Raw genomic sequence first — 71411 nt, forward strand, 5'->3', positions numbered from 1 at the left:
ACTTTCAGAAAAACTACTGTCAGAAAGATCTGATTAACCAATTTTATTTGATTTACCTTAGACTACACTTCTCAGAAAGTCTATCTAAATATAATTTGCTAAAGTCAAAATAGCAGATCTGAAAATACAAGCCAGACTCACTCATGAAAATGGGAGAATAATGAACTTTATTTTTGGTGACCAACCATACCAGATTGGGACTGTTCCTGAAAGTCCCATGTTCCAAGAAACTCCTCTTGGGTAAAAAATGTCCTGGTTTTCAGTAGTGAGTCAAAGATTAGAGGGGAGAGGAAGGATATAAAACCCATATTATGGTCCCTCAAAAAGGGGCTGATGTTGACACCATTTTTATGAATATGATGATTGTCTGCCTTCTGTTAATCAGGAATGAATGTGGTGATTGTCAGCCTTCCATTGACCACTGATAATGGCAACCATGATTTGTGTGGTTCACATAATACATCCATTGTATTGCATATCAAAAAAAATCCATTGTAGCATTTTCTCAGAGCAACTTAAGTTCTTGTTATGAGTGTTAACAGTCCAATTAACTGTTGTGCTTTGTATGGAGATAGTGCTAGTCTAATTTTTAACTTTGTGAATATTGTGACTATGTTTTCTAAGTGTTCAGATAATGAAAATGAGAGTGAGTTCAATACCAATGCCAACGTGACCCAGACAATACTGAGAAAGAAGACTATAAACAGCTATGTTATTTTAATGGCAGATGGAAGGACACTTACCACTGGATTAGGGAGGTAAATAACCCAAACAGGGCCTATTGCACAATATGCAGAAAAGAATTCGAGGTTGGCCACAGTGGAAAAGGGGATGTGACAACATTTATGGAGACTGAATCTCACTAGACTGGGATGAGACAAGCAAGTACTTTTGAATCAATATAAAGTGTTTTCATCTCCCAAAAAGACACCAATGCTCAAACGAAAATAGCAGCCACTGAATTAGCTTGGGCATACCACACAAATAAGCATGCGCTGTCCTACTGCTCCATTGACTGTTCTGTGCAACTGAGTAAGGTTATGCTTCCTGATTCAGAGGTTGCAACTAAAATGTCCTGTGGGTGAACAAAAGGGGAGATTTTGATCACAGATCTGTTGGCCCCTTAAGTGTAGAGCTGATTCTGTCAGATCTTACCAACAATCATGCTTTCTATGGTATATCAAGTGTTGTGTTGATCATGGCAATAAAATAGTGTTCCCCCTAGTTCTTAGGTACTTTGATTTGAAAAGTAGAGTTTCAAACTGTCTTCTTGATTTCTGTGAAGATTTTAACGAAACCTCAGAAAACATAAAACAAAAGATTGTTGATATCCTGTCCAAATACAACCTAGACTTTGCTCACCTATCTGCATGTTCAGCATAGTGCAGATGTAAATTTCAGCAAATTCCACTCAGTCTATAAACTTCTTACCAAAGACAATGAAGAGATCTTACCTGCTCAATGTCCTGTGCACCTTGTACACAAGACTGCTAAAAAGGGGTGTGATTTGCTTTCCTGTGACATTGAGGCTTTCATAATGAAAGTTTTTGGTTACTTTTCTGTTTCCTCAAAACGTGCAGAAGCACTTAATGAGATTTTTGACTTTGTAGAAATGGAAGGAGAGAGACTCTTTAGACAGATGCCAACAAGATGGCTGTCATTGTTGCCAGCCATAGAAAAGATGTAAAAATGTTGGCCTACCATAAAATACTATTTTCAAAGTGTAGGAAAAGAAGAATGCCCTTCTCTAACTTGGAAATACACTGAAGATGAGAATGGAGAAAAGGATTACAATACAACAGAAATTTATATGTTGTTTCTCCAGAACTGCTTGATGACCTTTGAAGAGGCCATAAGGAGCCTAGAAAAGGATAAACTGTCTGCACCTGAGTAATTTGATATCATGTGTAAGTTGTGACAAAAACTCATGTAAGCAGGAAAATGACTCATTTTTTTTGGAAAGAAAACTGCTTTAGAACTGGAAAAAAGTGTCACCAGAAAAGGGCAACCAAATTATACAGGACTTTCTCAATTTCTTTACTAGAATGGTAAGTTTTTTGGAATCCAGTTTCAATTTCACAAGGTCAGATTACCTCTGTACTTTAAAACCATTTTCTCTGAGAAAGAGAGGTTTAACTTATAAGGACATCCAGTGTGCTTCAGAATGTTTAAAAATGATGGACATTTTACACATGGACAACCTCTGTGATGAATTTCTAGATGCAAAGGACCTGATTGACAAACAGCTGGTCTACCAAAATAAGCCTGTAGATTAAAAAATGGATGGACATTTTTGGAGAGCTGGAAGTGAATTCCTACAAGTCTCAAAGCTTGCTCTTGCTAGTAAGTAAAATCCTAAATATTCCATGCTCAAATGTTTTTGTTGAGAGGATATTTAGATTGGTGTCATCACATTGGACTGACACCAGGAATCAGTGTAATGTGGGTTTGATAAGAGCACAACTGCAAGTCGAAGAGAATTTTACATTTGACTGTATTCAGTTTTATCACTACATGAAAGGAAAGAAGGATGTTCTAAAGGCAGCAGGCAGTTCAGAGAAGTATTATTGCAAAAGGAAACCAAAAGAGTGAAAATATCCTGTATCATGAGACTGGAACATGTCATTGCTATTTTTAAATAAATGTAGCAATGTTTAGTTAATCCTATTGAATTTATATTCTCCTTTTAAAATTATATTTTGGTATCTTAAGAATAGTATAGCCTACAAAATTTAAATATTCAATTGTTTAAAAAAGTTAATTGCTGTATCAGAGGAGGAAAATATATAAAATATTATATATTTCTCATACATTATTTAATTAGTCCTATTACTAATGGTCACTGTTAACTAGTCCTATTTTTTAAAAATAATAGCATTTATGTAAATGAAGGCTAAATAATACAACATAGACATTTTCAAGTAAACACTGCATCTTTCATATTTTTATGTGAAAGTAATAACACATGTATAATTATTATCTACTATATTTTGGTGTGTATGTGTATGTGTTTGGCTTGTTGTAGCTTTGTTCCAGATTGGCTTTCCCTACTATAATCAGTCCTTTTATCTTTCTTAATTATGAAATTTTGTTCCCTGTTTTAAGTGGATTCTCTTTGAGATACCCCTCCCCTCCCCCACCCCCATGCCCAACCCCTTTACCAATTATCCTCCACTAAAGAGAACCACCAAATAATTACTTTAGGCTGAGGGGATAAGGAAAGGCCTTGTAGACTGATTTGGGTTTCTTAAAATAAAATGGGGACTAGGCCTAAAAATCCCCCAAGCAGACAAAAACCATTTAAGCCATGTAAGCAAAACTTAATGAACATTGACAAAACTTAATTTAGGTTATTTCCTGCAAATGTCTCTGATAATCATAAACAAAACTTAAAATGTTTTCCATTTTAGGTATAAGACAATCACTTTTAACTAATCCCCTGCTGTTTGGAAACTCTTGTAACAACCAGTCCTTGTGAAAATTAAACAATTTCCTCAATCCCCTGTTAGAAGCCATCCTATAAAGACATGCCTTTGAGCTTCTTGCCACTTTCTATCTGAAGTCTCCCAGTTTGCAAACTGTTCTTTTGTATGCACAATAAATTCTTAATTTTAATTTGATGATTTTATGACAATTTCTTGTGTCGTTATTGGGATTTGAAGACTACCCTTTGACAAGCCCCAAGGCTGGTGAATAACCTGGTGCTGCTGCCTGCCAAGCTCATTGTGCTCACTGCTTTCTCACCAACCACAGAGTTCTAGGGTAAGTCTGTTTTGGATCTAAGCTCTGCTTTTTGTGTCTTGAGCTCTCTGACTTTATTGTGCATACATGTGTCTTGTTCAAGCTTCTTGATCACCTTTCTGTCTGTAAGAGGAGAAAAAGCCCATGATTCCCTGGATTCCTAGACAGCAGTGAAATTCCCAGGCTTCCTTATAGATACAGTCATTGTAGAGAACCTAAAGACAAATTTAAACCCTGGTCTTGAGCCAATCTTCGAACCATTGTAAATTATTTTCCAGACCCTAAAAAGGACTAAGGTAAATTTATAGAAGAATTTAAAATTCTTTTTGGTGCCTGTGACCCTGAACTACCTGATTTTTACCAGTTTATTAACATGATACTGAATCGAAGAAATGCTGAAAAATGGCTTCAAGAAATGTATTGGAAAGACCCTTCCTAAGATCTTAAGGGTCCCAACAAATATGCCACCAGAGATAGAATAAAAAGAGCAAGAAAATAAGTCAATGGCTTCTTGAAGCAGTTCCCAAAGGTTTTCCTATGAGAGTTGATGGGGCCATAATACAATCCTGTAAACAGAAAGAGGATGAACCAGTGGCAGATTTCTGAATTCGTTTAGAAGTAGTATTTAGACAATACTCTGGTCTCAAACAGCTGGTGACTATTTTTGCCTTGTGTGCCCATTTGTTAATGAGCTTCACCCAGAACTCAGTGGTTTGTTACAGAAGCATAGCTTAGAATAGGAAGTCACGCCTCTCCCAGAGCTTCATCTTCCTGAACATTTTGAAAAAACAATAGAACAGAAAAAAGACTATCAAACAAATAAATTCATGGCCCGACAACTGTAACAGTTACGAGGACCTTGATCCCACTTCAGGAGGTCCAATCCTACTCCACGTTTTGCCCTTATTGACAGAGATGGCTGTGAATACTATCATCAAAAGGAACATTAGAAGAGGAACAGCCCACTTTTAGATAGAAGGCCTGTTAAACAATCCAGTTGCCCTATAAGAGAGAGCCCCAACTCCCAAATTCTTGTGATACTCAGCAATGACAGGGCTCTGAGAAATTTCTCAGTAAGCTACTTTCAATAATCCTTTAAATCAAGAATGAAAGTTAAACTAAACTTACATGGAGAAATTTCTACCATACTGATAGATACCAAAGCAATTCTGTTTACTTTAACCCCCACCATGATACATGAAGAACTTCCTCAGAGTAATAAAAATATCTTAGTGCTGGGAGTTTCCAGTCAAGTTCAAAGAGTTCTTTTATTGGAGCCCATGACTGTTATCCTTGGCTATTTCTCTGAAAGTCATACTTTTCTATTATGTGATACTACCTCTCTGAATTTTGTATGTAAAGAACTGCTGTCTAAATTATGAGGCTAGATAAAATTTTCCTCAGGAAAAATAACCTTAGAATTTCCAGACTCATCAGACACTTAGGCATTATGTGTCCTAAGGAGACTATTAAATTCTATAAAAGTATAGATGCTATAAATCTCTCTGAAATCTGATACTCTATGGGCCTCTTCTTCCACAGATGTGGAAAAAATAAAAAGTACCAAACTCATTAAGATTCAGATTGATTCATCTAAACCGCTTCCTAACTTGCCTCAGTACCCCTTAAAGTCTGAAGCCATACAAGGGCTTACTCCTATAACAGAAGATTTAATAAATCAGAGGCTTTTTACCCCTGTATCAATTCTTGCAGTACTCCTGTCTTACCTTTAAGGAAACCCCATGGATGGGGATGGAGATTTGTACAAGACCTCAGAGCCGTAAGTAAAATTGTGATACTGAAGTTTCCAATGGTACCAAGCCTAATTACTTTGTTGGCAAATACACCAACCAAACCAGATGGTTTACAGTTGTGGATGTATGCTCTGCTTTCTTCAGCATCCCAGTGGACAAAGTAAGTCAATATTTATTTGCTTTTACTTGGAGAAATCAACAGTCTTGTTGGACAATAGTGCATCAGGAATTTACTGAGGCTCCCTTGTACTTTTCACAAATTTAACATTAGAATTTAAATTCTGTGCTGCAATTCCTCAGAAATTCTGCCTTGATTCAATATGTAGATGATTTGCTTCCTTGTTCCTTCTCAATGGAGAATTCAGGAATGGATTCAACATATCTGTTAAAGTGGGGCTTATAAAGGCTGTAAAGCCTCAAGATAAGATTCAGTTCTCACAAGAGATGGTTCATTATCTAGGTCATGACTTCTCTTCAAAAAGAATCTCTCTTCAGGAAGAATAAATGCCATTTAAACTATCCTAGACCTGTAAGGATTCCTTAGATTTGTGGGATATTGTTAAGTCCTGTGTCTCATATGTTTCTTTATTGGCTTCCCCACTCTGTGACCTCAAAACAGCACTTAGGAATCTCTCCCTTGGGAAATAAAACATGAGGGTACCTTTACTGAACTCAAATGGGCTTTATAAAACCCTCCTGCATTAGAGCTCCCCAGCTATACTAGACCCTTCATACTGTTCCTCTGTGAATGGAACAATTGGTACAATTGGACAGGGAATCCCAAACTTAATTTCAAGCTACAGAGGGATTCACTTTACTGAACAACGTATAAAACAACCAGACAAAGTTATTCAAACGTAATGGCACTACCATGTTCCTACCGTCCTCAATCTTCAGGAATGGTTGCATGCACCAGTGGCATTCTAAAATTAAAATTGACAAAATTAACTGAAACCACAGATTACCTTGGCCTTGAGTGCTACCTTTATAGTTTATGTGATAATAAGATCAACACCTTTTGGGAAACATAAGTTGACACCTTATGAAATCATTACTGGTTGACTGATGCCCTTAATGATAGAAACTCATGCTCTTGTAAACTCTCATATGACCCAATACTGTAAGGACCTAGTGCTGTATTAGAAGCCTATTTCCAACAGGCCAAAGAGGCCTTCAGAGACCCTCCACCTGATGAGGACTTCAGCCCAATACACTGGATGGTATACCAGTGATGGTATTCAGGAAAAGACAGCAACAAAAAACTGCACTTGAACCTTGATGGAAAGAGCCCCATCAGGTTCCTTTAACCTCTCAGACAGCAGTCAGATTACAGAGTGTTGAACCTTGAGTCCATATCTTTCAACTAAACAGGTCCCTTAGACTCTTGGACCCACAACTGACTTAAAATTAAGGATACCGGTAAAATTTTTTCCCCAGAAGCAAACAATCATAGGATGTAGACAACTTTCCCAGGTCAATGGAACAAGACCACTGGTGCCAAAATTAACATGATTTTGTTACTAATAGTTCTATTAAGACTTTACTAATGTTTAATGCAAATACCTGAAAGTAGACACTGTACCAAAAAAAAAATCAGTGACTAATCAAATAGGAAGTTGGATATGTACCTAGACTGATGAAGAAGCTGAAGTATAAACAAAAATCTATCTGCAGATGAAACCACCAGTCTTGTTTCTTTTGTTCATAAGATAACAGTTCATAAGAGAAATCCAGGAAGCACCAGTCCTCTCAATACACACAATACTGGATTCCTTTGTTTGTCAGGACATTAATTCTTCATACTGGCACCTGTAAAGTAGAAAATCCTTTTTTATATAACTCTAAAAACTTTAGGAAAAAAAAGCTTCAGGTGGGTAGATGTGGCTCAGTGGTAGAGCACGTGCTTAGCATGTACAAGGTTCAATCCCCAGTACCTCCATTAAAAAAAAAATAGGGGAGAGGGTATAGCTCAGTGGTAGAGCACATGCTTAACATGCATGAGGTCCTGGGTTCAGTCCCCAGTACCTCCATTAAAAAAAAAAATAGGGGAGAGGGTATAGCTCAGTGGTAGAGCACATGCTTAACATGCATGAGGTCCTGGGTTCAGTCCCCAGTACCTCCATTAAAAAAAAAAATAAGGGAGAGGGTATAGCTCAGTGGTAGAGCACATGCTTAACATGCATGAGGTCCTGGGTTCAGTCCCCAGTACCTCTGTAAAAAAATAACCAGAGGAATTTATCGTAAAATACAGGTATAATCAGAGAATGAGGGCGACTTAAGCTACTGACAATGTGGGGTGTGAACCTTCCCTCGTAGTAAACACAGTACAAGAAATAATAAAAAATAATACTCTTGTCTCCAATGAACAGAGGAAGCTATTAAAAGCTTTGGCTTTTGAGCTAGACACACCTGAGTTTAATGCCTGGCTTGGGTACCAGCTAGGTCTACAATACTCAACAAGTGATTTAACATCTCCAAGCTGCAGTTTTCTAAGGGCTGTAGCAGCACCTCTTACACAGGGCTGTGGTGAGAATTACACAAGTGTGGAAAAGGTATTAGCCTAGTTCCTGGTACCTAGAAAAAGCTCGGTAGATATTTGTTGACTGAATGAATATAAGCTAGTAATCTTAAGACCTAAAGCAGGATAGAGTCACAGGGGAAGAACTCTCTGTAGGAGGTAAGAATATATGTAAAGCACGAGGAGGAGGGACACTAATGGAGGGAAAATAAAGCAGGGTGGTTAAGACATGGGCTTTGGAGGCAGTCAGACCTGGATTCAAATATCAGTCCTACCACTTGAGCAAGTCACCTAATTCAAAACGTTGTAAACAGGACAAATTGAAGCAAAAATGAAAAACTTTTTTTTATTGAAATAAAATATGCATGACATAAAATTTATCATTTTAATCATTTTTAAATGTCTAGGTCTGTGGCATTAAGTATGTTCATATTGTACCACCATCACTACTACCATCTCCTGGATACGTGTATGTGAGCTACATTGTTGGGGTTTTTTTCCTTTTTAATTTGAATTTGGAAAAAATGAACAGATAGTATAGAAAGTTTCATATTACTCCCCCCCCCACCACACACACAGTTTCACTATTAACATTTTACACTAGTGTGGTACATTTGGTATAATTAATAAACTGATATTGATACATTATTATTACTGAAGCCATAGTTTATACAGATTTTCTTAGTTTTTACCTAATGTCTTTGTTCCAGAATCCCATCCAAAATACCACATTGCATTTAGTCATCATGTCTCCTTAGGCTTCTCTTGACTGTGACAGTTTCCTTCTTTCTGATGCACAGATTTGAGGCATACTGGTCCAGGAGTATTGTGGGGGTTTTTTGAATGTAACATTTCATGATTAAAAAATACTAATCAATTGTGATAACAATACCTGTTGGGCCTACCTTGAAACACACACACACACACACACGCCTCCATCCTATCACTTTCGTGGAAACCAGCATCATTTCTGACTCTAGTCACTGTGGGTGTCTCTCTGCCTCATACTGGGCCTCTGCTCCCCCATCTTTTCTCCACACTGCAGCCAGAGAGGCTGTAAAATATAAATCAGCTTCTATTCTGTTCTCTAGCTGCTTCAGTGGCTTCTTACGGTGTTAACTAAAACACTACAAGATCCTTCATGCTCTAGCTCCTGGCCACCTCGTCAGTATCATGACTTATTCCTCTCCTCCTGGCTCAGTCTGCTCTGTCACACTGGCTTCCTTACAGACCCTGAAACACACCACGCCCCTGCCCTAGAGCCTTTGCACCTGTCTTCTGCCTGGAAAGTTCATTCTCCATGTAGCCATGTTGGCCCACTCCTTCACTCCTTTCAAGTCTCTGCTCAGCTGTCACTTCCTAAAGAGAGGCACCTGTCTTGCATAGCAGCCTCCCCCCTAAAGAGAGTTGTCCCCCTAAAGAAAGTTGTCCTCTTTCTCCTTAGCTTTGTTTTAACCCAGAATATTTATCACTACCTGACATTACATCCTATATCTTAATATGTTTATTGTCTGTTTCTTCCATTAGAAGACACGTTTCATGAGGCCAAACACTTTATTTAATGTGTTAATACTCAATAACATTGGTTAAATTAATTAGTGAATAAAAGACTTTTATTTTTAACAAGCAAGTTGGATGTTAGGTAAGGCGGTTCACAGTCTGTGACTCCTGAACTCCTAGATGTCTTTGAAGGTAGCAATTTCCTGAATTTTTAAAGATCTGGCCAGGCTACAGGTTCTTAAAAATGGGTAGTGTGATTCATAAATGGATATATCTCCAGAATCTGGGATAATTCCTTGAATACATGGAGCACTCAGTAGAGATATCTGCATTATAATTAACTAGAATGGAATTGGCAATGTGGCAAAGTGTAGTGGCAGCTTATCTGAAAGGTAGAGGAATACTGAGAAAGTTTATGTATAACGATGATAATCACAAATGAATATCATATAATGTCTGTTAATAACTAGTGTTATGGACCGAATTGTGTCTCCACCCTTCCACTTCCTGCCCCCACCCCCCATGTAGCCCCCAAACCCATTGTGACTATATTTGGAGATATGGCCTCTAAGGAAGTCATTAAGCTTAAATGAGGTCATAATAGTAGGGCTCTAATCTAATAGGGTTGGTATCCTTCCAAGAAGAGAAAGAGACTATGTGCACAGAGAAATGCCACGTAAGTACACAGTGAGAAGGCAAGCCAGAAGGAGAGGTCTCTCCGGAAACCAACCCCACCAGCAGGTTGATCTTGGACTCCCAGCCTCCAGAACTGTGAACAAATAAATTTCTGTGGTTTAAGCCACCCAGTCTGATTTCAGTCACCATGAGCAGTATCATCTTAGAATGTGAAAGACAATGAGGAAGATAAACACACACTCCTGTATTTTGAACATGGCTTCAGATTCATTGTTTTGTGTATTATACGGAAAAAAATCTATGAAATAAAATTGTATTTCAGTTTTAAATAATAGATTGGTTCTCTTTTATTCAAATAATGCTCATAATTTAAAAGTCCTGGAAAAAATAAATTCACAATCAAATCACAATCAAATTTTACATGTGAAACCGTGGTAATTTTGGTAGATTTTTTTTAAGTGTTATGGAACTGTAAAGGACTTAGTCTGCAGAATTTTCAATGAAAATGATACTTTGGCCAAACCAAGACGACTCCCCACAGTAATAACCTACATACAGCCATATTCAGTGACTAAATTGCATTTATGATTTTCTCAAACAATGGAGTTCATTTTGACTATTTATCTAAACAAAATGTGATAAACAAAGCAATAAAAAAGAAAAATGTAACCCTGGGATGCATTTGCAGCCAATGCACAGAGCTGTGGCCTTAGCTTTCCGAAGAGCATTTAAACACTGCCACGCACCGTCCATCTGTATGTCCTGCAGTGGAGTGACTACACGGTTCTGCCTTGATCTCAATGGAAGTCTGAGTCACAGGCACTAACAGTCACAAGATTGTTAATTCTTCAGAAGCACCAAATAGACTTCAAAAAGGAAGGATAAAAATCTTAAGACTCTAGTAGTGTATCCTAACTAAAATTCCATGAAGCACATGATTGTAGTTGTGACAAAGCAGTCTTTATGAGCACATGTTTACTGTTAAAAAAGTAGAAGCCCTGCCAGAAAGCCTTTATATATGATTCATTAAATTTATTAATGTTTGAACTTCTTATTTTACAAATTTCATAACATTATCAGTGCTAATTTTATGTGATGCTATATAGGACTAGGTTCTTTAAAAGAACTGATTCAAATAAAAGTATATCTACCTCTTCTAAAAACTGTAGCATCCAAATGCCTGCGATGTACTTTGAGGTAGGAATCATGTTTAATTTAGTTTTGTTTTTCCTGTAACTGGTAAAAAAAAAAAAAAAAAAAAGGAGATACAGAGAAAATGCTTGTTGAAGTTGAATGAATGAATGGACAATCAAGCACAGTTCAGAATTTTAGAAGGAAATTTCTAGAGAATACCAGATCCTTAAGCTACCATTTACTTTTAGTTTCCTCCTTTTCTGAAAATAGTATGTAGATGGACAGATTCAAAACCAGTTGTCAACTTTATATCCTTCTTTGTTCAGCAACATCATCCTCAAGAGAAATAAAAGCACTAAAATGAAATCCTTGTTTATTCTAATTACCTTGATCAGAAAAATTGAACTAGAATGTGCTATTCTTTGCTCTTACGTGAAGTCCTTAATTTAAATAAAATCTAGCATAAAGCATTTCTCTTTGTGCATGTAACATAAACTCAGTATTAACTCACTTTATTTTTCATTCATTCAAATAACAAAAATCTCTATGGTGAGAGAAGGTCAGATGCTGGAGGGAAAAAAAATACTGATTGGTCTCGTTTTAAACTTGTGATCACTAATTTCAAGTGGCTCTGACAGATGCCTCGCTGTCCTGCTCTATCTAGTCAGTTTCATCCTAAAAGTCTACATTGCGCTTTCTTCTTTCTTTTCAGATCTTCAGTATCTTCTACCCATCCTCAATCTCAGCTGCTCATTTCACTGGGGAAAAAAAAACCACAAAAAGATCCACATAGGTGCTCGCCGCCAAGCTATCATCCTGCCTTCATCTGTCCTCATGCTCTGCCTTCTGTCCTGTCTTTGTCCATTCAGGCTGCTAAAACAAAAGTACCACAGCCTGGGTGGCTTATAACAACAAAAATTTATTTCTCACGTTTCCAAAGGCTGGAAGTCCAAGATCAGGGTGCCAGTATGGTCAAGTTCTGGTAAAGGCCTTTTTGTGGGTTGCAAACTGCTACTTCTTGCTGTGTCCTCACATGGAGAAAAGGTGAGGAATCTCTCCAGGATCCCTTTTATAAGAGCACTAATCCCAATCAAGAAGCTTCACCCTCACGACCTAATCACCTCCTGATGGCCCTACTCCTAATCCAATCACCTTGGGGATTAAATTTCAATATATGAATTTCGGAGTGACACAAACATTCAGCCCAAAGCACCACCATATTGGGTAAACTGCCTGTGCTCCCAGGTAAGGCCAACTCCTCCACTTGTCCTCTGGACTGACCCTCTCACCTGCTCGAGAACACGGCACCCACAACTGCCCAGTCTCTGCTACATAATCCATTTTCCCTTTTCTACTAGATTATTTCCATCTGTATACAGACATGCTGTAATATATCCCATCTTAGAACAAAAAACAAAAAGTTTGATACAACCACCCTCTCCTAGCCACCAGTCCAATTCTGTGCATCTTTTTACAGCAGAATTCTAAATTCATAACTATAATATTTAAAGGAAAATAAAGTGATGTTGAGAAATTAGAACCTTCATACATGGCTGGTGAGAATGTAAAATGGTGAAGCCACTGTGGAAAACAGTTTTACAAGCCCACAAAAAGTTAAATATAGTGCTATCAAATGACCCAGCAATTCCACTCCAGCAGTGTACCCAAGGGAATTGAAGACATTTGTTCACACAAAAACTTGTACGTGGATGTTCATAGCAGCATTATTCATAATAGCCAAAAAATAGAAACCCCCAAATGTCCATCAACTATACACCACATATACATACATACAATGGGGTATACATACAATGGAATATTCTTTAACCATAAAAAGGAATGAATGAATTATGGATGCATGCTACAAGTTTGAACTTTGAAAACATGCTAAGTGAAAGAAGCCAGACACAAAAGACCACATGTTGTATGATTCCTTTTAGATGAGATGTCCATTATAGGCAAATCCATAGAGACAGAAAGTAGATCAGTGGTTGCAAGGGACTGGGGAATGAAGGGAACAAGGCATGATTGCCAATAGGGGGTTTCTTTCTGAGGGGATGAAAAAGTTCTGGAATTAGTGGTGATGGTTGCACAACCTTGTGAGTACGCTAAAAACCACTGGATGGTACACTTTAAAAGGATAACTGTCTTGGTATGTACCTTATATCTCAACTTCAAAACTCCTCTAATTTGCCTAAACTTACTATCTTGGCACTCTTTTCTCATTTTTTTCTTGAGCTTACTCCAGTCTGGTTTTCGTGCCCAGTAACCCATGGAAACTGCTATTGGCAATGTCAACTATGCTCTGTTGTTTCCTAAACTTTTAAGCAAAATCCTTTCAGCAGAATGTGAGGGAAAAAAAGTTTAAAATTCCTTTAGTAAATGAATTTGTCCTCATGACAAGGATTCTGGAAGTTGTAGAAAGGAAGCTAAAGGTGTTCATTATGGGCAGTATTTCATTGTTGTAACAGTGCATACGAAGGTGTGAGACTATGCATTTTTGTAGTCTAGCTATTTTAGGTGTCTGGGTTTTGTTTTGTTTTGTTTTAGGGGGAGGTAATTAGGTTTATTTATTTACTTATTTATTTTAATGGAGGTCCTGGGGATTGAGCCCAGGACTTCATGTATACTAAGCATACACTCTACCACTAAGCTATACCCTCCTCCCTCATTTTTCTTTATTTTTGCCATTATAGCTTTTGGGTGGGAATGGAGGTAATTTGGTTTTATTTATTTATTTACTTATTGGTTGATATACTTATTATTATTAATGTAATATAATCAATATATTTATTTACTTATTATTAATAGAGGTACTGGAGATTGAACCCAGGACCTCATGCATGCTAGGCATGTGATCTACCACTGAACTATACCCTCCCACCTTAGGTGTCTGCTTAAGGAGAGCATATTTTAAGGCTAAAAACCTTTTGAACCCTATTCTCCAAATCCTACAAGTGTTTTCTTCCTTCCAATACAATTAAGTAAAGCTATTTACCATCTCAGTGTATACGGTCACCTTTTGAAAGGTATATTCAGTATTTCTGACAAATGAGGACCCTGCTGCTTGACAAGCTGATGTTCACACTTATGGTTTCCCATAATTTGCCCCAACTCTACATCTCCAGCTTTATCTTCCAAAATTCCCCACCACAAACTCTGCTCTACTGAAGCTGGTTTATTTTCTGTCCCCAAATTATGAAATGGGCAATCCTATTTCCAAGATTTTGCTAAGAACTTTGTTCCTGTCTCAAATATTCCCTTCTTTTCCCTCTGCCTGGTCTTCAAGATTTATTTGAGATTCTATTTCATTTGCTTATTTAGTAAATGTCACCTGAATGGCTACTATATGCGATGCACAGTCTGGAATACTGGGGTACAGTGAAAACAAGCCTGTCCTTATGTAGCTTATATTCTAGCAGGAAAATGACACATTACACAATTAATTAAAACTTTATTACAATTGTGATAAATGCAAAAACTATGAGGCACCAGAAAACAGGATAACCTATGGTAGGGGAAATAAACTGGTCTAGAGGATCAGAAAGACTTTCTCTCAGACATTGTTGCTACAACCTTTTTGTAAAGCAATACGGCAATGTATTAAATCACACAGAACCTTTAACTCAGAAAGTCTACTTTTGAGAGTTTATCATATAACAATAAAAGTACCAGGACTTAAATGGCATGTGACTTTGGCTCCTAGCAAAGCTGCAAGCAAGCATTGTAAGATACAGTGTCCCACCAAGCCAAGCTGCCCAGTCAAACCACCAATCCACAAGGTGGATTGAGAAAAGCAAATGAAGGTAATCCAGTCTGTCATAAAGTACTTTTTAAGTGGGTGGACTCATGAAGTGCATAGAACATTCCAGAGAAAGCAGATTTACGTCCATTTGCATAATACAAAGCATCCAGCACATGAAAGCTTGCTATAAAATCCCAATGGAAATCTCCCAGTAAAAACTTACCCATTAATGGGGTTTAATGAAATGGTAGTTGAACATGGGGGCAATGGCCAGTCCTATTCCAAGCACATTTGTCTTATTGGCTGGATGGGCTGATACGACTGTCCTTTGCCTATGGAAGGCAAATTGCTGTATAAGATCCTGTTTCATTGGTAAAACATCACAGTTGCACTACATTGTACCTCGAAGTAAAGGTCACCTGTTAGGTTAAGGATAGAATAGTTCACCTTTACATAGGGCAGGACAAGCTCTGAGTCTCCTGAGTTAGTATCTGTGATTGGTTGTTGAGCCAAAGCTGCAAAAATTGAGTATGGTCAAGTAAAGGCTGTGAAAGGATTTGGAGCAGAACACAGAGCAGATTACATGACATATAACCTTTGAAAAGGAAGTCTCTTACAGTACCAATAGTGTAGCCTTGTGCATTATTTCTTCTATTCTGAACCTGTTGACATTCTCGTCATTACATTGCCTGTGACTGTGCCTATACTGACGTCAAATTCCTTGTGCTGGTTATGTAACATAATCCACAGATGTACAGTCACTTATGGTTACTCTGATGTTCAGGTGACTATGGCCAAGACACCTCGTCTGATTGAGGAGCAGCACTCCAGTGAGCAAAGGTGTGCACTGAAGAGTTACACTGCTGTGCAGAGTAGAGCAATCCTCAGATGAGAAATACAGGTGACCATTAGGCATGGACACAAATGTCACATTCTTAGTTAAGGAGAGGTGCTGATCGGTCCTCATTGTAATAACATCACCAGTAATTGCACCTTTGTGGGTTATTGGGAATGATATTGCAGGTGCACATCTGGATCTGTGTTCTGTTTGCTTGCTTTTCCTGGCTTCTGAATAGACACCCAAAAGCCAAATAACATGGTACAGGAGACTTCCTAACACTTCTCAATGGTGGCTGCAATGTGGAAATGGTTGTCAGCTTCCAAGGTAATGTTGCAGATAACATCCTCATGTGATAAGTCTTTATGGCAGGAAACAGATGTGTTGATACATCGAGGGGTGCCTCCTGAATAGCACTGCAAGCCTGGTGTTTCCATGCAGGAGCTACCAACCCAAGAAGCAGTCATCAGGAGGAGCAGTAGGAATAATAGCCTAGTTACAGTGAGGCTCAGTAATTGCAGGCAGTGGAGGGGCAAGCCCACATGGGGTGGTGTTTGAACCAATGGCAGGAGTTCCTTAGGACATCCTGGGAGACAGGAATGTCACATCAGATTGGAGTTTATTGATCTTTGTGTTAATTGCCTTGAATGCTGCAATGGTTGATTGCAGCTAATGATTCTACAGTAGCTCTAACAACAGAGCTGTCTCATCTCATCTCTGACCTAAGATCAGTGAATATGCCTTCCTCTGTGTTAGAATTACTCAGAGCTTCTCTTTCCTCTTTTCAGCTCTCACCCTCTAGATGAGCTCCATGGTCACAAGCTCCTCTTACCTTGTCTTTCTGAGAGCTAAGCTTACCCTCTGAGCTCCCACCTAAGGTACTTCGGAGGTAACTCCCTGCGTGGTGCTGTGGTCTTCATTGCAATCAGCTGCTCCAGGTTATATCCTGGACATGGCTCTGTTGACCTTGAAGCCACGTATTAGGAGCCAGCAGAGGAGCTCTGCAACTCCTCGGACATTTTTAGAATCTGACTTTGGTTCCAAGGCATAGTTTTTAGTGGTGGAAAAATGGGATACCACATGAATGTCCATGAATAAACAATAAAGGATAAAAAATTAATTTCTGGTACTTCTAGACTATGGAATATTATACAGCTGATAAATTATATCTATATGGTTTATCTTCAAGGATATTGATTATAAAAGCAAGTTTCAAATCAGTATGTTTAAAATGAGCCCATATTCCTAAAAAATACCATAGGCTTATATATTTGAAAGAGTTTGAAAATGTTAACATCAGTTATTTCTAAATTATGGGGAAGAAGAATGGGGACCTCTTTTAGAGGATTCTGTACCTCTAGGGAATGGATAATTAGCTTTTATTTTATATATCTTCAGATTCCTCACTACTTACCAAATTAGCTGTTATTGGGTGGGAGTATAGGTCAGGGGTATAGCGCATGCTTAGCATGCACGAGGTCCTGGGTTCAATCCCCAGTACCTCTGTTAAAAAAATTAGATTCAAAAAAAAAAGAAAGAAAATTCTTTAAAAAGAAAGAAGATAAAAAGACAAAATTAGCTGTTATTAAAATTAATGAAAAACTGTAATTTTGGTAGGGGAAAGGACTACTAAATTTTTCTTAATCTAACCAACAGCATCTAATCCAATAAACATTCTGTAAATATTTGTGGAAGGAGGGAGTAGAAACACATTTAAATATATTTTGTAGAGATGAAAAGATCACCATTAAACCATTAATGGTGTGATGAAGCATTGCAGAACCTCTAAATGAACAATGGGAGGGAGGAGGAGGAGATACTTAATGAAGCTGGCAAAGAAAAATGGGAAAAGTGAAAGCAAGGTAAAACAAGTAATAGACACCAATGGAAGAGATAAGATCAACATTGCAGTTACTCCAATAAATGTAAATGGGTTGAATTTACCTATCAAATAAAAAAAAATCTTTCACATTGGGTGTAAAGACTCAGCTAGATGTTGTGTACCTTTTAAGACACACAAAGTGAACATTTAACAAAAAGGATCCTATTCACAATCCACAAATAAGATCAAAATATTTCAGAATACACCTAGCAAGACAAGTGCAAGATGTGTCTGGAAAAAAAGCTATAAAATTCTAGTGAATGTATTAGTTTTCTACTGCTTCAGTAACAGATAACCACAAACTTAGTGGCTTAAATCAACCCCGATTTATTTTCCAGTTCTGTAGGTGAGATGTCTCACTGGGCTAAAGTCAAGGTGTCAGCAGGGCTGGTTCTTTTTGGACGACTAAGCTAAGGGAGAATCCCCAACACCTTGCTCATTCAGGTGTCGGTGGAACTCAGTTCTGTGGGGTTGTAGGGCTGTTTTCTTGGTGCTGTCAGCTGGGAGCCATCCTTAGTTCCTCGAGGCCTCTCTGGAGTCCTTGTAGATAAGATACCCCACAACACTTCAGAAGCAGCAACAGGATGGTGAATCCTCCTGTGATTAGATTGGGCCCACCCTATATAATACAGGATAACTGATTTTGTATCTCCCTCCAAAGAAAGTGGCTTTTGTAAATCTTCTTGACTTGCAAAGAAGCCCTATAGGAAGGCAGACTCTCCTTAAGAAGTGTTTAGTTCATCCAACCAAAAGTTATTTCAAGGCAATTTTCATGCTTTATTAACAACAGTAAGTATGTTTGAAATGTATCCTACTTATAAATCTCTGGAAATAATAGTCACCAGTATTTATTCCCTAACACTAAGCACACTGGAATAGACATCTCAGACATCATTCTGAACCCCTAGATTAAAGGTCAGTTATGGGTGTCTTTGTATTCTGTCTCCGCTTTTCTTACTTTTCCTAGCCAAAACACGGGAGTGAAAAAATCCCTTCTAAGATACTGCACTGACAGACATCCTGTGACGTCCGGGGAGGGGCGCTGTGCGGCGGCCTGGCCGAGCTCGGCCGCGGTCGCCCTCTCCCGCAGTAGGAGATACGGGTCAGCAGGAGGTGGCCAGGAAGGGTCCAGCAAGGCACAGCCTGAGCCTGCAGCTTCCCAAAGGGTGGACACAATGACCCAGTCACCATCGGCCGGGCAGTACTACAGTCCGCTATCACCCGCGCTGGGCCGCCTCACCCTCACTTAGTTCCAGCGGAGAAAACCAAACAAACACAGGCAGATACCCGGATGGAGCGGCATCATCCTCCCCCTTCCTTCCCCAAACCCGGTCTGAGGCGCGTATGCGCATCCTGGAGGCCATTGGGCGAAGCGAAGGGTGGGTCGCCTGGTGGCGAGAGAAGAGCGGCGGTTGGACGAGAGGGGAGCCACGCCCATGCGTTAACGTCCCTGCCCATGCGCAGGGCGTCAGCTTCTGGTACTTTCGACGCGTTTTCGGACGCTCGGCTCAGATCGCGTCCGGACGTCGGAGGTGGAGGTGTAGGTTTTGCTTTTTGGGAGCGGCAGCGAAAGGCCTTTCTTCGTCTTCAGCTTCGAAAGGAAGGCGTCTGTCGGGCCTTTCTTTCCGTGTTGAGAGAGGCGTCGACGGCCTGCGGTGGGTTTTCTGGTGACGGGGTGGGTCCCGCAGGCACCTCATCCCGTGCGTGGCCGGGGCAGTGCGGGCCCTACGGGACGGGGACGATGGCGGCGCTTCAGGGCTGGCAGGTGGCGGCGCCATTGCCCGGAGGCCAGGAGGCTCGTTTCCTTCTGGGCCCCCGGCCAGCCCGCGCGACTCACTTCCGGGGCTTCATTTTTTCCCCTCCCCTTTCGTTTGTTTTTAGAAACAAGTTTCCTGGAAGAGATCCTCGGAGAAAAGGAAGCTCGGAAGCTGTCGGCCGAGATGTCCAGTTACGTCAACGACCTGTGGCCGGGCTCGCCGCGCAAGGCGTCCCCCTCGTCGTCGCGGTCGGGCCCGTCCAGCCGCCTGTCCTCAGCGTCGGGGAGCCGCTCTCCCCAGAGCTCTCGATCTCCGTCCCGGTCCAGCATCTCGAGCCGCTCGTGGTCCAGGAGCCGCAGCCCGCCCCGGCGGAGGAGCAGGTCGAGGTCCCACTCCCGGAGGCGCTACCAGAGGAGGTACCGGCGCTATTCCCGATCCTACTCGCGGAGCCGCTCGCGGTCCCGCAGCCGCCGGTACCCGGAGAGGCGCTACGGCTCCCCCAGGAGGTCCTGCCGGTCCCGCAGCCGCTCCCGCTCCCGGGGCCGCTCCTATTACCGGAGGGCCTACGCTATCGCGCGCAGCCGCCGGTACTACGGCTTCGGCCGCACCTTCTACTCCGAGGAGCGCAGAAGCTGGAGGGGGCGATCCCGGACCAGGTCGCGGAGCCCATCCCCCTTTCGCCTAAGTGAAAAAGGTCAGTCCGTCGCAGAGAGAGGCTTTTGGAGGAAAGAGGAAGGACGTCTGTAGATTAATGGTTAAAACTACGCTACAGTTGGCACACAGTTTTAAGATGGGCGCCATTCTTTCCTCTTGGGACTGAGTCACGTTTCTGTGTTACATGTAAATGGCTCAGGGTGGAGGGAAGTTCTTGGTGGAGTCTTCAAAATGTTAGTGATTTATTTACCCATTGTAAGCTTTTAATTGTAGATTATTTATGGATGCTTATTTTCTTCAGCAAAAGAGAGTTCTGTTTCCATGAATAGTTACATCTTACATATGAAATCGTTTATTTTCAGTTTTTAAAAACTTTATTATGAAAAAAATCTTCGCAAAAGTAAAACTAGTGCAGTGGACACCTATAAATTCAGCCAGATGTTCCACAATTGCTGAAAGTGTCACAGGAAATGTTATTTAAACTTCCGTATATTGCTGGGTTAAAAAAGCAGAAACTTGTTTTGTGATTAAGTCTTTCGGGGAAATACTACAGAATTAATGAACATTCTTATGTTTTGTAGATCGAATGGAGCTGTTAGAAATAGCAAAAGCCAATGCAGCAAAAACATTAGGAACTGCCAACTTTGACTTGCCAGCTAGTCTTAGAACTGTTTCTGTATCTAAAGAAACAAACCGTGGTACGGCTGTACTGAATAACCGGGCAAAGTCTGAGGTAAGTATTCTAGGTTTATCCAAACAAAATCTTCAGAAAACTACTGCCAGAAAGATCTGATTAGCCATTTTTATTTGATTTGCCCTAGACTGCTGCCTGGAAAGGCTAGCTAAATATAATTTGTTAAAATGAAAATAACAGATCTGACAATACTGGACAGAATCTTCCCCCATGAAAATGGGAGACAGATGAACTTTATTTTCAGTTGGCACAGTACTAATTTACTTTCATAATTGTAGCTAGTATTTTGGTGATTTCTGTGCAGTTACCAAGTTGTTTTAGCTAGTTCTTACAGAGTATTTATATGTAGCTTTCATTTGCAGCATTATGTTCCCACAAATTCTGTATTCAACATACAGTATAGTTTATCTGCTTTATTTCTGTCTTATAGAAATCATGAATGTGGTCTCCAGACATTGATGAAGAAAATCTGTTGGTAATTGATACATGGGCAAAAGCATCAGAGGTTTAACTAATTTGAACTTTATGTTGACACACTGAAAGCTTAGTTTTTTGTTGATAGATCCATGTGCATGCTAGAATTTGGGACAGGTACTATTTGAATAAGGTACTGAAGACAATTTTTAAACAAAAGTGTACTTCTAGTGGTGGGGCATCTGATATAGGTGTCCCTTTCATAATATATGCAATATATTCCAGATGTTTTGAGAGATTACAGAAGAAGAGGCCTGCTTCACTTGCAGATAAGTTTATTACAATTCTCCAGAAATTCTGCAGTATAAAATTGATAGCTTTAAACGTTTAAGGTAGTTAGGAATTGATAGGCAAACCCACATCTGAGTCTGAATGAGAGGAGATAATCCATCTTTCCTATCTTAACCGAGCCTAAGTATTAGTGATAGACAAATAAGATCTTAGTTGAGTTGCTTTTTCGGATGATCAGGTTCCCAACTAGACTGACAAATGCCTTAGTTCTTTGAAACTAGGTATTTTTTGGTACGACTACTTTCAAAGTTATTGAATTTGCATCAGGAGATACAATACTGCTTTATGGGGAAGAGTGTTTTAAGCCTATCATTCAAGCACCTTTGTTATGGGGAAAACTCAACAGAGTACCATGTTTATTTTAGGCTGTTAATTATTTGGTTAGATCTCTCCAACTAAATTTATAATACATTTTTGGGCTGCTTTTTATACAGTACTGTAAACCAAGGGTATAGCTTTTTAAAATACATATTTTTTCTTACCTGTCTAGCTGTCGGAAAAGTTAACAGAAGATGAAACTAAAAATCCCAGTGGAAAGTCTTCCCAGCAAAAAAGCATAGCTTTTAGCTCTAATGTAAGTATATCTAAGTATTAACCACTCAAAAATTGGACATAGAACATATTTCTGTCATGTGAGCTTTTATTTTTGTTGACTTACAGTTTTTGTCTTTATGATGATAATTTGAGGCCTACTAAGCTACTTAAATTTTTTAGTATCTTTTTGTGTGGCTCTTAGAAGTGACTGATATAATTCCATCTAATACCCACATTATCAGTTTGAATATTTTGTCTTTTAAATATTGCTCTTAAAACTTTTCAATTGCTGAAATATTTAAGTTATAATCTTAAATGGAATTATTTAATGTATCTTGTAAAAGCACGTTTTTTATGTATAATATATGTGTTTGGGAAGCTGACTTAAGAATTTGTTCTCTTTACAGAATTCTGTAGCAAAGCCAATGCTTCAGAAGTCAGCTAAAGCTACTGCTGAAGAGACCTCTTCAGGGTCCCCAAAGATAGATAAGAAGAAAAGTCCATATGGACTGTGGATACCCGTCTGAAAAAAAAACCAATGGCTAAGGTTACCTGAAATGCACTTTATTGCAAATTTGTGTTTCTAGCATTATTCCATTCCTGTGCACCATTTAGTGGTAATTGTCGCAATGACAAATGATGACACGACGATGTAAATACTTAATATTTAAATATTAACATTCTAGATTTCTCTTGCAGACAGGAGATAGGACAAATGGACCAGAGGTTACGCACAGGTGGGATCCTTGTAAATATACTTGTAAATATTTTATATAATATGGATTGGTTATATAGAAGTGAAATTTTTAAGATAAACACAGTAATTGAACTCTTTATCTTGTATATATTTTAATAAAATGTGTTTTTATTATTTTAGTCTCAGTTAATTGTGTATATTTTACATAATGGGTCTTTAATGGGAAGAATAAGGCTGTATCTCTAAAAGCCTTGCTAAATCAGTTAGTTCCACATTCACAGACTGAGCATGGGGGACCTTACACTCTCACTGACCTTAACCCGGGAGTTTGTGAGAAATGCTGAATCTCAAGTCTCTCCCCCCGACCTCAATTAGAAACTAAATCATAACAATATTCTCCATTGATGTAGATTCTTATTAAAATTTGGGAATCCTGCCATACTGTTGTGCTGGAAGAATTGAGCTTAAGGGCAGGAAAGTTAGGCTGAAACAGAATACCTCAATGAGCTATAAAATCTGAGGTTTTAGTTGCATTTTTTTATAATGCTTTAATAAGTATTCTAAATATGAAATTCATTAATTTGAAATTCTTTAATGCTGCTGTAGCTGGGAAGAACCTTAGCTAAAGCACATGAAAATTTAAAAATGGATGTTATCTTTAACTGAAAGATCTGGACAGTTGGTCTAAATAATAGCTAATTAGAGACTTTTGTAGTAGTATTTGCCTATTAATATATACTAGTGGATACCAATATTAGATTTAAGCCACTTAGATTGTTTCTGCAAGTGTTACTTGACTTAAAAGATCAATGTTTTGAGTTAAACGAAGGAGCCAGCTTAATGAATTTATTGTGCATATGTGCTAGGCTTTAGCAGTAAAACATGTCTTGCTAGAAGGAAAAAAATTTCTGGTAGACCAAAAACATGCATGAGGTTTTATTTTAAAGTTGGGGGAGGGCGCTTACTATTGATTGTTTTTCTTTCCTTCTCTCTTGACTCTTGCCACAATCTTGAGCAGATTCAGAACAGAAATTTAGAAAACAATAAAGTACGCTTCTAATAGGCAAGGATAACAAATTAGAGGATAGGATGAGCATATTAGAGGCAAAACAACAAATAAGACAGACACCCAGAAATTAGATGAATAGATGGGCCAGGCTTAAATCCTAATTCTTGAGTAGAAGTAGACTTTAAAAAAGATGGTAAAGGTCCTCAAGTGGGATGTACTATAGTATAAAAGATGTGTACTGTCCAGTATTTCACCTGCATTTTCCTTTAAGACAGCCATTAGCTACATGTGGCTGTTGACCACTTGAGAAGTGGTAGGACTGATGAACTGAGCTTTAAGTAACCACTTACTGGGAAGTGCAGATAATAGATTTTTGTCATAGAGAGCTCTATCCAATACAATTTTCTAAAATTTGACCCCGTGGGAAAATGTATGAAGACTTGGATGTATATTATACACTCCTGGATGTGTAATTCCTATCTCTATCACTTACATAGCCTTGGTCACATTTTCATCCCTCAAGCCAGTGGCACATGATTTGTACAAGGGGAATTTCCTAGGAGAAAGAGTTGCTATTCTGGGTAAAATGTCTTTCTCAAAATTCTTGGGGGTGGGTAACATGCTTTGAAAGGTAACAAAGTTTACATAGCAGATGCATTTTATTCTAAGGAGACCCGAGACTATTGGTAGACTGATACAGTTACAGCAGAGTCCAAGAGGACATCAGCATTTGTAACTTTTAAAAAAGCGGACACCCTCAGTATTTTTAAAACTTAAAAAAAACATGAACACCCTTGTTAGTATCATTTGTTGGTATCCTTAGCAAAGTTGCAGAACTCAAGGATTTCCTTATAAGGGGGACTTGGAGTGAACTGACAATGCTAGGATCATTTTCACGCTCACTTAGCTGGTAACAGAAAAGCACTTGCTTTGATTGTGACCTGTGTTCAAATGCAGCCCTTAACAGCTAAGTGGACAAGTCATGTAATCTCTTCAAACCTTTTCCTTTAAGAGGTTTAGCTAGTTGCTGTGGCTGTGTGCCATTTCTGAGATTCACTGCTACAGTGATCTTTTCCTTTGGTTTGAGACTTCCCTATATTCCTTTCTTTTCTTTTTTGGCTCATTTTCTCTTTACTACCTAGTCTCCTGAAAAGAATGCTTTTTTTCATAATTACCCTATGGAGTCCTATCAGTCCTTGTTTAACTTGACCTTGTTGTTTGTGCCTGGCCTGGACTATTGTGTTCAGTCTCTCCTAGGCTTTGTAACACAGATTAACTGTGGATGTTCCCAGATGGGCTGTCATGTAAGTGGCATGTAGTTGCCCAGGTGTGATACCATGTCATATAATCTGTGGACAATTACAGCAAGCTGGTAGTGGCAGTGGGAAATTACACCAAGAGACTAAATTCATTGTTGTCCAATAGAAGAGCCACATTGAAAAAGGTAAAAAGAGGTGAATTTAAGTTACCCCAGTATATTTAAAAATATCATTTCAACATTTAAGAAAGTGGGTTTTTTTGTGGGGGTTTTTTTGGTAGGTGGTGTAATTCAGTGTATTTTACACTTAAAAGCACAACTTAGTTTGCCTTAGCAACATTTCAAGTGATCACTAGGCATATGAGGTGAGTGGCTACCATTTTGGAAATCACAGCCCTAGACAGTAGGTTCAGGTCTGTAATACTTTGCTTTTCTTGTAGAGAAGCCATGCTTACTGAACTAATGCACCACAGCATGCTGTCCTTTAGTTGTCTTTGCTGAAGCACTTACTAAGCTTACTTAGTAAAATGAAACGTTTCTATGAGTGCTCCCTTTTCACTATTTCTTTTGTGGAGTCCTTTCTCAATTTTTTCTGTCATTCACGCAGAGATTTACATGCCTTTCTTTGATCTCTCCCATTGTCTACAGGGGCTCTTTGTCCTTTGCCCACTGTTGGGATTCTGTCCTTGGCCTTTCTTTACAAGCTATTTTGACAATTTCCTTCACTCTGCCTTTTAACTACCATCTGCTAACTGAAAATTATCAATTTTCTAAGCTCCAGTTTCCAATACTTGCCTCAGCTCTACAAAATGAACCTTTCCTATACTGAGCTTATTACAGTATTGCCTGTTTGAATTTGTGGCTTTTACCATCCACCCAGTCACCATCAGAGTAGTCTTCAAATTATACTGACATCTGCTTATTTGGTTGTCTGTTGGGAGTGCTTTTCTCCTCTGGAGAAATCCTATTTGTCCTTTAAACCCAGGCAGTGATGTCTATGAAACCTACCCTTAGTAATTTTTCCCTCCTCTCCTTTTCCCTTAGTACAAAGGTATTAAATGTTTCTTCGAAAATACTGGGGAACAAAAAACTATGGCAGATTATTCCTAGGATAAGATTAGGCAGTATGGTTATTTGTATCATATTATTTTAAAAAATAAGTAAAATTATATCGCCTCTGTTCCCATTCCCCAGGGGTAATCACTCACTATAAATAGTATGATATACCTCCTGGATTTTTTCTATGCCTGTACAAACCTCCCTATATATAGTTGAGCGCATCTTTTCATGTTAGTATAGATCTGTCTTGTATAATTGTATGAATGTACCATAGTGTTAAAATTTACCTATTCACAATACATTGAACATACCTTTATTAATAGCACTAATATTACCATCTTTATAAGCCCATCATTAGCTAAATCAGAGCTTCCTACTCATGTGCCCAACCTACTTACTGACCTCAATCCTAGTCATTTTTATTCACATAACATGGCACAATTAATATTCACTTTCATGTAATACTCCTGACTACCAGTTTTCTATCCTCTATTTCCCATAACTACTACTAAGACCACATGTCCTAATAATATTTTTACCAAATGTTTTAACTTACTTTCTTCCAAGGGATATTTGCTTTTTGAAGGCTGGCGTATTTATAAAATGCCTTTGGAAAATCAGTCTCCTACCCTCCCTATGTTTGCCCCATAAATGCACCTGGGCCATGGGGTAGAACATGGGACAAGTGAGCACCTGTTAGTTGTGACCATATCCTGGGGAGAGGGGCTAGAGTGAACTTCCGGTAGCCACTGTCATTGCTTTCCTTTCACTACCTACCACAGCTTACAAGAATAATTACTACCAATTTAGCATCCCATCTCTGAAGCTCCCAAGTTCAACTCTAGGTCAAGTCAAATAAATGACAAACTTCAGCATGACGATGACTTGTCTTTGTATCTAAGAATTTTAAGCCTAGCATAGTGCACATGTTAAGCACACACTTTAAACAAAGAAATACAAGACAAATTTTTCTTCAAAAACTGAGTAATAAATATATAAGTATGAAAATACACAGACATTTGTAGAACACTTTACTACAAGTTATAAAAGGAATGAGTCCTAGTTTACTGGTACAATTTGGCAGTCAAAACAGTTCCTAAAGGAGATTAGACAGCTGTTCCTCTTTCCAAATTCTGTTTAATTTCAGCTGTGTATTTCCCATAGAATCTTTCTGCCTTCTTGTTGAATTTGGCATTCCTTTCATTAATGTAGTCAATATCTGCATCATCATTATAAGGATGTCTCCGGCTATATTTGTCTCGTTTTTCAATTCTGTAATGTAAACAAATACACAAAATTCAAAGCTGCTTTTTTGTTCTTAATAGTTAAGATTGATAACAATACCTTTAGAAAAGCATCCTGCAATGAAATATGTTCAATGAGCATTCCTGAATTTAATTTTATAAGTTAACAGTACCATCAGATGGTCTGGTCTGCAGTTTGGGAAATTACCCAAGTTCATACTGAAATATAAGGGCAGTGATACATTATACTATGTTGAGAGCATTTTTATACATACTCTGTAGGTTCTGCCTAATAATTACCCCTTCAAACACAAATAGATGTTGGAATGGGACCATTCCTCAAAGCAATAACTCAAGATGTTCCTTAATTTCTATCCACTTGCTACACTTTAAGACCATAACATTAATTTTGTTATTAAACGTGAAATTAGTATTGAAACTTTAGGTTGGACTTGTAATACTGCTTTTCCAAATCTGTGACCATCCTATCAATTTCCTCCGTGGAACGCACATGTGGTCTATGAAGAAGACTGTTAGATGTTGGGTAGAACTACTCTCCGCTGAAAAAGAGGCAAGTGGTGAGTAAAACAAAAAAGAAAAAAAGATCCTATATCTTCAGAACTGGACACTGTTTAGTGGTCAGAAATGGAAACTTTGGGATCATATTTGATTTCAAAGAAACAATTCAGATTTGAAAAAAGATATTTAAGAAATATCTACTCCAAAGCCCAAATGAGTCAGCTGAGGACCACAGGTGAGTGGACTTAACCAAGTTCATACAGAAGGAGGGCTTGAATAACATGCTGTGCTCAGCACAATTTACAGCTCTCTCCACTATACTACATGATCACTTTTAAAATAGTCTTGATCTTTAGCAAATGACCTGTCTTACATAATTAGGTAAGGAGTGCAGTTTACATGTTTTACTGTACGTGATAAAGTTAGAAAGTATTACAGTGTCCTTTACCTGTGGAAGGAGTTAGAACAACAGTAATCATGATAATAAACAGGTAAAACGTAACACAGTGCTTACTATGTGCTAAGCACTGACGAAGTTTACTGTATGAATTCATTTACTCTTTATCATAACCCTATAAGGTAAGCACTATTATTCCCTGTATACACATGAGGAAACAGAAAAATTGTGTGACACAGCTAGTAAGTGGTGGAGCCAGGACCCAAGGCCAGGAAGAAAAGCTCCAGATAAGCTCTCTTAAATTCAAGGCCTTCCACTAACATACAAAATGTATACTTTTAAATCACATCAACTTACTGTTTTTCTCAGTCTTTCATATGTTTCCATGTCAGGTTTGATCTGCTTGGTTAACCTATGATACCGGCGTTAACTGGGCAGCAGCGTAATCTAAAAAACTGAGAACCCAGATTGTTTTTCAGTGTTGGGGCATTATTAGACTTGTTAAGTGGGCCATTAACAGGTCCATCCAATAAAGTAAAGGTTAGTTTTACCTGAAAAACCCAGATCTGGTTTTTCTTCCTTTTTCTTCTCCCATCTTTCTGCATCTTCTGCACTGATCTCCAGCAATTTCACTTTCTCAGTCTTCCCACCTTGCTGCACATTCCTAAAAAGAGGGAAAAGAACATTAGCTTTACTGCCTTATATAATTTCTTGATTCCTTTCAACTCAAAGTCCTAAAGACAGCCATCAAGACAGTAAGTTGACCAATTTTCAAAGAAAATTGTGGCATTTGCTATTATCTGTAAGAAATAATACATCTGTAACAATGACACCAAAAATACCTGTGTGGGACACATTAGGTGTCCATCAAAATCCTTTCTCCCCTCCTTTCTGGGCTCATGGCTGCCCATTTCTCAACCTCCCTCACAGATGGATCAGGACAGGTAACTTGGGCTGCTCAACAGGGAACTGATACATGACAGACTCATGAGTTTTACTGTTTAGTACTGTTGAAGCTTTTGTTACTGTAGCTTTTTACCCTAAAATCCATTGTTTATGTGGCTCTAATGATGTGCACTGTTGTAAATGTTTTATATACTTTTTTCTCACAACTCTCTAAGGTACAGATCAAGGAAACCAGAGCCAGAATGCTTAATGCTGAACTATCATGCCATATACTGCCTCACAGAACACAATATAATATCTGATCCACAGCTTGTGAAGAAGGCAGAAGTGTACTTACTTTTTTCTTTCCTTCCATTCCAAACGAGCTTTTTTAGCTTCCCAGTTTGCAGGTAGTTTAAGTCTTTTATCTTCCTTCACAACTTCCTAGTGATTTAATTTTTGAGCTTCATTCTACCACCAGGACACATAAAGTTTATCAGCAGAAGTATGGAAACAAATCCAAACATGTTATCTGTCTTCTTCTATTGTAGACCATCCAAAATAGACTTATGGGTCTTATCCTGGAAGGAAGGGAGCTACACTGTGTGTGTGTGTGCTGGAGATATTTCACGTAGGGGGACGAGATGAGGTAAATATTCATACCTATACCTCAAAGTATTCTTTCACTGCCTTTGAGGAACCACGTGGTAAAGATGGAAAGAGCAATAATTTGGGAGTAAGGAGGCCTGAGAAATATATTGATTTGACTATTCCTTGGCTGTGTGATGTAAGCAAGTCTCTTAGGATTGGACTGAAACAGGGTTTCCTGAAGTATGAGTTCTACTGTACAGAGGTACTTGAGGGGATTTTAGATACTACTGAATACTCTGAGTCACGTACTGAAAAAGTGATTCCATTTTCATTCCTCTTTTAATTCAGATTGGGTTGAAGACAAAGTTTCAGCAACTAACAGTTTAACACCTCTAAAAATACCTATCTTAACACCTTGTTTAATCTCCCTTTAAAAACAGAGGGTAGGAGGCACCACCAGAATGCATCAGAATGCAAATCCTGACTGTGAAACTACAGACAAAATAACCTGTTTTTTTTCAACCCAACAAAACAAACTCCCAGCCTCCCACCCCCACCCCACTCCTGCTAACCCAAAACAAGCCCACAAAACAAAACAAAAAAACCTCAAAAAGCAAAAACAAACCCCCCCAAAAATGGAAAGAGAACCTACAGATTAAAAAGAGATTAAAATTAAAAATTCCCATTTGAAATAGTAATATTAAATAAATTTAAATAGTAATTTAAAGAACACTGAACAAGTGGACAGGTGGTCACACTTACAAACCATGAAGGTGGTATGAAAAGGACTCCAAACTAATTCCCCTATTGTCTATAAAGTTCAGAAAGTTTTAGGTCACAGAATTGATGGCAGAGTCAGGCCAAGAACCCAAATTTCCTGATTTCTAGCTGTTGTTTCCTCTACATATTAAGTATTTTAATATCTCTTTAATCACAATACCATCAGCATGCTCCCCAAATAATTCCTTAATATCAAATATCGTCAGTGTTCACATTTTCCTGATGGTCTCATAAGTGTTATTTTTACAGTTTGTTTGAATTGGAATTGAGACAAGTCCCATACATTGTGATTAATCAGTATGTATGTATATCTCTTAAGGTTTATTTAATCTATAGTTTCCTTCTCCATCATCTTTATCCATTGCTTTTTTGGGGAGTGTGAAAATGAGTGGGTTGAATGTCCTATTGTTTCCCAAAGCGGCTTTTGCTAGTTGCCTCTGTATAATGTCTTATAACATATTCCTTTGATCTCCTGTATTTCCTATAAATTGGTCATTAGATCTAGTGGCTTCATCCAATTCAGGTTAGATTTTGGGGAAGTCTGATTATACGAAGCTAGTGTTACATCTAACAGGAGATACATAATCTCCAGATTTTCTCCTTTTCTGTGATGTTCACAGCCATTGCCTGTGATCCAGTGATTCATTAAAGACGGCAAAGGAGGGATGTTTGAATTGTATCATTGCTTTTTCACGTATCATCTGGCCTCCTATTCTCTTACAATAGTTCAAGTGAATTAAGTATGTACGTTCCACTAGTTTTTAGACTGAGTTTTTCTGCGCAAATAAAGATAACTACCCTCCTCACACATACCCTTGTCTCCAGTTGCACTCAGCTGCCTGCTGGCCTCGTACCCTAATGGGGACTATTCCTTTGCCCTTGTTCCTACTATTTGGATACCTCTGGTCCCAACTCCTTTACTTGTTTGATAGTATCCTACTCAGCTTAGTTGTACTTTAGTAGTGTTTTTCTTCACTGCACTCGGAGGCACTTTGTTCCTCCCTCTAACATGGCATTTATCAAGCTGTGGAGTAATGACTGGTTATGGATCTACCTCCACCACCAGGCAGAAGCCTTACCGTATTTACCGCTGTATCCACACCATCTGGTTGGCTGTGATAGACTAGAGGCCACTGAGGGGGAGGGGACGTTTCTGGCGGAATGAGTGAAGCCAACTTGCTGTGTGACAACAGACAAGTTACTTTACATTTCTGGTCCGCAGTGTCCTCATTCATAAAAAGAAAGATTTGACAGAATCACGCGAACTGAGAGGAGGGTGCGGTGAGAGGTTGCTTAAAAAAAATACCAATGTCTGGGTCCAGAAACTGATCAAATCATATGCTCTGGACGTAAGGCCTAAGCATGTGTAGTCTTTAAAAGTTCTCATAGTGACTCCAATGTGCTCCCAGGTTGAGAACCCTGGGGCAGAACTTTCATCTTGCTCTGAGGGTCTGTCACACGCGCTGGAGCAGTTTCCTCGTCCCTTCCTTCACAAACGCGCACAGGCCTGGCCAGCTGACAGGTCTCAGGTGACCCCCAGGGCTACTCACCCGCTTCAGGTGAAGCTCCCGGAATTTGCGCAGCCTCTGTTCGCGCTTCTGGGCGGCCAGCTCCGCGGCCCCGCCCACTGGCCCCTGCGGCGAGGAGGGCAGGCTGGGAGCAGGGCCTACTTGGCTGTTCCCTGGAAGCCCAGGCGGATTCCATGTGAGTCCCGACAGGCCAGGCTAGACCCTCACAGCCGACCCCGACCCCACAGTGTCTGCGTCCCTCTCCCTTCCTCCCTCGCATCGCCTCTAAGTCTGACCGCAAACGCCTCTATCTCCCCAACCGCTGGGCAAGGCCAGCCACCCACCTTCTCTGCCTTAGCTTTCCCCCCAGACTTCTGGCGACAAGAAGTAACTTAACTTTTCCGACTTTCTGGCTCACTTCCGGCCGCCAGGAGCCACAGGTTTCAGGACAAAACCTCGCCCCTTTCTGCTTCCCCAGGAGCTGAGGAACCACTCCCCGCCCCTCGAAGCCCTGGGCTGTATTTAATTGGTCAGGCTTGTACGGCAGGCGCATTGAGTGGAAACACCTGGGCGGTAGTGGCGAAACCGGAGAGGCTGCGGTCTGTGTGTCCGAATTCGGTGTTGGGACCGGAATGCAGAGTGAGAAGAGGAGGGATAAAAGGGAGGAACCACCATCAAATGTGTGAGAAAGTAACCCAAAGCACAGGTTGTGCCCATCAAGTGACCAAAACCTTTTAATTCAGATCTCTGATTATACAATCCAAAGTAGGGCCACGGTCACCATCACATCAACCTATTTTAATCTTTGCACAGCAGTTTATTGCCTCCCCACTAAGTACAACGTAAGCTTTAAGAGAACAGGATCTATTTCTATCTTGTTCACAACTCATTCCCTGCGCCTCCAAACGTGCCTGGTACAAAGATGCATTAATTTCATACTGTTGAATGGAGGAAGCAAAGAACAAGTTGACTTGCAGTATTTGGGATCTCTTCCTCATGCATCTCCATGATGCAGAGAGGCTTCTTGGATTAACTTGAGGCTTTGACTTTCTCCTCAAAATTCTGCATAGAATCCCACTCTTCATATATTTGTCCATTCATTCAATAATGAACTGTATAACCACTCTCAGTTATTTAACTCTCCTATTATCGAGTTCATTATCTATGAAAAATAGATAATAAGGCAATACCCATGTCACAGAGTAGTTTGAGGACAAACTAGATAATATATGTGAAGTATCTGTGACCAGTGCCTGGCCCATGGCAAATGACCAATTTTCCAGTTGGGGTTAGATGTGTCTTCCTGCCTGAGTTTTCTTAAATGTCTTTCTTCAGGAAAGACCTAACCTTCACCACACAAAGGGTCAGTTTCCCCTCTTATAGCTCTTCATACTTCCTTCTTTGCGGTGCTTACACAAATGTAATTAAATCAATGCAGAATTGCTTATCTAGTGCAGTTAATTTAAATGAGACAAGTTTCTTAACTATGAAAGCAGCAAATCTAGCAGTCATAGGCTTTTATTTTGTCAGTATTATGGATGATCTGACAAAGCAGTCTTACAAACATTTATATTCTTTAGAAATATAGAAATGTCAATTATTTTCAGAAAGATCACTTATCAGAATTACAGGGTTTGAAAATACTATCAGTCAGAGTTCTACATACTCAAACCAAGTAATTGAGATTTTAATAAAGGGATTGTTTACAAAGTTTTAGATTGGATTAAGAGAAACCAACAAGAGAATAAAGCATTCCAGGGCTAGCAACAAGGGAAAGCCATTGGTACCCCTAATCCTAAAGAAGCAAAGGAAGAATAGGATAGGTCTTCAGTCAGAGCTGTGACTAAGAAATGCAGCCAACCCATAATCCAGCCAGGGAATAAATTATCCTGACCTCATTTCTTCTGGACTTCTGATCTTCTGTAGGTGCAACTCACTGGCAGGACCCAATGAGTAGAAAGTAATAAGAAAGAAAGCTTATTGATACAGTCATACAGGCCAGCTCTCATGGGAAAAGAGCAAAGCAGAGACTGGTGGAGAGTAGTTCTAAAGAGGGCAAACAAAATATCTAACACAATTGTTTTCATGGAACATGGCAAGAATTTAATTTTTTTTGAAGTCTTATAAGTGCTCTTTGTTCAAGTTACATTTACATACATTTATATTAATGAAGAACAGAACAAGCTGTGTGGCCAACTGAACCTTCCAAGATGGTAGAAGATCTTCTAAATTATGTGCTATGCTTACAGTGTGATATTGACACTCCTCCCATGGAGAGGTAGGGTCTATGTCCATAATCCTTGAATCTGTGACTTGAAGGAAGTGACATTATGTAACTTCTGAGGCTAGATCATAAAGGGTGAACAGATTCTACCTGGTTCTTAAAGAATTTTTGTTCTTAGACTCCAACTACCATTCTTTGAGGAAGCCCAGGCCAAATGGAGAAGCCACATGCAGATGTTCTGGCAGACAACTAACATCAGCCACCAGACATTTGAGTGAGGAAGCCTCCGAAATGCTTCCAGCCCCAGCCCCTAATCTGACTACAACCACATAGGAGACCCCCAAGTGAGAACCACCTAGCTGAGCCCAGTCTAGAACTGTGAGAGATAATAAAATAGTAGTTGTTGTATCAATGTATCAAGCTTTGAGGTGACTTGTCCTGCTGTCATAGATAAATTATACAGTTCCACAGAGTTTTGAAGAGTCACACAAATCTCCATGTTGCACAGGAAAACAAGATAGACATCCCTGGGAATGTTCTTAATACATTATCTTACAAAATCAGATTTGTTGAGCAGTTTTTTTTTTTTTACCACACAGAATATTATCTCTCCCTTCTATGCTACTTTCTCTTTATCTCTTTTAGAGATTCCTTTAGTTAATCATGAGGATTTGCACTTTTTAAGGCCAGGTATTGGGAATTTTCTTAATTTGCATTATAAGCAAATTGGCAATATACAGTTCAATTTTACTTATAGGAATGGAGAAAAGAATGACAGGACTTGTAAAACCATAAAAGAAGCAGCTTACAAGCATTTCCCTTCCCCAATGTCCATTTGCTTTCCTAGACAAGTCTAAGATCTGTGAGGCAACTCCCCCCTGACCACTTCTGTATGCCACTTGGCCCCATCACAGAATCTGGTACCTAGTAGCTTGCTGTTCAATAAATATTAAAAAGCTGAATGGAAAAAAATTATCGGTGCTACCTCAGAATATCTGTGAGCTCAGCAAACAGAGCCCCATGAATCTACTTAACTCCCCTTTTCCTTCCATTTCTTCCCTCGTAGCTTTACACTGGGGACTCAATTACACCAAAGATATGAGATCACTTCCTCAAGACATACTTTAAAATCTTCCTCAATATAAGGGAATTTAATGGATTCTGAAGTCTGTTACAGTTTTGAGATTTTTGGGGGGTGGGTGCACTAAAACAAAGACCTGGGCTTTATTTAGGCACAGACACATACTTCCAGCAAGGAAGGAAGGGGTTTAAAATCACAGCTTTCTGGGGCAACTGGTTCCTGTGTACTTCTGATAGGAAGGCGGGAAGTGGGGTTGGGGACTGTGTCACAGCATTAAGGCACAAGAAGCTCACCAATGAGGAGGAGCTAGGCAGGAAGAAGAGAGGGGAAAGGAGGTTTGGAGGAAGAAGAAGAAGAGGAAAGAGAAGTGTCCTTGAGGATGGTCAAGGAGGAGAAGAAGGAGGAGGCAACTTAGGAGGAAGCCGGCCTCAGATCATGTACCAGGTTGATCATGCCAGGTATCCCTCAGCCTGGGTTAGTTCAGCAGGGCCTGCTCCAGAGGGAGAAGTTGCACCAGGAGGAGGGGTCAGAGGGAGGATCCTGGGGCCTGGCACACATGCAGAAGTGGCGACCCAGGTTGGGTCCTGGCTTCCTCACAGTTCATATTACACACAGCTCAGTTTTGAGATTTTTGCTGTAACAAATGCCCTTGTATACCAGTGCGTTCGTACCAGTACTTTTATTTCTGATAGATTCTAAAAGTTGGTCTACTTAAAGGGTTCATGTAATTATAATTTTGATAGATATTGTTGATTGACTTTTCTTAAAGGTAGCAATTCCCATTCCTATCAGCAATGCTTAGAAGTGCAGGTTTCTGAAATCTCCTCTATTATTTGATTTTATTGGTCTTTTTATTTTTTGCCAATTTGAGAGGGATAAAGCCACATAGAGTTATTTTAATTTTCATGTCCTGACAGTCAATGATTATTATTTCCCCCTCTTCTCTGAGATAGGAATCTAATATTGTTTTGTCCAGATTGCAGCCAGTTATGCAAACACCATTTATTCTATTTTATTCTAAAAAGCGTCACTTTCCCACTCAATCCACTTGTGAACTTTCTCTTCTCTTCCATTTATGTGTCATTTTCTGTGCAAGTGTTTTATTAAGTTTTAATTCCAAGTAAGACAAGTCCCTTCTCATTTTTTCCCCCAAAATACTCTTGACTCTTTTTATAGGAACTTTTAATATTAACTTTTAATTTTGGAATTGGAAATATATTAATATGGTTCAAAATATTATATGTCTCTACAATAACCCACCCCCAGATTATTGCTTACTTAAGCTTCTTGCAGAACAAAAAAATACTCTTAGTAACCCTAACCCTACCCATTGTTCCCTAAAGGTAGCATACTATAACTACATACACAGTTCTGCTCCTTGCATTTTTCACTTAGTATATTTTGCAGATCTTCCCAAATTAGTATACACAGAGATCCCCCATTTTTATAGCTTCAGAGTGTTCACTGAATACCATAATATATTTAACCAATCCTCTATTGACAGACATTTGAGTTGTTTCCAATTTTTGGCTTTTACAAAAAGACAAAAACAAAACAAAACAAAAAAAAACCACAACTGAAATGAACCACCTTGTACAGAAGTTATTTTATACCTGTGCAACTGTACCTGTAGGATATATTCCCAGATTGCTGGGTCAAAGAGTAAATGTGTTTGGAATTTTTACAGATATTGCCAAATTGCCCTCCCTAAAGGTTGTATCAGTTTTCAGTCCTACCATCAATGTATGAATTCGTATTTCTTCACAGGTTCACCATAGTGTGTTGTCAAACTTTCAGATTTTTTTCAAAGTATTCTCCAGGTCCAAAAAACAAAAACAATAACCCACAGAGATTCTGATGGGACTAACATTACATTTATACTCCTTTGAGACACTATTTGTGACATGCCATTTTTATATTGTCTTCCAACCAGAAAATCCTTCATCATTTATTCAAATTTAATTTTTTGTGCTTAAAATTATTTCGTACTTTTCTTAATGTTACCATTGAAATCTTACACCTAGGTATCTTTTCATTTTGGGGATTACACTTTCATTTCCACATCTAACTAATGGTTTTAGTGATGAAAAAAGTTATTTTCATATATTCTTCTTTTATCCAGTACCTTACTGCATTAATAATTCAGCTGAACTATTAACAACTTCAGCACGGTTACTAATTCTGGCTCTGTTTCCCTGCTGGATACGGAAGAATGAACAAGATGGGACGGGCCCTGCTCCCCTGCAGTTTACAACGTTGTTGGAGGAAAGAGCATATTAAGAGGAGAAAAACCTTGCACTATTCAAGAGAATGAAAATGGTGCCGTATGACATTACTAAGAGCCTACGCGAGACAACGTAGTCGGGGAGACCTGTCTCGAAAAAGGTGACACTAAGGCTAAGGACTGAAAAGAAAGCACTTTCCGCTCAAAGGTGCAGCGCACAGTGAAGATGACTCGCCATTAGGGTCCTGGTTCTACGATTCCTACCAGCCTACCGGCTCCCGAGAGGTTCCAGGTTCTTCTCTCTCCGCCCCGCCCTTGCCTCTGCGGCTGCGCAAGGCTCTGCCCAATCGAAATCGATTCACTGCTAAACGGGGCAGGGATTGGTCCCAAGTTCCTAAGACTGCCAGGAAGGGGCGGGGCTTAGAATAGGTCATCGGCTTATATCTACGGGGCGGTACAAAGGTCGGCGGAAGTGACCTGTGTTGTTGCCGGAAGCAGGAAAGGAAAGGTTGTGATGGCGGCTGCGGCTCTAGCTGAGGAGGTAAGTGCCTCCGTTTCTACCCAGAGGTTTGTGTAGGGGAGGGCTCTGGAGTGATTAAGGGTGAGAGGTGAAGGAGATGCTTGGGTGCCGGGCCAGAAAGGCGCAGACAGTGTGGGGTCGGTGTGGGCAGTGAGGGCCCAGCCCAGACTGTCGAGAGCCGCGGGGAATCCGCCTGGGCCTTCCGGGGAGCAGCCAAACCGGCCCCGCCTCCAGCCTGTCTTCCTCGCATTAGGTGCCGGTGGACGGCGCGGAGGAACTGCAGCCTGCTGTGGAGGCCGAGGAGCTGGCCGCCCAGAAGCGCGAACAGAGGCTGCGCAAATTCCGGGAGCTGCACCTGAAGCGGGTGAGTAGCCCCAGAGGCCGGCTGAGACCTGTCAGCTGGCCAGGCCCGTACGGATTTGTAGAGGGACGAGGAAGCTGCACCAGCGCGTGTGACAGAGCCGCAGAGCAAGATGAAAGTTCTGTCCCTGGGTTCTCAACCTGGCAGCACATTGTAGTCACTTTTGGAAGTAGACGTGCTCTTTCCAGCCCTCCTCCCACACGCATCTGTTTTAACTTAGCTGGGCTAAGTTTGGGGTTCTCTGTTACTGCTAACGGTCTCCCTGCTGTGTGATTCTCCTAAATTCTTTATTTTACCTAGGGAAATATATAGAGCTCGAGACTGGAAGAAACCTGTCCCATGTTAAAAAAAAAAAAAAGCTGGTTGCCTTTTCATTCAAACATAGTCAGCAAATCTGGGAAGGTCTATAGGGTCAGTGGTTCAGCTAGTTGGTGGGGAACCAGATGATTAAGATAAGGCCTCTTCTTAAGTAAAGGAGACAGCTTTTAGCCAGAAATTATATTGTGGTTAATGCCATGCTTGAATTAGGAACAAAGTGCCTTGGGAGTGCAGAGGAGGAGAGATTGGTACAGTTTGGGGGGCTCCAGGGAGTGCCTCATAAAAGTGGTGACACTTGAACTGTTTGAAAGATGAATAAGATGTTATCAGGCAAATAAAGAAGTTGGAGGAGGAAATAGCTAAGCAGAAGGGACAAATGCAAAGAAAGAGAATTCATATCAGAGATAAAAGTCCAGCAAGCAACTGGCTACAGTTGGAGCTGTGAAATGAAAAGGCAGCTCTTGACTGTTTCAACACAGAATGGCCTGACAGCTTGGCCATGGTTTCACAAAATCACCAACATCATTCTGACTATCAGAGTGTGACAAAAACAGGACTATTCAAACCACAGAAATGACCACACAGAACCCTCTTCTGTTAACACCAGTGACAAGTACAAGCACTAGTCTTCACTCCATTAATCCTGCCTCCTGCATAAAAACTGAAGATACCCAATCATAGAATGCCCTGGCTTTCTGATAGTGCCTGATCTGGAGCACAACCACACTTCCTTGAATCTTTCCCTGCAGTCACCTGCAACAAGCTCAAATCATATTTGTATCAGATATTAGCCCTTCCTAATACCTTCTCACTGAAATGCCTACAGTTCCCCATGGTTTACTGTTTCCTTCAGTGCAACATACACAAGTTTGTTTGCATATGTTTTTGGTGTCTTCAGTTGGAGGGTGTTGCCAGAGCCAAGAGTTGTTGAAAGGAGTCTCTCTCTTTACCCAGAAAAATTTAATAAACAATTAAGCACAGTTAAATATTTATTTGGAAGGACTGTGTAAAGAACATGGGGTTGAATATGTTGGAGACATGTCTTCCTGGACTAACTGCCACCAACCTGTGACCAAGGAAACATCTAATTTACATTGTTCTTAAGATGACATACTCATTTTGTTTTATGCAGTTAAATTTATTTTAAAACAGACTCTTCATACAGTAATTATAATGGAAAATCCCTTTCATTTGCCACAATGTAAAGTATTAAAATCTGAAGAGGAGGGGGTACTTGGGAAAGGTTAGGGACATTAAGATAGGTATGAAAGCCCCCCAGCCCCAAATTGAGGCTTCTTCCTTGAATTAGGATTAAAAGAGGATTGGAAGTAGAATATCTTTCTCATAATCTAATGTAATATTATTTCATTCTATCTAAAGTCTACCTAAGTGCCGCTGTAGTATGCCTTTTCCACTTTGTGAGATCTTGTTCCATCCAACCTTAAGGGACTTGCTCACAGAGACCATAGAGCTAAACAGAGACAGAACTGACCTTAACCCCTAGGTGTCTGGAACAGCAAACCAGTGCAGCCCAACACATTTCTTGACTGTTTACAAATACAGACCTAATTAGGCTGTTCCCGTTCTTAAAATCCTTTGATGGTTCTCTTACTTTTAGAGTTAAATGAAGTCCCTCTGTTAGTGTGTCTTAACTGACTTTCCTCAAAGAAGGAAAGATTTGTTTGGATTTGTTTTCATGTTTCAGCAGACAACCTTATTGTATTTATGGTTTTAGAATGAAGCTCGTAAATTAAATCACCAGGAAGTTGTTGAAGAAGATAAAAGACTTAAGTTACCTGCTAATTGGGAAGCCAAAAAAGCTCGTTTGGAATGGGAACTACAGGAAGAAGAAAAGAAAAAGGTTAGAAACTAGTCTGCTATCTTCCTGTTTTATTCAATCATTCTGTTGTGTTGAGAGAGTAGAAAATGCTTTTTACCAGCTGCAACACTTTGGGCAAGTAATTTAACCTCTCTATGCCTATATTTTCTCATCTGTAAAATGGGGACTATAATATAATCATTTGAGTTAATTGTGAAATAAGTCAGTGCATATAAAACATTTTAAAAAAGGTCTGACACCTGATAAATATTGAGTATTATTTTTTTAGATCGATGCACTCTCTTGTTATGAACCATAGCAGATTACCAAGTTTCCTTCAACTATTAATAATTCTAAAATATTGCTTGATATCTTTTTTAAAAATTTATTTTTATTTTATTTATCTTCATTTTGGAGAGGGTAGAGGTAATTAGGTCTATTTATGTATTATTTTTAGTGGAGGTACCAGAGATTGAACCCAGGACCTCGTGCATACTGAGCATACACTTTACCACTGAGCTATACCTTTCCCCCTATTGCTTGATATCTTTATTCAGTCTTCATTTAAAATAGATCAAATAATTGCTTGTCTTAAAGGCAGGCCCTAGCTTTTTTTCCTTTCTTTTTAGGAATGTGCAGCAAGGGGGGAAGACTATGAGAAAGTAAAGTTGCTGGAGATCAGTGCAGAAGATGCAGAAAGATGGGAGAGGAAAAAGAGGAAGAAAAACCCGGATCTGGGATTTTCAGGTAAAACTCACCTTTACTTTATTGAATGGTCCTGTTAGATAAACATCGCCTTGAATGTTTCTGGTTTTAAGAAAAGACATGCCCCATAATGGAATATTCTCTTAAGAAGCTTACTCCCAAGAAAAATACAAAGATGTCTCACAGAGCAGAAGTGAAAATGGCTGTACTTGAGTCCGCTGGATCCTTTCTGTGTGGTAAAATTAAAGCCTGTATAATGAGCATCCTCAGGATAGAGGCTATCCTTAGATTAGTGTCTTGTGCATGTATTACTACTACAAATTTGATTTTTCTCCGAGTAGTGTGACCAAATAAGGAAATATGTCATTTCTGATTCTCATTTTATTTTTAGATTATGCTGCCGCCCAGCTTCGCCAGTATCATCGGCTGACCAGGCAGATCAAACCTGACATGGAAACGTACGAGAGACTGAGAGAAAAACAGTAAGTTGACAGGATTAATGCAAGTCCTTTTCCCATCCTGAAGTGATATTGAGGTACTTGTGTGTGTATATACACATATGTACATAAATCCAAACTTGGGTTATCAACAGTTGTCTAGGGATGGTTTTTGGTCTTGACGATACTATTTATTGCTCATCCACAGCTGTTAAGCTGACTCCTGGTTATCTCTCTAGGGACATTCTAAGACGGGGTGTTGAGGATTTAATGCCCAGATTATCACAGTCACTCAGATATTTTAGGAGACAAAACGCTTTAGTGCTAGGATGGGAGAACTTCTGCTGAAAAGGACCAGATAGTGAACGTTTTAGGCTTTGTGGGCTGTATGGTTTGTCACAACTACTCCATTCTGCCCTTGTGATGTGAAGGCAGCCGTAGAGGAGACATAGATGGGTGGGCTGTGTCCTGGTTAAACTGTTCACAAAAACAGATGCTGGAGTTTGCTGGCCTGCTTTAGTGGAAGGAGAAATAAGCTGAGCCTAGAAGCAAGTCCTTTAGCAAAGCTCTGCTCCTTGGCTCTTACATCTGTAAAACGGAGGTGTTGGAGTAGGTGATTTCTTCTGTCCCTTCAAATTCTATATTTTCTGTCTTTAAAGTAAGGTAGGATCCTGTAGTAAAGATATGTAGGTATTGTATTTCTCATCATGAATGGTAGTTTAGTTTGAAATTTGAAAATGTGGAGCACTTGCAGTGTTCCTCTAAGTCCACATTGCTGTCTTTTCAGTGGAGAAGAGTTTTTCCCAACGTCCAACAGTCTTCTTCATGGAACACATGTGCCTTCCACAGAGGAAATCGATAGGATGGTCGTAGATCTGGAAAAACAGTGAGTACTCTGCAGCAGCCTGAAATTTTAGATGTTTAATGACAAAATGGACATAATGTGCTTAGAATGAATTGAGAAGACAGATACCATATTTGCTCATTTCTGACCTAGCATCTAGGGTGGTTTTGGGAACAGACAACTAGGATGGGTTGAGAACATATGATTTGGATGAAGATGCAAGATATTGATGGAATTGAGTTGTCAAATAATTGAAAATTAATTAAAAAGTTATTCTTTAAGAAATTAATCTTATTTTTACTTTAACTACCATTCCACTCTTTGATTTGAAGAAACACAAATGTTGTAGTAAATTTACCTTTGTTATATTTGTGTTTCTTAATACTGGTAGGGGTGTTTCTTTCTTTTTTGGGGGTTGGAGGGGTTGGTAATTAGATTTATTAATTTATTTATTTAATGGAGGTACTGGGAATTGAACCCAGGACCTCATGCATGCTAAGCATGTGCTCTACCACTGAGCTATATACCCTCCCCCTGGTAAGGGTGTTTCTTGATACTGATTAGGCAGAACAAAATGAATTTATATTACAGGAGTGAATATACTTAAGTATTAAGAATAGTATTTAGTACATACTGTATACTCTGTTCATATGAGCTGTGGTTATTATTAATATAATTACTATTGTAATCATTTTAAGTGATACTTCATATGTCCAGTTCCTAACAGTGCTGCTTTTAGAAGCATTTTAAGATGAATTTGTATTTACTGAATTTCATGGTTCATACCCAGGGTTGTGCTGTTAATTGACAGTTTCAGCTTGATCTTGATGAAAACTGGGCTTCTCTCCTACACCTCTAACCCCGCCACAAAGTGCTGGTTTAAGTGTTAATTCTATTCCTAACCATTTGGCTGTGTTTTATTAAGATTCAAAAAGAAGGCAATTTTGTATTTTGTAAATTATTTCCCTCTCTCAGAATTGAAAAACGAGACAAATATAGCCGGAGACGTCCCTATAATGATGATGCAGATATTGACTACATCAATGAAAGGAATGCCAAATTCAACAAGAAGGCTGAAAGATTCTATGGGAAATACACAGCTGAAATTAAACAGAATTTGGAAAGAGGAACAGCTGTCTAATCCTTTCAGGAACTGCTTTTAGAAGCTTGAGAATGGAATGAAAATTTCTGCTAGCCAATATAAGTTCTCTTCAGAGTTATACCAGTAAACCAGAACTCGGTCTCTGCCTTCCCATTCAGCATTTAAAAATAAATGTTTTTTCTTAAGCATATACTTCCATGTATATTTCCACATTTTTGTGCTTGGATATAAGATGTATCTCTTGTACTTGTTTTGTAAAAATCTACTTTGTATAAATTCTAATTATATTATTTTTCTATGTATTTTTAAATGTGTATGACTTTAATCTTTGAAGCATTTTGGGTTTAAGAATGCTTGCAGCATATGTAAATGCAGTCATTGTTACTTTGAATGCTGTTATGAATTTGATAAAATCTAGAGCTGGACTCAGGAACCATTTGGAGTTTAGACTCCAAAGCTAAGGACAGTGAGGAGAAAGGTGGTAGTGGCTACTAGAGGGTTGGTGCAGACCCTCCCCATGGCTGTTTAGGGCCAAGTTCAGGAAATAGTACAACTGTCCTCCCATGAATACTGTGTAACAGTTCCCTTTTTAAAAAGTAAATGTCCTGTGGAATGGAATCCCCACTGAACAGTGTATCATTTAAAACAAATATTTGTATTTATACATTCATATATACACAGACATACACATACCTGCTTCCATTCCACAAACATTAAAAGTTTTTCTATTATAAGAAATTCCAAACATATTCAGAAGAGGACAGAGTAATTCAAGTCCCATATACCGAATACCCATCTTCAGTTATCTCAACTTACACCAATTGTTTCATCTTTATTTCTACCCATTTTCCCCTCTAACTCATGTTATTTTGAAGCAAGTACTAAATGTATAATTTCATCTATAAATACTTCAGTATATATCTGAAAGATAAAAATTTGTTAAAAAAAAAAAAAGACCACAACACTGCTGTCACAACAATAGCTTTATTTTAATAAAAGTCAAGAGTGAATGGTATATTTTTTCTGTGTGCTGATAAAAATGCTAAGTACCCAATTAGGACATTCCAAATTAAGAAAAATCTGAAACTCTAGAGAAAATTTCACAAATATTTCAGCTTTAGTGTTTAATGAATATTTAATACCACTGGTGATTATTCCCATTTTAAATTTAAGTAGTACTTTATATTTCTGCTTATTTTGTTTCTTCCAGCATTTTTATGTGCAGTTAATCAGCTCTGGTCACAGGGTCTTGATGCTACCTCTGAAAATACATTGAACATATTTCTTTTCCCATTTCCATTACCCACAGTTCAAGTCTTTAATCCTGAGTATTACGATAGCCTTAAAAAAGTCAAAACATTGTCTAATAGATTCTGGCAATGTATTTAAAAGAATAATTCACTATGAGCCAGCAAGATTTATTTTAAGAATGCAGGAGTAGCTTGGAGAGCTGATAGTTGCTTGTCTAGTGTCAATTTTCATCATAACCAACCAGAACTCTCATCTTTTGGGGTGAATTTGTGGTAAAACTTCTGGCTAAACATTTACTTCTCCAGACTGACTTATTGTTACAAGTAGTCAAATGTTACAGTTCTGGCTAATAAGACAATTTATTCTGAGAAATCTTTTGCTTTCCTGATAAGGGAGTTACTGCTCCTTGCTTTCCCCTTCCTTCTTCCTGCTTGGATCACATACGTGAAGCCTGGTGTTGTAGCAGCCATCTTGTGCCGTGAAGTAAGAAGCATGAGGACAACAATCAATGTGTTGAGGATGGAACAGTGCTTTGGTCCCTGTTGGCATTGCTGAGCAGGTGCATCAACCCTAGATGCCTAACTCTCATCTTTCTGTTACTCACCTATGAATACATTTATGACCAATGCATGGTTCAATTTCAGGACAAATGTTATACAAAAACTGGAATATATTTAGACACAAATTTAATGAGAAGGTATAGGACCTATGTGAAGAAAACTAAAATCTAATTGAAAGAGTAAACGGGAGACTTCTACTTTCAGCCAAGATGGAGTGACAGGGAATGGATTTACCTTGCTGCTGAAACAACAAAAAAGAAGAAGGGGAGCAACAATTTTCAAGATACTAGGAATCAAGCAAGAAAGGCTAGTGGTCCGTGAAAGAGGAAACAAAGCTAGCCCTATGATCACCCCAGCTTTCTGCCTTTAGAGAACTTCCAGGCTGTGGCACATGGCACGAGGACCTGGGTGGAGCCCAGTGGCGCCCTTAGTTGAGGGGAGAGAGTTGAAAGTCTGGGGAGACCACAGTGGCAAGAGCTCACGGTACAGACTGCTGGAGAGGAGGGAGCATACACAACTCTGGAAGCCTGCAGAGGGTCTCTGCAAGTATAAGGCAGAGTACATCTGTGAGGCTGAGGGGAGACCCACCTGGAAGGTTTAGAGGGAATAGCACCTGGCACTCATGTGCGGCCAGGAAGAGTGGTTTTCTACCAGCTGAAATGGGAAACTTCATAATTCCTGGGGTAGGATACTGAGGTTTTTGCCTCAGTCGTGGAGAATAATTAGCCCTAGACAAACACTGCTTGGATCTTGCCTAATAATCTTGAATGTTAAGACCTGAAAGAATCAAATGGCTTGCAAATAATTTAAATACATTCTAGAACAAAGATCAAGAATCATTTTTATAGAAAACACAAATATTCAATATCCAACAACATCAAATTCACAATGCCCAGCAGCTGCTCAGAGGAGCGGGAGACTAGGACTCATAATGAGAAGAAAAATCAATCGAAACTCACCAAGAACCGACACATTTGAATCAAGAGACAAGACAGTAGAAAAGAAATCAAAACAGTTACTATAATTGTACTCCACGTGATCAAGAAGTTAAGGAGAGACATGAAGATATTTAAAAGACCTATATCGAACTTCTCAACATGAGAACTAAATGTCTGAGAGAAAAAATACACCGGATGAGCTTCACCGAAGATTAGACATCATGGAAGAAAGTAGTGAACTTGAAGTCATAGCAACAGAAACCCTCCAAAATGCAACATAGAAAGTAAAAAGAATTAAAAAGTGAACAGGGCATCAGTGAGCTGTGGGACTCTGTATGTGTAATTTGGCATTTCCAAGAGATGGGAGGGCAGACACTGCTGCCCGTGGCAGGCTCTGGATCTGAAGTCTTCTTTCTCTTTGTTCAAATATGAGAGGCGTTGTGAAAGCATATTAACACCAAGCTGAGTCTTTTTTGCTGACGTAGTCACGAGGTTGAGAAAGAATTGGAAAGGGCCTTCCTGTCTCAGGTGTGCCAATCTGTGGAACACAGAGCCCTTTGGGAAATGCTGTATCAGCAGAATGGAGGTGACTTACATGTCCTTCCTAATCCACCCATGACTGATGAAATTGAGTGTCTAAAAAAGGAAATGAGGCCTATTTGAGGGGATGAAAAGAATGTGGCTGGAGTCAGAGGCAATGTTATCAACTCTCGTTTGACCCCAACCTGACTGCTGCTGAGTCCCCATTAGCCACTGCTTATTAAAAGAGAAAAGGGGCAGGGGTCCCGTTTACCCCTGCTCTGCAGCAGTTCTGGCCGGGCATGCTCCTCTCACAGTGCTTTTCCCTGCTCCACCTCTGTCCTTGCCCATCAGGGCCAGGCTGCCTCCCCATGGGCCCTTTTCCCCAGTGAGGTCACCTTCCTCATTGGCTCATTTATTTCAAAGTCCTTCTCAGAGAATTCGGGACTTAATTCTTACTTGACTCAACTGTGTTCTTGTACTTGGGAGGCCCAGGTGAACAGATTTTGGCCAGGTGGTGGAGCTGACCATAACAAAATGATCTCTAATAGTTATAAATAATTGTAGTACAGCATGATGTTCCAGAATGGCTCTGGAATGAGTTTGCCCCCTTTGGATTCCTTTTTTTTAAAAATTGAAGTATAGTCACTTTATAATGTTGCATCAATTTCTGGTGTACAGCATAATGTTTTAGTCATACATGTACATCCATATATTCCTTTTCATATTTTTTTCATTATAGGTTACTAAAAGATATTGAATATAGTTCCCTGTGCTATACAGTAGAAACTTGTTGTTTATGTATTTTATATATAGTAGTTAGTATCTGCAAATCTTGAACTTCCAATTTATCCCTTCCCACCTCCTTTCCCCTCTGGTAACCATAAGTTTGTTTTCTATGTCTCTGAGACTGTTTCTATTTTGTAAACATGTTCATTTGTGTCTTTTTTTTTCTTAGATTCCACATATGAGTGATAACATACGGTATTTTTCTTGTTCTTTCTGGGTTACTTCACTTAGAGTGACAATCTCCAGGTCCATCCCTGTTGCTGCCAATGGCATTATTTTATTCTTTTTTATGGCTGAGTAGTATTCCATTTGTGTGTGTGTGTGTGTGTGTGTGTGTGTGTGTGTGTGTGTACACCCCACAGCTTCTTTATTCAGTCATCTTTTGATGGACATTTAGGTTGTTTCCATGCCTGGCTACCTGGCTATTGTAAATAGTGCTGCTGTGAACATTGGGGTACATGTATCTTTTTGAATTAGAGTTCCCTGTAGATACATGCCCAGGAGTGGAATTGCTGGATCATATGGTAAGTCTATTTTTAGTTTTTTAAGGAATCTCCATATTGGCTATTCTGACTGGTGTGAGCATTGGATTCCTCTTCAAGCCTTTGTGAAAAGGGGGAGATAATAGCAATAATCCCCCAGGATTGTTGTTGGTATTAAGTGGATAATCCATGCAAAGCACTTAATGCAGTGGGGCTGGTGTGGAGTAAATGCCCGTGCATATTGGCAGTTCCTGGGATCGCCATCATGTTGTCCAACAGGACTCTTGAACTCTCTCTCTTCTCAGGGCAAGAGGTCCTGTACAACAGCTGTTAAAAGCATTGACTCAGTGCCAAATGGTCTGGGTTCAAATCTCAGTTCTTCTATTTACCAGATCTCAGATGAGTCACCTGTATGGCTCACTAGGGCTGCCACAACAGAATACTCCAGACTGAATGACTCAAACAACTGAAGTTTATTTGTTCACCGTTCTGGAGGCTGGAAGTCCAAGCTCAAGGTGCCAGTGGGGTTGGTTTCTGGTGAGGGCTCTGTCATTGGCTTGCAGATGGCCACCTTCTCCCTGTCCTAACATGGCCCTTTCTCTGTGCATGTGTATTCCTGGTATCTCCTCCTCTTTTTACAAGGACACCAATCCTGTTGGATTAGGGTCCCACCCTTATGGCCTCATTTAGCCTGGGGTCATCCTGAGGGGCCCCATCTCCAAATCTAGTCAATTTTGGGGTTAGGGCTTCAGCATATGAATTTGGCATGGGCACAGTTCAGTCCATAACATAAGTCACCTACTTTATACTTCAGTTTCCCCAGCTCTAAAAAGTGTTCATCATACCTACCTCTGAGGGTTGTTTGGAGGATTGAATGAGGGTAATGCGCTTAGCCCAGAGTCTGATTTCTAGCAGGCACTGTATGACTTTAGTAATAACAGGATAAATAAGTATCATCCTCATGGACATTTCCTATGCTTTCCCCACCTCCAAATCAAGAACATGCTAAATGAATGTTCAGAAATCTCCAAGGGAGGTAGGATTTCCATGTGACTTGCTCCCTGTCTCGGGAAGTCTTGGCTGTTTTGGGGTGGGGGGATCAGTAGAGACTTCCTCTTTCTGCCAATCTGAAGTTTTGAAGAGACAGAAAGCCCAGGAGTTTTGAAGCCCGCTTTCCCCAGACCCCTTCCCCTTCAGCACTGAGCGGTGCTCTGCAGCACTGGCCTCGCTCACCCACTAAGCTCTTCCCAGAAGCTCACCGCTTATGCAGGGCTGACTTGGCACTTTTCCTGGGCTGCTTCTCCAGTGCAGAGCAGTTAGACTCGAAGCCCAGTTTCTGACAAATGACAGCTACTTGCAGAACCCAGGGATCTGAGGACCAGAGGGCCCATCTGGCTTTTTGCTACAGTAGAACCAGTACTTATGGTCCTATCAGTAAAAAAAAAAAATACCAACATCTCTTATCTATAAAAATGTTCACGTTTTGGATGAATAGTTTAGCTTTGGATCCAGTCTTTTCCATGTGGATGAGTTTGCTGGATTTTTGTTTGGAAACCTGCAGGCTGTTGGGAGCTTGGCAGGCTTGAGGGACCACAAGAAACTGGGAGATACTGACAACATCACACTTGGCTGAAACCTTTATGTGTACGTGCATGTGTGGGGTGTGTGTGGGGTGTGTGTGTGTGTGTGTGTGCAGTATGTGTTGAGAGAAGCAGGTGTGTGTTTCTTTGGTGGGAAATGGCCCCTTGGGGAAAGATGCAGAAAATACCAAAACAGTCCCAGAAATATATTCTACCGTGTATGGAGTCTAACATAGGTTATTGTTCACCACAGATGTGAAAGAAAAACATCTAAAATATACCACAAATTTTACAAAATCCTGCTTTGGCATTTCTCATTCTTACTAATATAATAGAAGCTTTCAAATAAGGACAAGTCTAGCCCTTGCCTGTTGGTGTGCACAAGGACAGAGCCTGAAAGCAGAAAGGGTGTGAGGAAGGAAAGCAGGGACCATGAAACAGCAATTTGAATCACAGCAACTCTTTTGCGCTCCCTTGTGGGATTTTTGGAGCATAGCTTCAATATCAGTCTTCTTTTAAAACCCAGGAAGCAAGCATTCTGCTTTTTCCTAATAATTTTAATTTTTAGAGTGAAAGTAGATTTATTCAGGGAGATATACACTCAATAGACAGAGTGTGGGCTGTCTCAGAAGGCAAGAGAGGTGGTGGGCTTTTTCCCAGTTATAACATTAATCCATAGTCCTTCTAGAAAATGACTTCTTCCCATTGGGAGATGGGGAGGGAAGTATGGAATTTGATTGGTTTATGAAGTCCTTAAGTATGGGAACCATAGAACTAACTTAAACCCCCTTTAAAAAAAACTGAGGTATAACTTACGTAAAGTGCACAATCTTAAGATGAATTTTTACATTATTTATAAACCTGTGCAACCACCAACCAGGTCAAGTGAGAGGGATCCCTTGTGACCTCTTGCTGTCAAACCATCCCCCAAAGGTAACCATTATTCTGACGTCTATCACCTCAGCTTAGTTTGCCAGCTTTTGAGCTTCCCACACATGGAATGATGCAGTGTTGAGTCTGCAGGGCCTGACTTTCTTTGCCCAACATCGTGTCTGGAGTGAGATTTTTCCAGGTTATGTGTAAGGTTGGTTTGAACTTTAAATCCCTTTCCAACTTTGAGATCATCTAATTCTATAAGGAGGGAGGAAATAAGGGAAGAATACAATATGAGAGAGATCTTTGATGTAGTTTTAGAGTTGATGGTTTCTCTTTAGGAGAACGAGGAGAACTTGGAAAGGAGAAGACATCAGTGACCTGTCTTCCCATTGCATGTAGCCCGTAGTGGGGAGATAGATAACTGGACTCTTTAATTGACAACTCTTCAGCTCCAGAGGAGTTGTGCTCCTTAACTGCACTCCAGAAGCCTCAACTCCGTCTGGATCTGATTTAGATGACAAAGTCCTGGACTTTTAAGCTGGTGCTGTAATGGGATGAGACTTGGTGGTTTTGCAGTGAGGGACGAGCATATTTTGCATGTGGGAGGGAGGTGGATTTTTGTTGGCCAGAGGATGCACTGTGACAGGTTGTAGTTTCCAAAGATGGCCACAACCATACCTACCCCATTCCACATGCTCTTCTTACAGTGTGATGGCCCTTCATCAAGAGGTGGTGGATTAGTTTCCTAGGGTTGCTGTGATAAACTATAGTCGTCCCTTAGCATCCATAGGGGACTGGTTCTAGGGCCCTCCATGGTATTGAAATCTTCAGATGCTTTGGTAAGCCCTCCATATCGGTGGGTTCCACATCCCAGGATACAGAGGGCTGAGGGTACCACAAACTGGGTGGTTTTAACAACAGACCTTTATTGTCTCACGGTTCTGGAGGATGGATGTCTGAGATCAAGGGGTTGGCAGGGTTGGTTCCTTCTGAGGTCTGTGAAGGAGAATCTGTTCCATGCCTTGTCTCTAGCTTTGAGTGGATTTTCTGGCAATCTTTGGCATTTCCTGGCATGTAGAAGCATCACTCTGATTTCTGCCTTCATCTTCACATGGTGTTCTCTTGGTTTGGGCTGTCTTCAGATTTCCCCAATTTTATAAAGATACCACTTATATTAAATTAGGGCCTGACTTAATGACCTCATTTTAACTTGATTAACTCTGTAAAGAGTATTTCCAAATAAGGTCACAGTCTGAGGTATGAGGACTAGGAGTTCAGCATATGAATGGTGTTGGGATACATGTACTAGAGATACAGAACCAATGCACAGACATGCACAAGTTTTAGTATATGTATATATGTGCAATCTCTATATAAATCTATCTCTTTATATAAATAGATTTATTATGAGAAACTGGTTCACATGATTTTGGAGGCTGAGAAGTCCCATGATCTGCTGTCTGCAAACTGGAGACCCAAGAGAGCCAGTGGTGTACTTCAGTCTGAGTCTGAAGGCCTGGGAACCAGGGGTATAAGTCCTAGTGCAAGGGCAGGAGAAGACTGATGTCCCAGCTTAACAGGCAGGTAGGAAGAGGATGACTCCTCCCTTCCTCTACTTTTTGTTCTATTCATGTCCTCAGTAGACTGCACGATACCTGCCCACATTGGGGAGGGCCTTCTGCTTTACTGAGCCCACTGATTCAAATGCTAATCTCATCTAGAAATACCCTCCAGACACACCCAGAAATGATGTTCAGTCTGGGCACCCGGTGGCCCAGTCACGTTGACACATAAAATTAACCATCACAGTGCACACTGCAGTCCATAACCAGGAGGGTCTGCATTTCCTCTCCTTGAACTTGGGTGGACTTTTGTGAATGTGATGGAAATGCTGAGTGACTTTTGGGACTCAACCATAAAGGTTATACAGCTTCCACCTGGTTCTCTCTCAGGATGCTTGGTCTTGGAATCTGGCCACTATGTTGAGAAGAACATGCCTAGGCCATGTGAAGGTCTCAATCAACAGCCAGCATCCACTGCCAGTCATTTGAGAGATATTTGATAATTCAGCCCCCAGCCTTCAAGTCTTCCTGCTGAAGCACCAGATGTGGTGTAGCAGAGTTAAGACATCCCATCTGTGTCTTATCCACAGAAACTATGAGAGATAATTGTGGTTGTTGTTTTAAGCCACTAAGTTTTGGGATGATTTGTTACACAGCATAGCTATCATAAGCTATACACTTCATAGGGTTCTTGCAAAGTTTAAATGAACCAACAGTTGGAATAAACCTAGTATAAGACTTGGCATATAGCAACTTAAGAGAACAAACTTACTAGTAGAGAAATTAAAAAGTGGGAAAAGTTGTAATTTTAAAGTATACAATAAACTAGCCTCAGTTACTACATGTAGTTAAAAGAAGAGAAGCAACAGGGAGGGTATAACTCAGTGGTAGAGTGTGTGCCTAGCATGCACGAGGTCCTGAGTTCAATCCCCAGCACCTCCACATAAATAAATAAATATAATTACCGCTCCCCCCAAAACAGAAATAACAACAAAAAAAACCAAACAAAAGAAGAAAAGGGAATTCTAAAAGCCATTTAGAGTTTAAACTTACACTAACTCTGATTACACTTTTGCTCAACTAGACTGATTTTTTTTTTCCTGCCAGACATAGAATGTGATGGGACTTTGGTGGCATAGAAAATACAATCATCTTTTCCTTCTTTGTGGATACAGGCATTCTAAATCAGTGGCATGTGAGTTAATCAGGGTTTCAATAATACCTTGTTTGTTATTAGGGAAAAAAGAATTTTGGTTTCATAATGCAGCCTCACAAAAGTTTTCAGCAAAATTAGCCAATAGAAATAAGGTCAAACCTACATCTGTACATTTTTCTAAAGAAGTTATACAATAAACACACAAAAAGATGCTCAAAACCAGGAGCCCTCAGGGAAATGCAAAGTAAAACTACAGTGAGACGCTATTTCACACCTACTAGCCATAATCAAAGGGTCAAATAACATAACAAGTGCTGGTGAGGATGTGGAGAAATTGGATCCTCCACACACTGGCAGGAATATGAAATGGGACAGCTGCTTTGGGAAATGGTCTGGTAGTTCCTCAAAAGGTTAAACATAGAGATACCATATTGACACAATAATTCCATGCTGGGGAATGTGCCCAAGAGAAAGGAAGACATATTGCCACATAAAAACTTGTAAGCAAATGTTCATAGAAGTATTCTTCATAGTAGCTAAAAAGTAAAAGCAATCAAATGATGAAGGAATAAATAAAATGTGGTACATCCATATAATGGAATATTATTCAGCAATAGAAAGGAATGAAGTCCTGATACCTGCTACAACATGGATGAATGTTGAAAACATTTTGCTAAATGACACAAGTCAGACACAAAAGACCATACACATTGTTATGATTCCATTTATATGTAATGTCCAGAATAGGCAAATCTGTAAAACTAGAAAGTAGGTTAGTGGTTTGCCAGGGGCTGGGTGGGGTGCGGGAGGGACTGATGGGGAATGACTGTTGATGGTTATGAGGTTTCCTTTTAGGATGATGAAAGTGTTCTAAAATTATATTATGGTGATGGTTGCACAACCCTGTGAATAGTCTAAAACCCACTGAACTGTGCACTTTAGTAAGTGAATTTAATGGTATGAGAATAACATGTCAATAAAACTATTATGGTTTCTGTTTATAATCATATCATGAGAAGACTTTCACTGAGTTTGGAAGCCTGTTTAATGTGCAGGCTTCACAAAATTCACTCTGATGTAATTTCCAGGGGTCTCCTTGAGAAGACAAAGCAGACAAAACAGATGCCCAAGAGATGCATGTGATGGCCCACCCAGAGAAATGTCAACAACTCAACTAAAATGTTCACTTAACAGGCTATACTGAGTACCTGTTATAGGCTAGGAAGCATTCTAGAAGCTTGACTGCATCAACAAACAAAATGAACTGATTTCAGTTAAGCTGCTTATCAAATGGGCAACTCTGAACTGATCACTCCAGGAAGAGAAGCAGGACTTGTTGATTGCTTGGTATTAGCAAGGATTTGTGACTTCCCTCCAGCTATTCTGGAGAGACCTGGCCAACTTAAAGAAAAAAGAGGGAGACGTGAAGATATAGCATTTGTAAAAACATTTTTTGGGTCATTCTTAAGAAAGTCAATAGCAGTTAAGAATGGCTTTGGCTGCAAATAATAGAATTCCCAATGAATGCTGGTTTAAACAAAGAGGAGATTGTTTTTCTCACAGAAAGTAGAGGTGGGCGATTGTTTGGTGGCTTGATAAGATCACCAGGGACCCAGGATCAGTCCTTCTTTCTGCTTGGGCATCCTCAGCATATTGACCTTCTTCTCTGTGCTTGTTGCCTGTGGTCGGCAGACGGTGCCCAGCACTAGGGCATAATGTCCCCTTACCAGTGCCCGAGGAGGAGGGGGCAAGCTCAGAAAATGTTTCTCCTCTGCGGGCTCTGTTTATTCTGGAAAGCTTTTCTGGGGTATCATTCACTAGAATAGACCAGTCCAGTCTGGGTTGGTTTCATGAATCTTCTTCTGGGGTCCATTAGGACAAGGGAGTACAGTGATGGCACAAGCTCCCGCTTGAATCCCATGATGAAACAACCCACTGGCTGAAGCAAGTCACATGTCTAAGCCCAAAGTCAAGGGGCAGGGAGACCCACTCAGTCCACTATGAGGTCGTGGTAGGGGTTGAGGTGTAATTCTACTTCTGGGAGTGAAGGCCACATATGCCTTTCCCTAGACCACTCAACGGGGTTTGGATTGCAGTGGATGGCTTAGACCAAGCCCGGTGCATGGAGCCTTATGGTGTAGTGGTTAAGAACATGGTCTTTGAAGAAGGACTTCGGGGATCAAATCCCAGCTTCTCCACCTACTAGCTGTTTGGTCTGGGGCAATCGATTTCATGTCTCAGATTCTTCATCTGTAAAATAAAGTTAATAACAGCATCTGTTGTGATGACTACAAGTGCTTCTAAAAATGCTCAGCGCACAGTAGGGCTGCATAAGTGTTAGCTCTGATCCCCCAGGGCCAGTGAAGAGGAGGGGTCTTGACGTTCCTGCCACAGGCCCTGGAACTGTAGCTCGGCGTGTCTTTCTCAACCCCCGCAAACAGCTCACCAGCTAATACACCACAATTGCTTTTTCATTAGTAGCCACAGAATTCACATCCAGTAGCTCTCAACCACTGAGGTTTGCAGTTCATGGTGGCCTCGTACACAGAAACATGAAGCTGCATGATTGTTTCACTGCAGTTCTGTTAGACTGGACTCAGCCACTTGGATAAAGACTGCCACTGCATTATCTGCTCTGGGGCCAAGCAGGAGAGAAAAAGACTGTCTCCCCAGATGTTCCACGTGCCGGGGCTCCAAACTTCTCGGGGGTTCTGAGTGTGTTCATTCCAGTGAATTCTCAATCAAAGCAGAACCCCAGGCAGACACATTTTCACACTAGCATGCCCACAGCATGTGTGGAGAAAAGGGTGGGGGGGGTAATCTGTGTGGATCTAAGTCAAACTAATTTGCTGTCAGCTGCATTGCATCTGGAGATCAAATATAAACTGTTGGCATCAAAAACCGTTCCGGTCCCTGTCGTTTCCGTTCTCCTGGTACCACGCCATCCTTTGTTGCGCGGCCCTAATATGTTTCTCCATGCTGAGAATGATCCAGCAGCTCACCAAGCATGGAATCCCAAGTCATCTACTATTGGCAACTGCAGCACCCCTTCATGTTGTGCCAGGTGGAGCCAGAGACCCCGGTCTTTTGCTGGGATGAATAGGTGGGAGTGGATAAATGCGTTTTCAGTATGTTGAAATGCAAACATTTACACAGTTGCCCATTAACAGGTTTTTTTTTAAATTTTTTTTTAATTTACCATGGCTACTGTTCTGCGTGTGCAAAGATCACAAAGTCCAGGGCCTGAAACCAGCTCGTTCTGGCCAGTCTCTTGCTAAATTTCATCAGTTACATCAGATCAAGTGGTTCATCACTAGTGGGTTGGAGGGCTGGAGTATGGATTTTGCCTTTTGGGAGAGGTATGTGCATCTGGCGACGGGAGAGTGGCCAGAGAACAGAGCCAGCAGTGGTTTCATTCTATTTAGATACTTAAAGTGTTTTTCCCCTGGTGGAAAATAATCTGTTTCTGGTTTAAGATGATTTAAAATTGCTGCCATGTTATTGTAAATAATGTGACACCTCATTTCTTTAAAACTTGGAATATGTATACTTGGAGTAACCAAGTATACAAATGACAAATTGGCTTTACGAATTTGATTCTTTACCATGACAAAAGATGTGTAATTTTTAGTACACTTTGAAATCAAGTAATAGTTGGCATAGGGTACTACTAAGAACTATCCACTAGGTGGCAGTATACCTTTAGGTTTTTAACGTGTAGCCCAGCGGTTCTCAAAGTGTGGTTGCCCCGGCCAGCAGCTTTGGCATAGCCTGGGAATTTGTTAGAAATGGGAATCCTTTGGTTCCAACCCAGACCTACTGAATCAGAAAATCTGGGAGTGGAACCTAGCAATCTGTGTTTTAACAAGCCCTCTGGGTGATTCTGTTGCACTCTTAAACTTGAGAGCCACTGATCTAGCCAAGCTGGAAGTCTTTCCGTGATCTGAAAATGTCAGCATTACAGGTGACAAAGTGTGGTGGGCTTTAGGCACAAGTGTTGTGACTGAGAGACACTAAAAGTCACCCATGTTTTCCAGTGTCTAAAATGTCTCCCATTGATCCTGATTAAGGATTAAAGTATAAAAAGCCCCAGTAGGAAGTGAGCCTCTAGATCAAATATAGTTAACCATGGTAAACCCCTAACACTGAAGAGCTATTTAGATTCTTGAGCCAAATCTGGCTCATCACCTGTTTTTGCAAATAAAGTTTTATTGGAACAAGGCCACACTCATTCGCATCTTATCTATGGTCACTTTCATGCTACAAAGACAGAGTTGAGGAGATTCTGTGGCCTGCAAAGCCCGAACTACTTATTATCTGGTCCTTTCCAGAGAAAGGCTGAGGTTTAGATAAAGAGTTATTTAGCAGGGCCTTGAGGGATTGGGTCACCAGCCGCAGGACAGTCGAGGGGCCCAAAGTGGGAGACCTTGAGTAGTGATGCAGGCAAGAGTGTGGGGTGGGGAGGAGGGAGAAGGAGCAATTCAGGGGGAAATGAGCGGCCTGAGTGAGGCCTGGAGGGACACTGAGACACTAATATGCTAATGCCCCCAAATCCAAATACTAACCAGCAAATCTGCTAACTCTAATCACCTTTACTCATCTGTAAATAGCAACTATTTATCCATCTATAATCAACTAAGATGAGTCTTGTGGAGACTTCTCATCTACCTACTTTCAAAGGACTTGGGGTGAGTGCTTAGATTAAAAGTGCAGCGAACAATAAGCCGTCTGCTGATAGAACAGAGTGGACCAGGTTCGTCAGACCTCTTTCCGTATATTTCTAGCCTTAGTATCAGCTACTGTGCTGGAATTTCTTTGGCAATATCTCCATGTATTTTAGGCCTTTTCCTGGGTGAGTTTTAGACAGGGCATCTATTGGGTTTCTGTAACAGCGCTGACAAATATACCTCAATCCTTCCATCTATTGAGGGAGGACACCACTCAGAGAAGGCAGGTAAATCTTAGGTCGAATAGTCGGACCCTGGATTTGAAACCTCAACCTTGAAACCTTGAGCTTGGCGTTCGTTGGGGCTGGGTCCGCTCTGCCGTCTTCTCTCCATCTCAAACGTCTTTCTGATTGTGCTGTTCTGCGTATTCCTTTTATAACCTGGCAGCTAGGCCCTGCAGCCTTATTTAAGTTATTATATTATTATCTTTCCTAGTAAGAGCCTAATTAATTAATCATATAGAAATGGTTCCCTGTTTGGTCCATTAAGTTATATTGAGGTCTTTAGCGTGAGGAGCCTTGTCTGAGGCGTGGTGGTCTCAGCTGAGGCTCTGAATAAACAGAGCCAGAGGCAGCAAAGGCAAGAGGCCGATGTTCAGAGCAGATGCACCTGCAACCGGCCACGGTTGGGCAATGAGAAGGAGATCAGACGAAAACAGGCTCCGGGGGCAGGATAATTTGTTAGACCCTGTTCTAGGTCTTGACTCGGTCCTGGCCTGTGGAAGAACGGATTACCCCCTCCTGGGATCGGCTCCTGATCCCCATCCTCAGGCTGACTCAGGCGGCTGGCAAAGGTCCCTTCGGCGAGCAGAGAATCGTACAAGGGCATCTGGAAATAGACTCGCCACGTTGCTCTTTTACTCCTTGCTGTTTTGTTTGTTGTCTCGGGAAGTGTTGGCAGGTGTACAAATCAGAAATGATCCGTGTGGGTGCCCTCAGAGAAACGCTTCCCCCAAAGGTCTCCATATCCTCCACCCTCATTTTTTGCAGGAGATGCTGAAGGTGGAGTAGGGAAATTGCTTATATGGCATAAAGTATTGGTAATTGGATGCTTTCATGGCCTAAAATCCTCCCCCTTCCTTCCCAATCCGGCCCCACTGTTGGGGAACAGAGGTGGGTGACATGGTTTCAGGGTCACATTACCTGGAGGGGAGGCAGATTCAAGGGCACGTTCCCTGGGGATTTATTTACCCATTGAACCAACCTCTTGGAAGGCTTTGGAGAACTTGTTCCCAACAGGTGACTTCCAGCCTGTGTGGATGAAGGGTGAAATGGAAGCTGATGACCTTGAGGGACTGGGGAGCTGCAGTGGTTGTCAGCTGGATAGGCAGGCCTGTGGGGATGGACTGAGATGTGGGAGAGCCGCAAACATGGATACAGTTTTAACAGATGGACTAACCTGGGGTAGAAGATCACAAAACTTAAAAAAGATGGAGAGGATGTAAGAAGGGGCCTAAAGATTTATTCCAGGTAGAGGAAACTCGCCACACAGGAGCTCACTTCACACAGACAAAGCCCCACTAGTGGGTGGTGTGGTTAAGGGCTCAACCACCAAGCCACATGTCTCCTCAACATGGCCTGTGTGTCAAGCGAGGCTCCCCTTAGAGGCCCAGGCTCCACCTTTCCCTCTCCCTGTACTCTTGCCGTCTCCCTGAGTCCCTCCCTGTCAGACCTTGGGCCCAACATGGTACTGACCTTCTAACGGAAATGACCTTGCTTGGCTGGGCCCCGGCTGGGAGAGCTCTGACTTGCTGTGTCCCACCTGCCTGTGTCCCTTGGCACTGGTCTGGACGCCTCCTGAGTGTGCAGAGAGCCGGCCACGGTCTTTCAGGGGCTCGGACTATAGCTGGAGCCCTCACATTCCTGCCGCCTGCCAGAGCCGTCTCCAAAGTCCTGTCAGCTGGTGAAGGCAGGAGTTGTGCATAACAGCTGTAGAAATCAGGCTGGGTCAGAAGAGCTTAGCTCACAGATAGAAGAAAATTGCTTTGGAAAGAAACAAGTTGCAAATAACCCATAATGACCAGAGCCGGGCCCTGCCGGCTTTGCTCTGGGTTTGGTGAAACGTCTCAAGGTATTTTTTCAAAGCCCTGGACTTGGCCAAACCTGAAATGTCCTTTGCCAAATGCTTTCTTTGCCTTAATTTTTAAAGTCAAGAGTCTTTTGAAGGCCATCTCCTCTTGCTGTTTCAGCTTCGTTTTATCTTGACACATCACGAGGCTCTCTGGTGAGCGAGAGCTGTTTATGGGAGCAGATTTTAGGAATCAAGAGGCCAAAGCAGGAAAGATTTACTCTACCCCATAGCGTATCCCCCTGCACAGAGAGAAATCCATATTCCTCCAGAAATACGTATTCCTATATATTCCTCTGCATAGACAGAAAGTTCTGCAAACAGGTGATGGGTTAGGATCCCTGATGGGGTGGGAGGTACCTCTTCAGTCACCCCTGGGGCACCCTGGTGACATAAAATGCTCCAGAACCCAAACCACAGATTCCCAGAGGCCTACCAGGCAGTGAGCAGCTGGTCCTGGTTTCGCACTGGTCAGCCTCTTTCCTCCCAGCCAGCTCTTCCCGGCTTCTTGGCCCCTGGCCTTTGGAGTGTCCTGTGGGTGGCTTCCGTGGAGCTGATCCAGGAGCCTGAGCTCTGGAATCAGACCCAGAGCCCCAGATCCCCCAGGGACATAGAAGTAAAAGCCCGAAGGCTTTGATTCCGGGTGTCCAGCCGCCCCCAGGATCCTGCCTCGCTCCCCACCAGGCTCAGAATCCATGCTGACAGAGTAAACAGGGTGTCATTTGGCCATGAGCAATGGCTCGGAGTTGAATTTAGGATCAAAACCATCGGGTTTGTGGGGCTGGAGACAAGGGAGAGCAGCATTTTGCACACGCACAGCCTCTTTCTTTTTGCCTACTGTTGGAAAAATCAGCAACAATGCCTTCTGACTCAATTCCACTGGGGCTCTGGTGACAAACCACTCTGGCTGTGTCTGGTGGTTTACAGTGTCACCAGAGCCCTTTGATGGAATTACAGCTGTTACTCTGTGCCATTGCCGTCTCCCTGCCTCTGTCTCTCTCAGGCCCTGGGCCCGTTTCTCTCGCTCTCTCAACACGGCATGAGCTGGAACCAAATTGGAATGTGTGCTTGGGCCTCTGTCCTGAGTGCCCATGTGCTGGCGTGTCTTGGCAACAGCAGCACAGAAGTGCCCTGGCAGAGCCAAACAGATGAATGGGTAATTAAAGTGATGCTCATTTCACTGGTTCTAAATTTATTACTTAATTAAAGGGCGTTCACAGACAGCCAAGAGATGCTAGATCTTTCCTTGTGCCAAAGGATGGTTCATACAATACCCTCTTTTGCCCTTAATTTCCTCTGTCTCTCTGTCTCTGTTACACACGCACGCGTGCGCACACACACACACACACACACATACAAACACACACACACACACACACACGGAGTCTTAGATCAAATCAAAGCACTGGCTTTTGGTAACTTGAGATTACTCCTTGGTTAAGACCTGGATACTTTTTGCTCTGGCACAAGGCAAGACTACTAGTACCAGCTCCTCCTTTCAATAGCCATTTAATGGGCTTGAGTTTGGGTCCAGGGAGACAGGCGTCAAGGGGAGGTGGCTCAGACCACACTGTGGTTGGCTGGGCCAGTGGAGACATGGTGGACCCGGCTTCCTGGTGGTTGTCTCTGGATTTGCCTGGCCCCACAGCCTGCTCTCTGGACCCCCCACCCGGCTCCCTGCCAGCCCCCCGTGCCCTCATTCCTTATGCTGTCCCATGCAAGATGAGCCTGTGTGCTTTGGAACACAGCAGACTATTGTTCCAAAGACAATAAAAAAAGATTGGGAAATGCAGTGGCTGTCACTCCCAGGTGCCCCCTCGTTAGAATTCGACGTGTGTGTTCAGAACGCCATGGCCATCTCGTGGGTCGAGGCAGGGCAAACAAGAAGGAACAGGAGAGAAAAATGAAAAAGGCTGAGATCAGGCACCCCAAAAAGAAGATGAAAAGAGGTGACTCCTCCCTTAACCTCCTGTGACAGATTTAAAGCTTCAGTAGTGGCCCACGAGGGGTTCTCAAACAGTGCTTGCCTCATCATCGTGGCCATTAAGGCAAGCGCAAATGACCCGGGAGGGTCCTCAACCTGTCAGGCCGCTGTCACCAGTGTGGTTTATGGCTTCTGAGCACCAGGTCCCCCATGGGCAACACGGTCCTTTTTCCCCTTGCAGTGAATCTGGACTTGCGAGCTCATAAATTCTGCAGGGTTTCCCAGGGGCCGGCTGACATCTCCCCGGTGCGGGGTGAGGATTTACGGCTGAGTTACTGGGAGCCACAGGTGACCAGCGGAGGCATTGGAGGATGCTGACTCACTCACCCAAGGCAGCAAAAGGTGCCCATGCCGGTGGTTCCAAAAGAGTGATGCTTTGTCAGCATGATTCATGAGTCGGCCTGGTGGCAGCTGACATTTAGGGAGGTGCTGGGCTTTCTATGCACTGTTTTCCTGCCCTCAGCACTTCCGGTCAAGGGACTGAGCCAGGACTCAATATCAGCCTGACTCCCGGGCCTGCCTCTTCTCAGCAGGGCGGGTGAATCCCCACGGCTTCACGACTGGGCTGCCTCCACTCCACCCTGGGCTGGCTTTGCCCATTTAGAACCACCCGGGGCTGGTTGTATCAACAGAGAGATGGATGGTTGGGGTTCCTGACAGGTGGGACCAGAGGCCTTGCTTTCTCTCTATCCAGATGCCTCCTGCTTTGTGCAAACATCCCCAGAGCCCCCTGCCTGGTCCCCATCTCCAGTTCTCTGAATCCCCACCTTTGCTTGTATTCACTTTCTGGAGCCAGGCTGCTGGGTTCAAATCCTTGCTCTGTCCTTATCAGCTGTGTGAACCGGGGCACATGACTTAAAACCACTCTGGGTCTCAGTTTCTCATTTGTAAAATAGGGGTTTTTACAGAGTGCCTTCATCGCAGGGCTGTTGGGAGGGTTACTAGAGCTAATCCATGTGTGTGCCTGGCCTGCAGTTGATGGCTAATAAGTGTTAGGCTTTCCTTGATGTTCTCAACACCAACACATCAAACACACACCTGCCAGGCCCGGTGGTGAGACCACCTGCCTGGTGTCACTTCGAGTGTGTTTCTCATTCCTGGAAGCCCCTTGCAGACCGGCTCCCGCCTCTGTACCCCTAGACAGGCATCCCCATGTCCGAGGAACCACAGATGACATTCCACCACAGACTGACCAGGCGGGGCCGCGTCCCCGCTTGCTTGTATCCTGGGAGGTATGTTGATCCAGCTTTTCAGTGAATTTGAGGCCACCTAGGAAAGGTTTGTCCTGATACTGTCTCAGGGCTGTTTCACGGGGGAGGGCCTGGTGATCTGAAAGGCTTCTCTCCAGCCTGGCCTGAGTGCTCTGGAGGCCTCCTTGGTGCCGGTCCCCCAGGGTTGTCACACTGCCCACTCCCCGCCTCCGTGATTTCACCATCTGGACCCTGTGTGCACCTGCCCCTCCTCTGTCCCCCGCTGGCTCCCGGGCAGGGGGTGCCCGCACGAACCAGAGGTGTGCCAAGCTCCCCTGCCGGGTGGGGTGGGCTACCCGTGCTTCCTGCCGCCTCTCACACACATTGTTGGTGTAGACAAAGGGAATGGATTTTTGGTTTCAAGGTGTGATCCAGCCAGCCACATCCATCAGGCCCTGCTGTCGCCCTCTTTCTTTTTCTCCCCTTCTCATTTCCGCTTTGGGCTGTGGAGGGGAAACAGCAATTGTGAAAGGGCCACTTGTCAAGATAAAAATCACAGCATTTGACACTGTGGCTGCCCCAGCTACTGACAGCCCAGCCATGTGCCAGGGGGCAGCGCTAAGGATCGCCGCCCAGGGTGGAGGTGGAGCTGCCCCTCCTGGCTCTAAATCCCTGCTCTTCCTGGCTATGTTCCCTAAGTGCTCTGTGCCTCAGTTTCCTCATCTGTTTAATGGGCATAACAATTCCTACATCACAGGACCAGAAGGGAGCATTCAGTGAGCCCATTCATATAACAGTGCCTGGCAGAGAGTAAGCTCTCCACACGTGATGCTACTTTATCAGGAAGCAGGAAGGGGCCACAGTTTGTGGTAAAGTCCAGCGTCAACTGGGAGTCTGGATGGGAGTATTTGCATCTGGGAGGGATATTTCCAGACCTGCTGTTCATCAGTCTCACCCAGGGAACTTTAAAAAAAATTCATCCCCTGGACATCAAGTGTCTACTATTTCATTCATAGGTGTGATGTTTAGAAGCTCAGGCTCCGGGGCTTGCCTGGGTTCTACAAGAGTAGCTCCTACCACTCAGAGGCTGGTCAGTCACTGGACAAGTAATCCAAACTCCCAGACTCAGTTTGCTCATCTGCAAAATGGGCACTCTTGGCGCTGCAGTCAGGCTCTAAAGGGATGACTGCGCTAATTCTGTGGCGACTTAGCTCCTTACTCGGTTCCTGGGTGAGGTGCTGGGATGCAGCAGTGAGGGGACCAATGCCCGGCCCTGGGCAGCAGACGGGCTTCTCCTTCAGCATAAGGGAGGCTGGGTCGGGAGTGTTTCTTAAAAGGCCTAACTTGTCCCGAGTTTGAACCCTCTAGAGGATGCCGGCCTGTGTTCTGAGTGGCTATGGCATGATGACTCCAAGAAACGGAGGCCCTGGTGTCCGCCCTTTGTGGTCCCGCATCTGTCACATGCCGAAGGAGCCACCCTCGCCAGCGGGCCACGCAGGATGAGGGGTGGGGGGCCCTAGGGAGCCGCTCTGCTCCCTATGAATGTCCCTTTGTTCCCCCGCCAGACCAGACACCGGTGAGTGATGACAGATAGCAAATCCTCCTTGGGTTTTGTGTCTGAGGAACAGGTTCCCCAATCCAGATTAGATTGGGGTGTGGCGGGGCCCAGCGTGGCTGTGCGGGGTGGACGCAGGGCCTGGGGGTGCTCGGGCACCTGGCCTGAAGGATAGGTCCCAGGGACCACCTGCCGAGGGGGTCTGTGAGTGTGTGTGTGAGGGCTGTGGGGGTGAGAGAGTGTGAGAGTGTGTGTGTGTGTGTGTGTGTGTGAATGAGTGCCTAAGGATGTGTGAGAGGATGTGAGTGTATGTGTGGGGTGTGAGTGTGGGTGTGTGTGGGTGTGTGTGGGTGTGTGAGGGTGTGTGTCAGTGTGTGAGTGCCTGAGGGTGTGTGAGAGGATGTAAGTGTGTGTGTGGGGGGTGTGAGGGCGTGTGGGGGTGTGTGAGTGTGTATGAGAGGGTGTATGTGTGTGGATGTGAGAGTATGTGTCCATGAGCGTGTGTTAGTGAGCATGTTGGTTTGTGTAAAAGGGTATGACTCCCAGTGTGAGAATGTGTGTGTTGGTGAGTGTGAGGTGTGTGAGCATGTGAGCGTGTACTTGCGAGGCTGTGAGGGGGAGGAGAGGAACTTGGCAGAGCCCTCAGTCCCCAGAGATGGGAGGTCCTCTCTGGATTTTACTGTGATTTCTGCAGGTCCCTAACGGCCCCCTTGCCCCCACTGCTGGGCCCCTGGGGTCTGGCAGCCGCGTTCCCTTTGTCCTCTCCTCCCGCCTGCCCCCTGTGCTGAGCACTGGGAACAGAGGTTTTCATGCTAAGCTCTCAGGACCATCCCTTCCTGTCCCCTTCTAGGAGGTGAAGTGGTACATCTGCCCCTACCAGCAGGGGCTCCTCCAGGCCAGCCATTCACCTCTGCCCTCAGAGCCCAACATTGAGTGGGTAAAGCCACCAGATCATTTTTGCAAGAGGGATGGGCAGTGGCTGGGTGGTGGGGATGGTTATCTCTGGAATTCCTAGGGGGCCACCCCCAAGGAGACACAGGGTCCCTGGGGTCATCCCACTGGTGGTGCCAGGAGAGCGGTGGGGCAGCAGGACACGGGGGCCTTGCAGGGAGGGTCTGACTGGTGGGGACAGCTAAGTCCCTGGCCTCTGGGCCTCCTGGATTGGTCAAGTCCACCTGTCTCAACCTTGAGACTGCTTAGGGTGACAAACTTCTTATTTTGCCAATTGAGGATATTAAAACTGTGGCCCAAAATAGACCACCACTATCGTATCATTAAAGGAAGGACATTTTAAAAAAGGGAAGTGACATTGTCTCAGGCTAAAAAACAGTATTTTCCAAAAAAGAACAGTTAGTAGCTTTACTAGAACATTTTTTACCTTGGACCAGTGAGGGTCCAAGAGGGCAGAGAGTGGGGGGAGGCAGTGTTCTGGCACCCAGGGGTTGGAAACCACTGATGGGTTGAGTGTGGCAATGGAGAGGGACCATCAGCCCTGCTCCTTCCGCCTGGGGTGGCGGGACCTTGTGTGCAGCCCTGAGTCCTGGTCTGAGGCTGTGGGAAGTGGCGGGGAACCAGGGTGCTGTGATACCTGAAACCACCTCACGGGCGCGGATGTCCAGCTTGCGGCTGCTTCCCTTGCTCAAGTTCTGGTGCCGCGACTCACTAGCTGTGTGACTTTGAGAAGTAATTTAACCTTTCTGGGCCTCCATTGATTCATTTGCATAATGAAAGTACCCATTTCCCACGGTTGTTGAAAGGATTAAATGAATTAACACACAGAGCGCCTCAGAATAGTCCCTGAGGCACGGAATTCAATCTGTGTTAGTTCTTCTCCTTCTTCTTCTCCTTCTCCCTCTACCTCTTTCCCTTCCTCCTCCTCCTCCTTCTTCTCCTTCTTCTTTCTTCCTCCTCCTCCTCTTTCCACTTCTTGGGAGGAATCTCATGTGTAGAGGGATCCCGATGTTCTCTGTGTGGCTCTGGAGGGCAGAGCAAAGCCCACATGAACAGGTGCTGTGAGCCAGGCCCTGTAGCAGGCAATTTGAAACATGCTCTTGAGGAGGCTATCAGTCCCATTTACGAGTGAGGAGTCTGAGCCTCAGAGGGTGATCAATTTCCCAAGGTCACATGGCTAGAACGACGCAGAGCTGAGAGAGGGCTGGGACTGGTCTGACTCCAAAGCCTCTGGTGTCATTTGTAATGAGTAGGTGGAGCAGACTTTAAGTTTTACCTTATCGGGGCCATTGCTGTCCTATTCGGGGCTGTCTGGTCAGCACCTTCCATGGGGCCCCCCCACAGACTGGGTCCCCAGTAAATCTCCAGTGAATGTCTAATAGGAGGTAGTGCATTACCCGACGATGGATGTTTCCAAGGAATGAGCTACCAAAGACGTTGTACATGCATTTAGGGACCCACTGGGTTTCCGGCCCTGGATTTGCGAGTCTGTGGCCAGCCATTCAGGGCATGAAGGTGTTTCTGAGATATGTGCACAGCCAGAAGCCTCCTCACCTAACACTCAGAGGTGCTGGTTTGTTGCTCCCAGAAGCCTCCAGGGCATAGCTGACTCTCTCCTTGTTAGGGACCCCTGCCTTAGCACCACCTGCTTTGCTCCCTCCATCTGTGTCTGACAGGTGGCTTCAGTCACCCTCTCCTGACACCCAGCTCTGGTCCCACATCCAGCCATGGGGCTTTGGGTCACATGGGGACTTTGTCTTCAATGACACCCTGCAGCTTCTGCCCAGAGATGTGCCGGAGCTGGCTAGTACCAGATTGTGAGATCCACTCTTAAATTAGGCATTATATGAGCCAACCATCATTATAAATTGTATTATATAAGCTTATAATTAAATTATATTAAAAAGCAAGGACAATAAGTATTCAAAACTCACCACTTCCTAATTATTTCCCTACATTTGCTATTATCTGTGGTCTTGAGATTATGTACAGGGAGGAAACACTGTACGATGCTACCGTTCCTCTTCCTAAGCCTGTGCCCAGTGACTTCACTTTAGTGTTTGACGTCGGCTGTGGTGAGAGAATTCACACCACGGAAATCAGCACACACTGCAGTCAGGACTGTGCCTCCCCAGGAGCCGACTGTTAAACACTCGCCACTGCTTCTGTACCAACTTCTTGTACCAACTACTGGGAATCATACGACAGTGGGTGTGCATGATTAGGCTTCAGAGAAGTCAGGAGACTAACAGCCTCATGTGCTCAGGATTGGAAACCTGCTGGGCTTTTCCCAAACAACAGATTCATTTCTAGCTTCCTGGACACTATTTTATTGTGTTAAACTCATTTTTCCCCCTCTTTCCTTCACTGCTAGAAAACTTAGAAACAAACCTGAGTTGCATCTCTAGCAGCAGTACAGAGTACACTCTGCACACTGACTTCATTTCTAGCGCCTCAGTTTTCCTACTTGTGTTTCCTCTTTGCTTTGTCTCCCTTTTTCCTTTTACAAAAAAAAAAAATAAAATTTTTTGCAGCTTTGTTGAGGTATAATTGACATACGGTAAACCACACATATTTAAAGTGGACAATTTGAGTTTTAATATATGAATGCATCTGTTAAACCATCACTACAGTCAACATACTGAACATGTACCCATAACCTCTGAAGGTTCCCTCATGCCCTTATAATTAATCCATCCCTTCCACTCCCAGGCCACCACTGGCTTGCTTTCTATTACTGTTGATTAGTTTGCATTTTCTAGAATTTTGTATAAATGGAATCTATAGTATGTACTCTTTTTTACTTTTTTGAGTCCGGCTTCTTTCACTTCGTATAATGTTTTTGAGATTCATCCACATTGTTCATGTACCAGTAGTTTGTTGCTGAGTAATATTCCCTTGTAGGGATGTGTCACAATTTGTTGATCCATTTACCTGTTGATGGACATTTGAGCTCTTTCCAGTTTTTGGCTATTATGAATAAAGCTGCTATAAATATTTGGGTACAAGTCTTTCTGTGAACACACGCTTTCATTTTTCTTCGGTGAATATCTAGGAGTAGAGTGGCTGGGTTGCATGTTAGATATCTGTTCAACTTAAAAAATTTATTTATTACTTATTTATTTTTAAAATTTATTATTTAACGGAGGTACTGGAGCTCGATCCCAGGACCTTGTGCATGCTAAGCATGCACTCTACCACTGGGTTATACCCTCCCCCCTGTTCAACTTTTAAGAAACAATTTCAGTTTCTTTATCATGCTGTGTGACCTTGGACAAAAGACTTAACCTCTCTGGGCATCAACTTTGTTATATAATTCAAGGATGCAATTCCTGTCAGTCTTTAACTTCACAGAACTGTTTAGGACAGACATGATTACCTTTGTGAAAATGCTTAGGGCTCTCAGGAAGACAAATGAGCCTGAGAGAGCCGTGATAGTACTGTTTCCAGCATCATCAAACTCTCAGAATTCTTTAACTAGATTGCTCATGGCCCTTGTGGCCCTAAAGGGGATGCTGGGTTGGGGTGGGGGCACTTTAAGTTCCTACCAGATGTGGCTCTGCCCAGCCCTGCTCCCAGCCTCTGGACAGTGCTGATGCCAACGCAGATCTCAGACCTGTGAGCCACTGGCTGACAAGACCCTGGTCAAGGTGATGGGTTCCTCCTGTGATGTGTGAAATGTCCTAATCAGGATTCTACTCTCTTCAGCTCAGGTGGCTACCCTTGTCCGCAGACTCAAAAAGCAACATTAAATTACCAAACGCATTCCCCACCCCTCAATAGCCCAACAAAGTGCAATATGCAAATAACTTGGCTAGAGGCCTTGGAAGGATGCTGTGGGCCTGTGGTTTTGCTCTGAGACCTTGTAGCGCCAACATTTCTCTGCCATGAGTGATGATGGGACTGTCCTCAGTGAGTCTGTGTGTGTAGGGGAGGGGAGTCAGGGGGACTTTCCTATTTGATGTGACCAAATGCATTTGACTCGGACACAGTGGGGTTTTGGGAGAATGGGTCAGGGAGGAAGTGGGGAGATGGGTGAGGATTCCATGGGAAGGCTGGTTGAAGGAGATCCCACTGCGTGGCTCCAGCCCCTCGGGACGGGTGCAGGGGCCACGGATTCTCCAACTCTGCTGAACCCTACAGCGCGTGGTCCCTCCAAGTGCCTAGCAAACAAGCCAGGGCCAGCGAATGCCTCCTCCTGCCCTTGATGCATGATAACAGATGTGTGTTCTTGAGGAGATGCAGATTCAGAGGGAAGATGATTTTCAGGATGAGTCAATCTGTCCAATCTCCCTGTCGCTACAACTGCAGCTTTTCATTTATGCACTGGTGACCGGGGCAGAGGTGGGAAGGGAGGGAGGGCATTAGGGAGGGAGAAATAATGGAAAAAAAAAAAAAAGGAAGAAAGAAAGAAAAAGATTTGTGTCAGCAAATGAAAGAGCCAAGTTTTTCATGTGTTTCTGGGGAAATAAAATGGAATCTGCAGCGCTTACGCTTGACCGTAAATCAATGCGGCTGCTTTGGGCTGCTGTTGGCTCTGTGTTTTTGTTTGCTCTGGGAGCTGGGATGTAAGTGGGGTACAGAGCCAGGCAGAGCATGTCCTGGCTGCAGACGTGAAAATGGTCCCAGGTATGGGGTCTAAGAGAAAATAGAAGCTGACTAATGACAATCAGGCTGGGGGCAGTAGAGGGTGAGGGGCAAGGACATCTGCTGACCCAAGGTGGTTCCCTGCTTGTTACCTCTCACACCAAGTCCAAACCCAAGTTCAAGTTCTTTGCTGTAGGCTGTAAATGCTTGAGATTTCCTTTTGCCAGGTGATGTGGGAAGAGGTTGGGGAGATCCTGGGGGATGAGTGGAATGAAAAGGAGAACAACTGTAGAGGGTGTTGGTAGGGCTGGGGGAAATTCTGCAAGCAGAGCTGGACTTTTGCAGGGTTAATGAGTTTGGGGAATGTTTTTGCAGAGCTGCTGCAGCTCCAAGGCTCTCTGGGAACTAGGCAGCATCTTGCTTAGCTTTCCAGTCTGGTGAGTTATTTTGTAAAGTAGAACTGGATGGAACTCTCAGCCCCCTCCTACCTGGAGAACCTCCTCTTGCCGGATCCAAACCCTGCCCATCCCATCCCTCAGCAGGCTCCCCAGCCCCATCCTCATCCCAAGGATGTTTGGTGTCTGTGTCAGGACCTGCTTTTGAGTGTTTCAGTTCAACTTTCTTAACTGGGTTGGAAGTGCTTCATGAGGATCCTGAACCCCTAACCTGTTGAACAGACTCAACAGAACTCATTTGTCACATCCTTTTACTTGTGTCCACAGGCTGATGTGGGGGGGGATGGGGAAGGGGTAACCTACCTGCTTCCTGGGGATCTTGGTACCCCTGGGCTGGTCACCAGGATGTGTCTCAGAGCCCCTGAGACCTCTGGCAGAATTGGTGAAGGGATTGACTTTGGAATTGCAGGTCAGGGCCACAGAATGGTGGAAATGAGATTTTCAAACA

At 42.1% G+C, this 71411-nt stretch overlaps 2 protein-coding genes, 2 non-coding genes and 1 pseudogene across 10 annotated transcripts; 4 read left to right on the top strand and 1 right to left on the bottom strand.

Moving 5' to 3' along the window:
- Nucleotides 1–7450: 7450 nt before the first annotated feature.
- TRNAV-AAC (transfer RNA valine (anticodon AAC)) lies at nt 7451–7525 on the top strand. The gene has a single exon. It is a non-coding gene; the product is annotated as a tRNA-Val (tRNA).
- Nucleotides 7526–7542: 17 nt separating this feature from the next.
- On the top strand, nt 7543–7617 carry TRNAV-AAC (transfer RNA valine (anticodon AAC)). The gene has a single exon. It is a non-coding gene; the product is annotated as a tRNA-Val (tRNA).
- An 11232-nt stretch (nt 7618–18849) lies between these two features.
- On the top strand, nt 18850–23023 carry RSRP1 (arginine and serine rich protein 1). Of its 7 annotated transcripts, none has more exons than XR_006722313.2 (6): nt 18852–19403; nt 19630–20199; nt 20741–20892; nt 21284–21328; nt 21553–22192; nt 22560–22710. XR_006722313.2 is itself a non-coding variant. In XM_010948062.3 (5 exons), exons 1-5 carry the CDS (start codon nt 19040–19042, stop codon nt 22677–22679), a joined length of 1290 nt encoding a protein of 429 aa, XP_010946364.3. In that variant the 5' UTR covers nt 18877–19039; the 3' UTR covers nt 22680–23023. The 7 variants fall into 7 exon arrangements, 1 of the variants encoding a protein (XP_010946364.3); XR_006722314.2 differs by having other exon boundaries at nt 22109–22192; XR_006722309.2 differs by having other exon boundaries at nt 18850–19403; nt 20741–21328.
- A 4027-nt stretch (nt 23024–27050) lies between these two features.
- LOC105063493 (pre-mRNA-splicing factor Syf2-like) lies at nt 27051–37886 on the bottom strand (annotated as a pseudogene).
- Nucleotides 37887–38029: 143 nt separating this feature from the next.
- Nucleotides 38030–44749, top strand: SYF2 (SYF2 pre-mRNA splicing factor). The gene is made up of 7 exons (XM_010948064.3): nt 38030–38169; nt 38402–38512; nt 40563–40688; nt 41276–41393; nt 41743–41833; nt 42576–42674; nt 43608–44749. The coding sequence occupies exons 1-7, from the start codon at nt 38143–38145 to the stop codon at nt 43771–43773; spliced, it is 738 nt and encodes a 245-aa protein (XP_010946366.1). The 5' UTR covers nt 38030–38142; the 3' UTR covers nt 43774–44749.
- Nucleotides 44750–71411: the final 26662 nt, after the last annotated feature.

This window comes from Camelus bactrianus, chromosome 13 (genome assembly GCF_048773025.1).
Source record: "Camelus bactrianus isolate YW-2024 breed Bactrian camel chromosome 13, ASM4877302v1, whole genome shotgun sequence".
Lineage (NCBI taxonomy): Eukaryota > Metazoa > Chordata > Mammalia > Artiodactyla > Camelidae > Camelus > Camelus bactrianus.

Excerpts from the sequence above, each read along its gene's own strand:
- RSRP1 (XM_010948062.3), top strand. The coding sequence starts at position 19,040 with ATGGAGCGGCATCATCCTCCCCCTTCCTTCCCCAAACCCGGTCTGAGG. Across the intron at positions 19,404-19,629 it reads AGAGGCGTCGACGGCCTGCG|AAACAAGTTTCCTGGAAGAG; the intron begins GTGGGTTTTCTG and ends GTTTGTTTTTAG. Across the intron at positions 22,193-22,559 it reads GCATAGCTTTTAGCTCTAAT|AATTCTGTAGCAAAGCCAAT; the intron begins GTAAGTATATCT and ends TTCTCTTTACAG.
- SYF2 (XM_010948064.3), top strand. The coding sequence starts at position 38,143 with ATGGCGGCTGCGGCTCTAGCTGAGGAG. Across the intron at positions 38,513-40,562 it reads GGGAGCTGCACCTGAAGCGG|AATGAAGCTCGTAAATTAAA; the intron begins GTGAGTAGCCCC and ends TTATGGTTTTAG. Across the intron at positions 42,675-43,607 it reads GTCGTAGATCTGGAAAAACA|AATTGAAAAACGAGACAAAT; the intron begins GTGAGTACTCTG and ends TCCCTCTCTCAG.